The sequence below is a fragment of the Mesoplodon mirus genome (assembly GCF_964341445.2).
Source record: "Mesoplodon mirus genome assembly, chromosome: 6".
Taxonomy (NCBI): domain Eukaryota; kingdom Metazoa; phylum Chordata; class Mammalia; order Artiodactyla; family Ziphiidae; genus Mesoplodon; species Mesoplodon mirus.
The window spans coordinates 806245-875814 of NC_138982.1; the positions used below are offsets into that span (position 1 = coordinate 806245).

The 69570-nt window shown below is 43.8% G+C and overlaps 1 protein-coding gene and 1 pseudogene across 2 annotated transcripts; one reads left to right on the forward strand and one right to left on the reverse strand.

Moving 5' to 3' along the window:
• The first annotated feature begins 7398 nt into the window (after positions 1-7398).
• Positions 7399-49079, forward strand: LOC309806442 (inhibitor of carbonic anhydrase-like). Its single transcript, XM_082625278.1, has 17 exons — positions 7399-7538; positions 17557-17729; positions 20993-21101; positions 21918-22079; positions 23339-23486; positions 24314-24369; positions 27518-27696; positions 29025-29196; positions 30108-30256; positions 32469-32559; positions 33725-33781; positions 35611-35766; positions 38869-39010; positions 45188-45252; positions 45884-46068; positions 47328-47514; positions 48346-49079. The coding sequence occupies exons 1-17, from the start codon at positions 7496-7498 to the stop codon at positions 48378-48380; spliced, it is 2109 nt and encodes a 702-aa protein (XP_082481404.1). The 5' UTR covers positions 7399-7495; the 3' UTR covers positions 48381-49079.
• LOC309806308 (small ribosomal subunit protein eS21-like) lies at positions 13942-16388 on the reverse strand (annotated as a pseudogene). The gene is made up of 2 exons: positions 16363-16388; positions 13942-14206 (listed from the first exon to the last, which is right to left on the reverse strand). The product of its transcript is annotated as a small ribosomal subunit protein eS21-like (transcript).
• Positions 49080-69570: the final 20491 nt, after the last annotated feature.

A 69570-nucleotide genomic window follows, 5' to 3' on the forward strand; every position in this document is an offset into this window, starting at 1 on the left:
CTCTCTTCCACATTTAAAGGACCCTTGTGATTACATTGACCCTCACAGATAATTTAGGATAATCTCTTTATTCCCAAATTGCCTGGCTAGCAACTTTAGTTCCATATGCAACGTTAATCCTCCCTTGCCATGTAGCATAACATATTCACAGTTTGTGGGATTAGGACATGGATGTCTTTAGGGGGCCATTTTTCTGCCCACCACACCAGGCTTTCAGTGGGAAGACATAGGAGCCTATCAAAACTGCAGGCTAGTCTTGATTCAGCCAAACCTCGATTGGATGAAAGTGATCAGTCCCCATTTTATCTTCTTAGTAGAATAAAAGGGTGAAAAAGTGGAGAATTTCATTTGAGAATTGGAATCTATGAAGAAGAAATAAAAATGGAAATTCTAGCAGTGAAAAAGGCAATCGTTCCACTAAAGATGCAAGAAAAAGTGTCTTTGCACTTGTGGCAGCCAAGACTGAATGGGGGAATACAGGAATTACAAAACCATGGAAAGAGAATTTTTGCAACTCAGAAATAACCTTCTAAACAGCAAAGAGCCTGTTTTACTCCCCCCAAAAAGTCTGATATGTGAGTTTACATGAAAAAGGCAATAATTTATGTTAATTTCTCATTAAGTAGATGTAACAATACAATAGATGCAAAGAAGAGAGGATTAGTAAACGGAAAGTTAGTTTAATATAAAATATCCAAACTGAAACACAAGAAAAAAAATGGAAATACAGAAAAAGGCATGATACATGTGTGCATTTGAAAAAGATTACTACAGGGACTTCCCTGGTGGTCCAGTGGGTAAGACTCCACGCTCCCAATGCAGGGGGCCCCGGTTCAATCGCTGGTCGGGATACTAGATCCCGCATGCTGCAACTGAGTCTGCATGCCGCAATAAAGATCCCATGTTCCGTGACTAAGACCAGCCAAAATAAATAAATAAATATTTTTAAAAAAGATTACTACACATACAATTATAGTTGTAGAAGTAGAATCAACAGAATAGGCAGGAGGGATATTTAAACAAACAATGGCTGAGAATTTTCCAAAAGTGTTAAAAAAAATAGCCCAAACCTTCACAGCTAGGGTAAAATCACACTTAGGCATATGACGGTCAAACCAAAGAACATGAAGAAGATAAAGGGAATATTTTAAAAGCAGCCAGAGGAAAAAGACAAATTACCTTCAAAGGAACAACGGTTGACCTCAGTTGACTTCTCAACAGAAATTATGGACAAAAGAACACAATACAGTGACATTATTAAAGTTATGGAAGAAAAGAACAAACTCTACAAACTGTTAGTTAAAACATTAAAAATCCTGAGAAAATGCTCTGCCAGAAGATTTGCACATTGAAAACAGGTTAGCCAAATAGAAAATAAATATAAGGTGGCAGATAACACTCTAACATATCAGTAATTACATTAAATGTCAACAAACTATATGCCAATTAAAGTCTAAGATTGTCAGATGGAGTTTTTAAAATATATGCTGCTTGTAAAAGACACACTTTAAATATAAGGACACAGAAACACTGAACACAAAAGGATTAAAAAATATACAATGCATACAATAGCCAAAAGAAAGCTGGTGTAACTACCCCAATATTAGACAAGACTCTAAAGCAAGAAACATTACTAGAGATAAAAAGAGGCACTTCATAACGATTAGAATTATAAAGGGAATAACCTAACAGTAAGGTATCACAATCTCAAATATGTATGTACTCAAAAACATAGTTTTAAAATATATAAAGAAAAGGTCAGCAGCGTTAAAAGAAGAAATAGACAAATCCACAATCATAGTGGGGAACACACTTTTCTCCAGTACTAATAGAAAAATCGGATTAAAAAATTATAGAGCTGAACAACACAATTTTCAATGTGTGTGTGTGTATATATATATATATATATATATATATATATATAACACACATGTATGTATTTGATTTATATATAGCATTATAAATAAAACACTTTACCCAACAGCCATAGAATACTCATTATTTTAAAATGCATACTAAACAACAAAAAGTGACTGTATGCTGGGCCACCAAACAATCTTCAGCACATTTCAAAAGACTGAAATCATTCTGAGTATGTTATCGTACCACAGTGGAACTCAGTTAGACATAAATAACAAAAGATAACCAGGAAATTGAAAACACTGGAAATCAAGCAATACATGTCTAAATAAACTATGAGTCAAACAAGAAATCACAATGAAAATTGGAATATATTTTGAATTAGAATATATATTTGAATATATTTTAGAGAATCATAAAGATATAATAATATATCAAGAAAAAGGAAATTTATAGCCTTCAATGCATATATTAGAGTAGAAGAGAGGCTGAAAAACAATGATCTTAACTTCCTTTTATAAAAACCAGAAAAAGAACAAAGCCCAAAGAAAGTCAAGAAAGCAGAAATCAAGAAGTGAATTTACAATAGAGAAAATCAACAAAGCTGAAAGTTGGCTCCTTATGAAAATTAATAAAATAGATAAAACCTTGGCAATACTAATCAAGAAAAAGGAGAAAACATAAATTACCAATATCAGAAATGTAAAAGAAACTTATAGCAAGGATCCTCCACACATTAAAAATGTATAAGAGCTTCCAGGTTGGTGAATACTTTCACGCGCTGGGAGGACGGTGCATCCCAGTTTCTCAGGGACAGAAGCTCCTGTAACAGGACCCTTCCAGACCTCACCAATGAACCTCTTCATCTGGTTGTACATCTATATCCTTTATAATAAACTGGTAAACATAAAAAATGAATAAAGGTAATATTGTGCACAACTTTACATCAATAAATTTGAAATTTAGATGAAATGCGTAAATTTCTTGAAAAACTTAGCAATACCGAGACTTGGAGAATCAGAAAATCTGAACATTTCTTTAGCTATTAAAGAAATTTAATCTGGAATTGAAAACCTTTCCACTAATAAAACTCTAGACATGGGTGTCTTCACTGAGATATCAAGACTTATTATAAAGCTACAGATACTGAGACAGATATAAGTGTAAGTGTTGATATACAGCTTAGTGGAACAGAGTAGAGAGTCTAGAAACACATAGACAGTTACCTGATTTTTAACAAAGTTTATACTAAAGTGCAGTAAAAAAAAGAATTATCTTTCAAGTAAATGGTGCCGGGTCAACTGGGCGCACATATGGAAGGAGAAATGAATACAGGCTTCTATCCCATACCATTCACAAACATCAGTTCCAAAAAGATCTAGGCCATGTGCCTTAGCCTTGTCTTCTATGACATCATGCTAGCTCACTAAGTTATTCAGTTTATAACTGTCGTTATATAGCACAAATTAGAGGGTCTATACATCATTTGTTAAATTCCAGGAGACCTACTGAGTGAATATTTGGGGCAAAAAAATGTCATGTTAAGAAAAGTCATCCACTTCTTCTTTTTTTTTTTTTTTTTTTTTTGTGGTACACGGGCCTCTCACTGTTGTGGCCTCTCCCATTGTGGAGCACAGGCTCCGGACGCGCAGGCTCAGCGGCCATGGCTCACGGGCCCAGCCACTCCGCGGCATGTGGCATCTTCCCGGACTGGAGCACGAACCCGTGTCCCCTGCCTCGGCAGGCGGACTCTCAACCACTGCACTACCAGGGAAGCCCCCATCCACTTCTTTTAACCTAATTTCTCTTTCACATGAATGGAAAATAAATGTCTCTGTTTTGTTTTTTTTTTTAATCAATTCCAGGTGGATTCTAGATCTAAATGTGAGGGGTAAAACTATAAAGCTTCTAGAAGGAAACATAAGGGAATATTTTCATGAACTTGGGACAGGCAAAGATTTCTTAAACAGTTTACAAAAAGTGCTAAACATAAAGGAAAATGTTGAAATAGGACTCAGAAATATATAAAACTTCTGTGTATTAAAAGACACCGTCAAGAGAGTGAAAGAAAACCCATAAAATGGAAGAAGATATTTGAAATACATATGTCCAACACAGTTCTCATATCTAGAATAAATAAAGAACTCCTACAACACAAAAAATGTGCAAATAATCCAATAAAAAATAGGTATATCACAAAAGAAGATATCTGAATCACCAATAAACATGTGAAAAAGTGTTCAACTTTATTAATCATCAGGGAAATTAATATTAAAACTACAGGGAACTTCATCATGTGCTCCAGGAGAGCTAAAATTAAAAAGTCAGCCCAAACCAAGGGTTGACAAGGATGTGAGGCAACTGGAACTTTCATATGCTGGTGGGAATGGGAGGAGAGTGGGAAGTGTACGACTACTTTAAAAACAGTGTGGCAGTACCTATTAAAGCTGAACATAGGCATAGGCTGTGATTCAGCAATCGTGCCCTCGTGTGTATAATCAACAGCAATGCAGACACATGCTCACCAACAGACACGGACAAAAATTTTCACAGCAGTATTACTTCCTAATAGCCTCAAATTGAGAAACAAAAAACCCCAAATATCCATCAATAGCCATTGATATATTCACTATTGGAATACCACACAGTAATGAGAATGAACAAATTACAGTGTATGAAACAGCATGGTTGACTGTTGCGAATATTACATTTGGACAAAGAAGCAAGACAGAAAGCAGTGCTTACTTTATGATTCCATTTGTGTGAAATACAAAAACAGGTGAAACATCTGTGGTGTTTGAAATCGGAATAATGATGATTACTTTTGATCACTGGTGACTCTAAGGTGGATGAGGGGGCTTCTAGGGAGCTGGTAATAGTCTCTTTATCTGAGTGCTGGTTACATGGGTGTGTTCATGCCGTGTTAATCCATAGGTTGTACACATGATGTGTACACTTTCTATATGTATGTATAAGTTCAATAAAAGGTTCACATTAAAAAGATATAAATCCCTTTTTTCTCTAGATTAAAAAGAGGAAGGGACTGCTATTCTCATTTTCAAAAATTCTAAAGATCAAAGGATTCCTTGAGTGGAAGGAGACACAGAAGTAGCTGAGAGTCCCAACGTGGAATCTCTGGCCTCTAGTGTCTTTGGCATGGGGGGGCAGCAGGTGGCCTTCAGGACTTTGTGTCACCCTCACAGCAGGCCCAGAGTAAGGGTTTACCCCATAGCAGTCTCTGGGACAAACCCCATGCCAAGAACCCCCTGATGAGTGTCTCACCAAGGAGGGGACATGTTCATCCTTTCCCTTGAGATGGTGTTCAGCAGATTGCTGGTCTAGAGGTTGCTTTAATCTCTGACCAGAAATATGCTGGCTATTTCCAGCTCATGAGCATATGGGATGTGGTCTCAGGGACCCCGACAGCCTCTCTGCACAGCACAGACCTTGTGCGACCGAGGTTCCTAAGCCTTTCTCCGTGCCCTCCAGCTGGTCTTACTCCAAAGCCCAGACGGTCACCTCGAAAGCTGATCAGATGTGAGAGGTCCCCTCCTCACTCTATCCTGTCCCTAGTTATCTGGCACATAGAGACAATACATTTCTTGAATTGAAATCTCAACTTAGCTGGCTAGAGGTGGTGTGAGGGGGGAGAGAATGGGGACACTCTCCCATTGGTTGTCCAATGGTGGTGATGTCTGTAAGATATGGAAGGAAGAGGACACATTGTTTACTTTGAGGTATATGTGTGAGTGTGTGTGTGTATGTACAAGAGAAGGGAAGGAGAGCCCAGGTTTGTGTATAATAGTCTCATGCCTTTGACCTTGTGAATTCTGTGATTTACAACCTCTTCCTACTCCCTCAGGACTATCTCTGGCCTCAGTGGAAGGCAGGGTTAATCTCTGACAGAGGGAAGAACTTTTCATAATTTTGGTAGGAGCTGAAACAAACAACAATATTTCCTTAGCAAAGAGTCACGCTTTGCGCACAAGAAGAAGGGGGCAGAGTAAAGGGTTAGGGTGGGCTAAAATAATCAACTGTTTAAACTCCATTATAACACACTCTTACAGTCTTGATTTGTAGTTTGAATTACTATATTGCCAGTCCTAATACTTAATTTGAGAGAAAGTCTACTTAAAATGTATTCAGGGCAAAAGACTTGAACAAGAGGGCATTTAAATAGCTAATAAGCATATAAAGATACTCAACCTCATTAGTCATCAGAAAAACTCAAAATTATGGTGCAAAACCACCCACACGCCCAGCAAAACAGTAAAAATGTGGAACAGCCAAACTCTTGTACTCTTAATGTGGGAGTGGAAATTGGTTCAACCACTTGGGAAAAGTGTTTGGGAGTATCTATGAGTTGAACATATGCCTACTTTATTACCAAGCAGTTACTCTCCCAGGAAAATATCCTGCAGAAATGTATACCTATGTGCAGGAAAAGACATGTACTAGAATGTTCACAGCAGCCCACACTATAAGAGCCCACTAGAAACCGCTATCATCAACAGGCAGGATAAATAGCAAGTCCTGCATATACAATATGGGGTCATATGCAACACCAAGATCTCCTGACGGGCAACTATACACAATAACATAGATGAATCTTACAAATGTAACCAGAAAGAAGTCAGATGCAACATTGTACATATTGTATGATTCCACCTCTGTAAAGTTAAACAATCAGCAGAATTAGTCTATGTTGCCAGAAGTCAAGATAATGGATATCTTTGTGGGGAGATGGTAGGTAACTGGAGGAAAGACCGCCCCCCCCCGGCTCTGTTAACGTTCTGTTTCTTGATGTGGGTGCTGGTTACATGGGTGTGCTCTCTTGGTGATAATTGCTCAAGTTGTATACTTAGGATATGTTAAGTTTTATGTATGTTTATTACACTTCAAGAAAATTCTTGAAAAATCTAAATTCGGAAGACTTCCCCCAGGCAGAGCTCATAGACTTCAGGAGGGTGGGGCTGCCGGCTGCACTGGTGAGTAGAAGCAGCCCTCCCAGGGTTCAGCGCTTCACCTGACCTCAGCCTTCAGCCAGGGTCGCAGGAGACCGTGTCAGGGGGATTGGGGGTGGGGGAGGGACCCGGAGTGGGCAACCGAGACGCTTTTGGAGGAAGAGTCTGAGGATACCTGAAAATTGCGTTCAAAACGTTGTGTATGCGTGTGCACATGCTCTCCTGGGGGAAGGGTCCACAGTGTTCACCTCGTGGACCGCCCCTCAGTCCCGAAGAGTCAGTGTTGGAGACATCGAAGAGTTGCTTGTCTAGATGAAGGTCCAGGGGTCAAGGAACCCGCATTCTAGTAACTACTCTGGGGCCAAGGCGGTCACTCTCATCTTGGGCCTCGGCTTCTCTCTCTAGCGGGCTCCGGGGTTGCTGCGGCTCGTACCTGCGGGGTGCGGACTCGTAGCCCGCGAGCAGAGATCCAGCCTCTCAGCTCCGGGCGCTGGGCAGAGGTGCAGCCGCGGCGAGCCCCTGCGAGCTGTCTGGTCGAGGGGTGGGGGTGTGGCGAGGGCGATGGGTCGGAAGGGCGAACCCTTCGGAGGAGGCGGATCCGCCCCCTCGCGGGCAGGTAAAGTGGGCCGAGGCCCCGGGAGCCGGGTAGGAGTCGCGCGCCGCCGAGGAGAATGAGGCTCGCGGTCTGCGCCGTGCTGTGCGCGGGGGCCCTGGGTGAGTGCGCACTGGGAGCCGGGTGGGGGCCGGCCGTTTAGGATGGGACCGGGTGCCAGCCGAGGGTCAGCCACGGCGGGACACTGCACTGCCTCGTCTAGGCGGCTTCGAAGCAACCCAGCGCCCGGCTGGCCCCAAGGTGCCTTCCACCGCCGGTGGTGCATCAGCGCACCTGACCAACTTTCGCCCTTGCAGAAACCCTGCAGGCTAGGGCAGGAGTTCGCAAACTCTGACCAGCCGACAAAATGCTGCCAGCTGCCTGATATACAGCCGAAAGAGCTAAGAATGGGTTTTACATTTCTACATGTGTGAAAGAAAATAAAAAGAAAAATAGTTTGACACATGAGAATTATGTGAAATTCAAATGTCAGCGTCCCTAAATAAAACTTCATTGCAACATGATCATGCTCATTCAGGTAAGTATTGTCCACGGCTGCTTTCAGGCTTTAAGGGCAGAGTGGACATAGTTGCCACAGAGACTGTATGGCCCACAAAACTAGTAATTGCCTAGCTAGCCCAGTACAGAAAAAGTTCATGACCCCTGGCCTGGAGGCTGTTCGTCCAGTTTACAGTCAAGGAAACAGGGTCAGAGGAGAGAAGGGATTTTTTCCGAGGGCTCAAGGACTATTATTAAGAGGGGGAGGGGCACATCAGGTAAGCTTGTCATGTCAGGTATCTAACCAGAAGGATCTTTCCTGCTCTGAACTGTACAATGCCTCCCATCCCGACTACACACTAGGGAGGTGGCGGAATATAGGGGAGAAACAATCACCTTAGAATGGAATCCACCTGCCACTCAGTGCCATGTGACTGGGTGGTCCCTTGCCCTCCTCTCTGAGCTAATTTCCTCCTCAGTTCTGTAGAAATTACTTTTTCACAGCAAACACACAGTTGCTGTGAAAGTGACATGAAGTCATGCACCTAAGGGCAGAGCTGTAGGCACAGGTGAGTTATCACTGGAAAAAAATCCTGCACGTAAATGTGGGGGGCCCCTTCCCGTGTTGGGGGGCTGTCAGGGCTCTTGGCTGGGTAACTGTAAGGAAGGTAATGGTGCAGTCACTGACCTCATGCAGGTGGAGACCCCTGCCTGGCGGGACAACTGGCTTCTGTCCAGCCCTGATTCTGTCAGGTCTCAGGCTGTCTTAGATCATTTCTGGGGTAGGGTATCTATCATGGGGGGAGGGGTAACCTGGGTTGAGCAGAAGAAGGCAGGAAAGGCAAGGAGTGCTTTCAGGGATGGGGGGTGGCCCTCCTTGGCCCAGTGCTGCCACCTAGGGCCACACGGGGAGCTCTGCTGGGGCTGGGGAAGGCTGGCAATGTCGCTACAGCTGTGGTCCAACTGTGGCTGCAGAAAACCCAGAGTGCAGCCCCCTGGCCTCTCCCGTACTCGTCCTGAACAAGGCTTCTGTTGTTTGTTCTTCCCCCGTCCCCCCTCTTGGCAGCGTCAGGCACTGACCAAAAGTTCACTCTCCCAGTCGGCTCTGTGTTTACTAAACAGAAGCAAGAGCTGCCCCTGCCTGGCCCTCCGCCCACTCCATCCCAACATTCCTTCTCTCTTGGCCACTGGACAAGGCTGGAATCGGGGACGTGCTTTCTTCAAAGCTCAGTGTTCTTTTCCTATAAAAACCCTTCTGGTGGCCGCTGACAGGAGTGTAACCAAACTAGCTTAAACTAAAAGTGTCAGAGGAGCAGGAGTGGTGATTAGTAGGCCTTGCAAGAGCCAAGAACCAGGGGCTCAGCACAGCCTGTACCTCCACCTTGGCTGCCACCTCCTTTCTCTACCTTTTGCTCTTCTGGGGAAGAGATTTCTCCACGCAGTGAGCATGTGGCCACCAGCAGCTTTTCCCTTCTAGGAGCAGACTGAAATATTCATGGTGGGCTCTGATTGCCCCTTCTTTTTTTTTTTTTTTTTTTCTTGCGGTACGCGGGCCTCTCACTGTTGTGGCCTCTCCCATTGCGGAGCACAGGCTCCGGACGCGCAGGCTCGGCGGCCATGGCTCACGGGCCCAGCCGCTCCGCGGCACGTGGGATCCTCCCGGACCGGGACACGAACCCGTGTCCTCTGCATCGGCAGGCGGACTCCCAACCACTGCGCCACCAGGGAAGCCCTGATTGCCCCTTCTTGAAATTGTCACATGGTTGGATGGAGTGTTATTGATGGCTGGCCTAGTTTAGGTTACTTGACTCCATTGACCCTTAGCTTGCTTGCACACACTCTTTCTTTTTAAAATCATTTTTATTGAAGCATAACTTACATTGAATAAAATGCTCTCCTACAAGTATACATACAGTTCAATGAATTTCAACAAATATGCCTAACCCCATAACTACCACCATAATCAAAATATAGAACATTTCCATCACTCCCAAACTGTCCCCTGCCCCTTCCCAGTCATTCCCATTTTTTCCCACTTTAGATAAGTTTTTCCTTTTCTAGGATTTCATATAAATGGAATCATGCACTATGTAGTCTTTTGTGTCCGGCTTGTTTCATTCAGCACAATTGTTTAGAGATTTATCCACACTGTTGTATGTATCAAAGTTCACTCCTTTTTATTGCTGAGTAGTATTCCATGGTATGACTTTATCACAGTTTGTTTTCCATTCATTTGTTAGTGGATGTTTAGGTTGTCTCCAGTTTGGGATATTATGACTAAAGCGGCTATGAATGTTAGTGTACAAGTCTTTGGGTGGACATATATTTTCATTTGTTTTGGGTAAATATCTAGGAGTAGCATTGCTGGGTCATAATGGTAAGTTACGTTTAACTTGTTAAGAAAATGTCAAACTTTTTTGAGTAGTTGTACCATTTTCCATTCCCACCCACAATATGATAATTTCAGTTGCTCCACATCCCGCTAACACTTGGTGTTGTCAATATTTTCACATTTAGCCATTCTGATAGGTGTGTGTAGTACCTCACAACGGTTTTAAATTGCATTTCCCTGATGAGTAATAATGTTGTGGCTTAGCTTTCCATTTTCTTTTTCTTTTTTTTAATTAATTAATTTTTTTGAATTTTTGAATTCTATTTTTTTATACAGCAGGTTCTTATTAGCTATCCATTTTATACATATTAGTGTATAAATGTCAATCCCAATCTCCCAATTCATCACACCACCAATAAAATAATTTATTTTATTTATTTATTTTTGGCTGCTCTGGGTCTTTGTTGCTGCACGCAGGCTTTCTCTAGTTATGGTGAGCAGGGGCTACTCTTTGTTGCCGTGTGCGAGCTTCTCATTGCAGTGGCTTCTCGTGTTTCAGAGCACAGGCTCTAGTCTCACAGGCTCAGTAGTTGTGGTGCATGGACTTAGTTAGTCCGTGGCATGTGGGATCTTCCTGGACCAGGGCTCAAACCTGTATCCCCTGCATTGGCAGGCGGATTCACTGTGCCACCAGGGAAGCCCTCCATTTTCTAAATGATACCTTCTGAAGAGCAGATGTTTTACATTTTGATCAGGTTCCCTTACCTAATTTTTATTTTTTGTTATTATGTTTTGTGTCCTCTCTAAAAATATTGATATAATTGGCTACCCCCAAAGTTGCAATAGTTTCCTCTTTGTTTTATTTTAGAAGTTTTATAGCTTCAGCTTTTATGTTTTGGTCTATGATACATTTTTACTTAATTTTTGTGTATGGTATAAAGTAAGAGTTGAAAGTCACTTTCCTCATATGGATATCCAGTTATTCCAGGACTTGTTTTTGAAAAGAATATCCTTTCTTCACTGAATTACCTTGGCAGCTTTGTTGAAAATCTACTGACCCTATATATATGGGTCAATTTCTAGACTTTCTGTTCTGTTACATTAAGCTTTATATCTCTCCTTGTGCCAATATCACACTGTCTTGGTTACTGTAGCTTTATAATAAGTCTTGAAATCAGGTAGTATAAATCCTCCTACTCTATTGTACTACTTCAGTGTTGGTTTGGCCATTTAGATCTTTTACATATCCAAACACAATTTTGAATCAGTTTATCAAATTCTATAAAAAACAAGTTTAGGCTCGGATTATTATTGAGATAGCATTTAATTTATAAATTATTTTGAGGCTTGGCATCTTAACAATATTGAGTTTTCTAATCCATGAACATTCTATATCTATTTATTTAGGTCTTCTTTCATTTCTCTTGGAAATATTTTGTAGTTTTCATGTACAGCTCTTGTTCATAATTTGTTAAATTTATCTCTAGATATTTCATATATATTATTTTTAGATTTTTTTTCTTATTTTCTTTCATTTTTCTTGGCTGCATCATGTCTTAGCTGTGGAACGCTGGGTCTTCGTTGAGGCATGTGGGATCTTTTGTTGCGGCACGGGCTCTTTGTTGCGGTGCGCAGGCTTCTCTCTACTTGTGGCATGCAGGTTTTTCTCTCTCTAGTTGTGGTGTGTGGGCTCCAGGGCGCGTGGGCTCTGTAGTTGGTGGCAGGTGGGCTCTCTCGTTGAGGCATGTGAGCTCAGTAGTTGTGGCCCAAGGGCTTAGTTGGCTCGCAGCATGTGGGATCTTAGTTCCCCCACCAGGAATGGAACCCGTGCCCCCTGCATTGGAAGGTGGGTTCTTTACCACTGGACCACCAGGGGAGTTCCGATATTTCATATCTTTGAAAGCCATTGTAAGTAGTATTTTTTTTTTTTTTCGGTACGCGGGCCTCTCACTGTTGTGGCCTCTCCCATTGCGGAGCACAGGCTCCGGACGCGCAGGCTCAGCGGCCATGGCTCACGGGCCTAGCCGCTCTGCGGCATGTGGGATCTTCCCGGACCGGGGCACGAACCCGTGTCCCCTGCATCGGCAGGTGGACTCTCAACCACTGCGCCACCAGGGAAGCCCGTAAGTAGTATTTTTAAAGTTTCATTTTACAGTTTTTTCTTTTTAGCATTGTAGAGATTCAACTCATTTTAGCGCTTTGACCTCAGATCCTAAGACCTTTCTAAATCATTTATTCCTTAAAATTTTCCGTGTAGAGAAACGTGTTATCTGTGAGTATAGACAATTTTCTATCTTCTTTTCCAATCTGTATGCCTTTTGTTTCTCTTTTGAGCTTTGTTAAAATGGTTAAGACCTCTAATACAGTGTTAAACAGAAGTGATGAGAATGTCAATCTTTGCCTTGTTTCTGATCCGAAGGGGAAAGCATTCAGTCTTTCACCATTAGGTATAATATTAACTGTGGGGTTTTTTGTAGATGTCCTTTATCAGGTTGAGGACATTCCTTTCTATTCTTACTTTGCTTGGAATTTTGAATTGACAAGTGCCTTTTCTGTTCTATTGAGATAATCGTATGAATTTTTCTGTTTTATTCTGTCATATGGTGAGCTATACTGCTTAGTTTTTGCACATTAATTCAACTTCACATTCCTGGGCAAGGGATAAACGTGTGTGTGTGTGTGTGTGTGTGTGTGTTCATGTACTCAAGAATTTTTTTTTGGCTGAGTTTGATTTGTTAATATTTTGTAAATGATTTTTGTGTCTATGTTCATGGGGTATATTTAGTTGTAGTTTTCTTTACTTATAATGTCTTTGTTTGGATTTGGTATCAGGTTAATGCTGGCCTTAGAAACTTAGTTAGGAGTATCACTTTCTCCTCTACTTTATAAGATAGTTTTTGCCACACTGGTGTTATTTCTGTTAAGTGTTTGATAGAATTCATGAGTGTAACCACTTGGGTCTGGAACTTCCTTTAACATTCATTGTAGCGCAAGTTTGCTGTACCCAAATTCTCCCAACATTTGTTTGTCTGGAAAAGTTTATTCTTGCCTTCAGGTCTGAAAACTATTTTCATTGGTTTTAGCTTTCTAGGTTAGCAAGTTATTTTCCTTTTAGCACTTTAAGGATATTCCATTGTCTATGACTTGTGTGGTTTCTGACAAAAAGTCTGAGATATTTATTGTCTTTGCTGCTCTGTACCTAATTTTGTCTCTTTTCTCTGGTTGCTTTAGAACTGTGAGTTTGTAGTTTTCTGAGTTTTGTAGTTTTACAAACTGTGAGTTTGTAATATTAGGAAAAATTCTGGTCAAATCTTTCTTCACATATTTTTTCTCGCCCCTTCCCCCCTTTTTTATCCTGGACTCCAGTTACACATATGTTAGATCACTTGATACTGTAAGACAAGTCACTGAGGCTCTGTTCATTTGTTTTTCTATCTTTCTTTCTCTCTGCTTCATTTTGGATAGTTTGTAAGAATGTCTTCTAGATCATCTTTTTTCTTCCGCATATCTAATCAGCTGTTAATCTCATCCACTGGAATTTTCATTTCAGATATTCTATTTTTCATCTCTAGCAATTCTTTTTGGCTCCTTACATCTTATATTTGTATCCTCATTATGCTCATGTTTTTCTTTTCTTGGAGGGAGGGTTCACTATTTATTTATGACAAATATTCCACATCCATGATCCTCTCCAGTCAGAAGTTCTTTGAGAGGATGGAATGGGCCTTGGCCAGGCGGAGAATGGAGTCATCTGACTCTCCCATCCTGTGAATGGCCCCACAGATAGCCTAGGTTTTGAACTGGGTGTTGAACCTGCCTGTTACTTTGTTGACCTCAGCCAAGTTCACCTGGACTGATGCGTGGTCTTTGGCGCCAATGATGCAGTTGCTGGCAGAGTATTTCTGCGGCAAATACAGGTCCACGAACTCTCTGGCATCATTTTGCACGTTGAGGGCATGTCTGGTGGCACCACGACAAGCATGGGAGCGGAAAGGAAGCACCGCATCCCCCAGCAGCGCTGATGTTCATGCTTTTCTTTAACTCTCCGAGCATACTTATAACATTTAAAATAGCTGTTTTAAAGCTATTTTCTGTTAATTTCCTCATCTCTTTCATTTCTGGTTCTGATTCTATTGACTGATATTCCTCCTGGTTATGGGTTACATTTTCCTGCACCTTCACTTGTGTATTAATTTTGTTGGTTGCTGGACACTGTGAATTTTGCCTTGCTGAGTATTGTTTTTTTTTTTTTTTTTTTTTTTTTTTGCGGTACACAGGCCTCTCACTGTTGTGGCCCCTCCTGTTGCGGAGCACAGGCTCCGGACACGCAGGCTCAGCGGCCACGGCTCACGGACCCAGCCACTCCACAGCATGTGGGATCTTCCCGGACTGGGGCATGAACCCCTGTCCCCTGCATCGGCAGGCAGACTCTCAACCACTGCGCCACCAGGGAAGCCCAGTATTGTATTTTGGTTTTTGCTTTTTGCTTTGTTTTTAATTTAAGGAGTGTCAACCTTCTTTTCTGGCAGGCACTCATAATGTCTTCAGATCAGCTTAACCTTCTCAAGACTATTTTTCAAGATGTTTAGGCAGTGTCTAGAATACCCTTCTTTCTAGATCTAGTTTAGCTTACTTATGGAATCTTTCATAAATGCACTATTTATTCAATAAGATTTTCTCCACTCTGAATGGTGGGAACTCAAATGATTCCTAACCCCATTTGCATTCTGAGAAATGTTTGGTTTAAGCTCCCCATTAAATTTTCTTTCCCTAGCAGTGTCCTTGCCTGGCCTCCACAATGCTCAAATTGATATTTAGCCAAATCTCCAAGGTGTGACAATTCTGGATCTCAATCTCTCTTCTCTTTCTCCCCTCTTTTTGCATTCTCTGCTCTTTGGTACCCTGTGCTGCACATTCTAATTGCCTCCACCTTACCAAACTATGATCTCTGTCTCCTCAACTTGGGATAACCACCGAGCTGTTTGTTTTCTCTTCTCTGCCCTGGTATCTGGACATTTTGTCCAGAAAGAAAGCTAGTGTGATTACAGGGCTTACTTTATTTGTTTCCCTTCTCTCAGGGATCACAGTCCTGCACTTCCTGTTGTCCAATGTTTTAAAACATTTTTTTCATATGTTTTTCCCCAGGTTTTTTGTTTGTTTGTTTTTTCTCACCTGTTTAAAGTGCTAGGTCAAGTCCCATATCATTTATTTCTCATAGGTGGAAACAGAAGTCCATCCTGGTTTGATTGTTTGTTTGTTTGTTTTGTGTTTTATTTGTTTTGCATTTGTTTAGTTCCCTGTTTTAGTACCATGTTTTTGTCAAGGCTTTAGCTTTTCCCCTAACGATGCAAATATCATTCACCCTATTTTATACTCACACTGAATGAACTAGTGATTACCACTGGGGAGAGGGAAGGGATGAGGGGCAATATAGAGGTAGGAGAGGAAAAAAAAGTTATTATAGGATTATATGAAATTATCTGTGTGAAACTTTTGGAAATTGTAAAGCACAGTAGAATTTAAAGAATCTTTCATTCAATAATAAATAAATAAATAAATAAATAATTTTAAAACATTGGAAGTTCAAAAGCTACAGTTTTAATCATTTGACCATAAGCACAGGTGGCTGAAAATAGACTTTCAAAAAGGCTTTCTCAGTAAGTGCAAACCTTTGAAAAAGAAAAAAAAACTGCAATTGTATACAGTAGCTCTTTGTGTAACTTAACTGCTTACAAAGCTATTTTCATTTATAGAGTTGTATTGTCTCTACAGTTACCAGTCATTTCTAAGAGCAGAAATGTTTTAAGAATCTGTATTGGCAAGCAGAGTAAGCATGCTTTGAAAGGCTCAAAATGCAATATGAGCTATTACTCCACACACTTCTATTCTGCCCAAGGGCATCTGTCCTGACAGCTCCATTCTCTCACTGGCTCTTCTACCCTGGCGGCTACTATTGAAGGCCTGTTCAAAACAGAGCTGAAGCACTCCATTTGTCAATCCCTGTCTTTGGTATGGGATTCTCTCTAAGGAAATTTGACATCTCCTGTCCCATTTATTTTGATATTTCCTACTTGCAGACAGTTAAAAGACAATACAGGCTTTGGAGTCAAACAGACCTGGGTGTTTCAAGTATTAGCTTCATCTCAAGTCATTTGATGTCTCTGACAGTTTTTTTTGTTTGCTTGTTTAAACTCATCTACAAAATGGGAACACGAATATTTAACCGGCAGGACAACTGTGGGCATTCGAGCAGGGTCGTGTGCCTGGCCCTGCCTGACACACAGGGCCTCCTCAAAAATTCATAGCTGTGACTGCTGTTACTTTCATCTGCTAGATTTCATCTAAGATGACATTTTGCTCAAATACCACAGATCTGTAAACAGCATTTTACCTTTGCATTATTGTTAACACTAATTACTACAGCTTGAAGTGCCAGTGAAATGAACAGACACTGGTTTTAATGCCCCAGCAGTTACTACCATGTAAGGTTACGAGTATCTAATGCCAAGACAAAGACTAAATCATTAGGCCCAAATCTTCCTTCCCATAATACTATGTTCTTTTTTGATGTGAAATTCACTAAAATGAAATTAATCATTTAAAATACACACTTCAGTGGTATTTAGTATGTTCACAGGGTTATGCAGCTACCTCCTCTATCTAGTTCCACCATAGTTCCAACACCCCAAGAGAACATCCTGTACCCATCCTCCTCGTCCCCAGCCCCTGGCCACCACCAATTTGCTTTCTGCCTCTATAGATTTACTTATTCTAGATATTTCATATAAATGGAATCATATAATGTGTGGCCTCTTGTGTCTGGCTTCTTTCATTTAACGTATTATTTTTGAGCTTTATCAATGCTGTAGCATGTAGCAGTACTTTACTCTTTTTACGGTAGATTATATTCCATTTTGTGGATGTACTATATTTTGCTTATCAGTTCATTCATTGCTGTACATTTGGGTTGTTTCAACCTTTTTTGACCATTGTGAAAAGTGCTGCTCTGAATATTTGTATATATGTATTTGAGTACCTGTTTTCAATTCTTTTGGGTATATACTTATGAGTGGAATTTCTGGGTCATATGATAATTCTGTTTTTAACTTTTGGGAGATGCTTTGGCTTTTTTCTCCAAGGGAAAAGGCACAACCAGAGAAATGGGACCTGAGAATTTATGTGAGCCAGGCAGCCAGTCCAAATTGTGTCTACCCCTCTCAGCCAACCCTTGACCTTGTCTTTAACCTCTTCTTACAGCAGAGAAAGGTGAATGCTGTGGGTCCCTTACACCCCTGGCCTGTCTCCCGTAGGGCTGTGTCTGGCTGTCCCTGAAAAAACTGTGAGATGGTGCACTGTCTCAAGTCATGAGGCCAATAAGTGCTACAGCTTCCATGACAACATGAATAATGTCCTTTCAGTGGATAGTCCTCATGTCACCTGTGTGAAGAGAACCTCTTACCTTGAGTGCATCAAGGCCATTGTGGTAAGTCACTGCTGCCTAAGAAGAGTGGAAGAAAATCCATACTTTCTCCTTCTTTTTCTGTACTTGTTATAGTTTATTGCTTCAGAACAACTTTCTCCCCCAAGGAACTAGACCATGCTTTAGAGGAGAAAGAAATAAGCTAAAGACTTGAAAGTACAGAGACTATGTGTAGATGAAAATATAGGTGCTCAACATTCATTAATAGTGAAAACAACAATAAAAATAATTAAACAACTGATAGAGAAGGATTCAGTGAAAATGGCCACGGTAAAGCAAAGCCAGAATTGCACTGAAAGAGAAATCTATAAAGACTCGGAAATAAACAAGAGGCTCTAGTATCACTATTATTACTTAATATTGTTTTTGGAATTTCCTAGTAATGCAATGATATAAAATACATATGAGATAGAAACAAACAAAATATCACTACTTTCAGATGCTTGCGTGCCTAGAAAGCACAATGGAATCAAGAGAAATGTTACCATAATTATTAATGAAAAAATTAGCTTGGTAAAAGATAAATATATCACAATTAATGTCATTTTCATATATCAACAGTCACTAGTTGGGGAAAAATAACCCCAAATTGTGATCTCATTTACATTTAAAATGATATACAGAAAAATGTTGCAGGGAAAAAATCATATGAGAGATCCGCAAGATTATTATAAATGTAATACAAAAGTCTGAGACAAATGAACAGTACTTATTAATAAATTAAAACATATGCCATATTCCCAGACAGGAAGACTAAACTTCATATATGTGCTCATTTTCCCAAAGTTAATTCATAAATTTAATATAATTGTTATCAAAATTATATTATAAAATTTAAAAAGTCAGTAAAATAAGTTTTCAATTCTTAAGAAGAAGTATGGGTGAGAATATAAAATAGTATTATGAAAAATAAAATGAGCGGGGGAGTAGCTGAGGGCTGCCTGAAGCTATAACATATTTAATAACAGGTTTACAAAGAACAGGGTCCTCGGACAGATGTAGAAGGTCTGGAAGAGAACAAAATTCAGACATATTCCGAGCTTTCTATATGTCCATCTACCTAATTATCTACATGATATGATGTAGATGCAAACTATGATGAATGTCCAACACTAAGACAGTATGGTCCTAGGCTTAATGGTTACATACACATAGATTTAGATATTGTAGGATAAGGCATACTTTCCAAACAAATGTCTGAGAAAGGGTTCTTTAGTTGGGCAACTGGATAGCCATTTAGAGATAAAATCAAGTGAGATTTTTAATCCATTTACCAAAATAAACTCCCAGCTTGACTCAATTTGACTAATGTAGATAGATATAAAAAGATAAATCACAGAAGTGGACAAATTTGGAAATGTAAACATTTTAAATCTCTGACAAAGGAAAAAAAATTAAAGCCCTAAGCATACAGAAAAATATATTGACATCAGCTATAGCGAAACAGTATAGTGTAAAAGCTATATAAAGATGTCATTTAAATTTATAAGAAATGCTTAAGAATAACAAGCTATAAACAAACTACTCACAGAAATTACAACTAATAGACGATACAAGTAAGGAAGGGAAAATGTTCATCCTTTATAATAATCAAAGGATGCAAATAAAACCACCTTAAGGTAGCAGTTTATATCTCGTAATGTGATAAACTTTCTTAAATGATAGTATTTCTTGCCAGTAGTTTTGCGTGAAATTGGTATGCATTGCTACGGGCATTAGAAATTATAAATTTCTACATCATTCCTGGAGAAAAATTTGGAAATATTCAGTAAGGGTCATAAAGACGTACACAACCTTTATTTATTTATTTTCTCTAGTTCATTCATATTTATATATGACCTTATGCAATTGTGGGACCTGGTTAAGAGATGTCTGTAAGACTATTGTCTTTGAATCTGATACTGGAACTTGAGGAGGAGGTGGTCAGGAGGGGGAAGATGTGTGCAAAGCAGGAAAGAGTGAGAACCATCTAGAACCTCAGTCATGAGCTAGAGCCCATGGGGATGGACTGAAACCTGTGACAATTCTTGTTGCTTCTGACCTTGATGGTGTTCACAAGGCCTAGTGGCCTTCTTGTCTTTTACCTTTATACTAAATCCCTCCTTTTCTTAAATTGGTTTCTGATACATGCAACCAACAGAATACTAACTTGATATATGTATATACATATGTATACATATACTTACATATGAATACATATTGTAAAATATATGTAAGAAAAAATGAGATGGGGCAAAGGGAGGCAAGTATACAGAGATGTAGTATTAAATTTATAAAAAGCTAAATTACTTTAAATGTCAATTAAGAAATGAATAAAAAGCACTATTTACAGTAGCCAAGATACAAAAGCAATCTCAGTGTCCATCAGTGGATGAATGGATAAAGAAGATGTGGTGTATACATACAATGGAATATTACTCACGCATAAAAAAGAATGAAATCTTGCCATTTGTGACAACATGGGTGGACCCAGAGGGTATTATGCTAAGTGAAGTAAGTCAGACAGAGAAAGGACAAATGCTTTCACTTTGATTTCACTTATATGTGGAATCTAAAAGACAAAACAAATGAACAAATATAACAAAACAGAAACAGAGTCATAGATACAGAGAACAGGTGGTTGCCAGAGGGGAGATGGGTAGGAGGAGGAAAGATATAGGTGGGGGAGATTAAGAGGTACAAACTTCCAGTTGAAAAGAAAAAGATTTCCATGAGGAAATGAGGGGTAGGGAATAACCCAACCTCATTTTTGAGAAGAGGCTGTGAAGTTACTACTTCTCTCAGGGAGAAAGGAATTCTTGGCGGAGAGATCCTTGAAGAGGGAATCCAGACTCAAGAGTGAAAACCATGACTTCTTATGGGTGGAAATATTCTACAACTCATTCACTCAATTCAACATTTATTGGACACCTACTGGCAGTCGGTGCTGGGATTTGGCAGGATAAAACCACACAGTAACATCCCCACCTTGGTGGAACTTTCATTTCAAAGGGGAGGACAAACAATAAATGAAGGTTTGTCAGATGGTTGATAAGGGCTCAGGAGAGAAACAGAGGGCTTCCAGCATTTATGAGGTGGTAGTTTTAAGAGCACAGTCAGAGAAAGGCTCACTGAGAAGGCTTTTGAGCCAACACTAAGGAGGTGGAAGAGGTCTGAGCCATACCAAGTATCCATGGAGATACTTGTCAAGTGTCCCTGGCAGAGGGTTAGGTGAGTCTTCCTCAGAGGTGAGGGGCTTCATTCATGTCTAGCCTTTTCTCTTTCAGGCAAACAAAGCAGATGCCGTGACCATTGATGGAGGTTTGGTGTTTGAGGCAGGCCTGGCCCCCTACAACCTGAAGCCCGTCGTGGCAGAATTCTACGGGTCAAAAGATGGTGCGTCTTCCGTGGGGACCTAGGTCTCTGTTCTGACACAGCAGCCACAGCGGGAGGCAGGGACTCTGTTGGCATTACACTTGCAGGGAACAAAGCTGCTGGAGTTCTTTAGACTGTGAGAGGCTGTTACCTCTGCTAACTCATGGGGGCTGAGATCTTGGCTCTCTCTGGGAAGCTGTGAACTTTGAGCATCCTGATGGGAATGCTTCTGGTGCTGCTGAGTGAGAGGGGGCATGCTGTCCAGAGTCCACTGCCCACCCGGTGGGGTCGCCCATCTCTGGAGACACACAGACCTGGACAGCCTCTCCGTGTGCCAAGTCCTCTGCAGGTGCTAGAGAACACAGTTTGAAGAATGGGGTTTGGGGAGTCGAAGGATGGGGTGCCTGCCATACTTGTCCATGAGTGTCACCAGTGTGTGTGTGAGCACGGTCTGTCTCAATTTGAGTCCAACTTGCAGGGCCCTGGCGAAACCCTGGAGATGCCCTCCATACCTTCCTCCCACACCTTCATCTTCATGTCCAGGCTGCAGACAGAGAAGGGAGAAGAGCCCGTGGGGAGAAACAGTAAATCTCAATGACTGGGAGCTGCAGGCCCTGTAATAGCCGGTGCAGAAAAAGAACTCAAGTGTATTGCCTTGAAAAGGGGCAGTTTCCTTTCTTCTGTCAATCAAGGGCCTTTCCCTTTCCTTTTCTGCCTGCTTACCAGGAGATGTTGCAGGTCCTAGGATCCCCCCAAGTTCCACTGCACACACTCTGGAAGATTAGTGGCAATGATGTGGCCTCTTCCTTTGGCCCTGTTTTCTCTGCTCCTTTTCAGATCCACAAACTCACCATTACGTCGTAGTTGTGGTGAAAAAGGGCAGCGATTTCCAGCTGAACCAGCTCCAGGGCAAGAGGTCCTGCCACACAGGCCTGGGATGGTCTGCTGGGTGGAACATCCCCATCGGGATACTTCTTCCCTCTGACTTGGTTGAAAAAGGTAAGCTGGCTGGGACGGGGTGCCCCGAGGCAGGGCTCCTACTCCCGGCACCCACGTGGATTCTATCCGGGCCATACGATCACCATCAGGCGTACAGGTTTCATAAACTCCAAGATGGGGACAACGTGCTTTAAATGTGCGCTGTCTGGGTTTGCTGCACCAGCGAGCCTTGCGAACTGGCAGCTGAGTCCTTCCTTCTCTCAGCAAAGGAACCCCGGTCTCTGAGCTCCTGGCAACCCCACATTCACGGTAATCCCAGCAGTTTGGCTTGACAAGGGCCATCGTGGAGGCTAATGAGAAAGGGGAACTCCCTTCCAACTGACCAGGAAGGCTCGCTGGGGATGATCGCCATACCGCCGGCAGTCAGGCCTCAGTGCTGTGGGTGAGGGCTTGGGATGAAGGCGAGAGGGGATGAGTGGACCAGAGCTATGATTTTTTGTGTACTCCAGTCTCTTGTTCAGTTCCGATGAGCCGTGGTGAGCCTAGGGTGACTTTTCAGCCCCTGAAAGGTGACAGCCAAATTTTCTGTGCTCTGCAAAAGTGTGTCTTTTTGAGCCCTGCCAACTCTGCAGCATTTATGTTTCACCTGTGTTTGGGGCTGCAGAGGTCAGATGGGGTGCTGCAGCCTGGGCCACAGCTCTGGCCATGTGTGCCCTTTCTTGGGGTTCCTGCTTGCCCCGGTGTCAGACGCTGTGGGACGTCTGTCTGGGCGGTTATGATGCGGCTGTTGCTACACCCCCGCACCCATGAGGCAAGTTAATCCACCCCCCTCCCATGAGTTCCTGGAAGAGGGATCCCCGGGAGCCACCACAGACCCTGAATCAGAAGAGGAGAGGGGTGGGTGGGACCACGTCCTGAGATAAGGAAGGGCTGTCAGGGGTTCCTGCATGTTTAGAGTTCTGCGGCCTCCCCCACCACCCCCGAGCCCCCGTGCTGGTCAGCTAACCAGGTGAGTGGTGCCGGGGCTGCAGCTTGGGTCAGTGCAGCTCAGCAGCTTTCGCGCCCTGCAGGGGACAGGCTGGGAAGCTTCTCCTGGGCCGGAGCCCCGGGCCCACGCGTGAGCCGTCCATGCCCTCAGACCCGGGCACTGTCGGCCACCTCTGCACACTGACTTCCTCATGACAGTCCCGGGCAGTGCATGCAGACCCCTGGGCTCTCACATACGGACACACACACACACACACACACACACACGCATGCACGACCAAGGGGCCCCGCCAGCTCATGCCCTGAGGTCCGTGTGTCTCCGTGTTGAGCAGCAGCGACTGAGTTCTTCGCGGGCAGCTGCGTGCCCTGTGCGGATCAGACGGCTTTCCCCACACTGTGCCAACTGTGTGCAGGGAAAGGGACGGACAAGTGCGCCTGCTCCAACCACGAACCGTACTTCGGCTACTCGGGGGCCTTCAAGTGAGTGGGGCCCCCGTGCTCCTCCTCCTCCTCACTCTGATGATGGGGAAACTAAGGCACAGGGAGGGAGTGGACGGGGCCTGCCCCAGACCACCTAGAGTGTCTGTGTGAAACGCAGGGTCTCGAGGGCCTCCCACGGCCCACCCTCGTTCCTGCCTGTCCTGAGGGGCAGTCTTCTGTTGGGGAGCCCCGCTCGTCTCCCCAGATGGAGGGGTCTGGACCAGGGAGGTCTCTGGGATCCATGGACACAGGCTTGGACTCCCAGCTGGGCCAAGGGCTAGGAGCCCTCGCCCACACCAGCTGCTTCTCTCTGCCTGAGCATGTCCGTGTCAGGGACGCGTGCTGCTTCTCCCCGCCTCCTTCTCAGCCCCCTGCCTACAGGCACCTCTCCATACTCCACGCCCTGCAAGAGACATATAGCTACTGCTCAAAACGAGAGCAAAACTGGCCGGGAGTCCAAGGCTGTCTAGAGTTTTTATCCTCTATGTAAAAGGCTTTAAACCTTTTTTTTTTTTTTTTTAATCTGTTGCTTTTGGCTGCCTTCGAAGAGGAAGGTGGTGGGTCCCTCTTTTGCACCCTCCCTCCCCAGAGTTGCCTGGGATGTAGCTTAGGGGGCTCATGCTTGCTTCAGACCTGGGCTTGGCTGTGGGGATTCAAAGGGTCTTCAGACAGGGCCATCACTCCTGTGAGGACAGACTGAAGCCCGGGAAACTGTGGGTGAAGCCCTGTGAGCCAGTGGCCGGGGCAGAGCCTGGGGAGGGGGATACTGGGGGAGGGGCGAGACTGTGCTGTGGACAGTGCCTGACCACAGCTGTCCTGGTCCTCAGGTGTCTTCAGGACGGTGTGGGGGATGTGAGCTTCGTGAGGCACATGACGGTGTTTGGTAAGTGCCGGACGGAGGAAGAATCCTGCGGGCCACCCTCTGGCCAGAGGAACTCATTCCTTCCTGAGCTGCCTTACATCTAGAGATGGACGGTGCTAAGATCTTAATGAAATAGGAGAGTTTCTGTATAAAAAATACTTCCACTATTTGTACTTTGTTTAGCGCTCAGTTTGTTCAGTCTATAAATCTACCAAACAAATCTGAGCATTTAAGCATTACTTACCAACTAATAAAACAAAACAAGTTTTAATAATCAGATTCTCTTAGTCACTGGAATACCAGTTTCAGATCTAATCACTTTCTCCTGAATGCTTCATTATAAAGGGCTCCTAAATGCTTTAATCACCTTAAACAAACACAGATTATTATAATGATTTCAGAAATTATTAGCACATGTATAATTAAATCTGTTGCAAAAGCATTACTACCATGGACAAAGATGTATTTCTATGTTTAAAAAAAAAAAGCTTCCAGAGTTTTGGGCAATTCATCAGAAACAAACAAACAAAATAATATTTCAGACAAGTTCAGTTTACAGATTCTGGGTTTTATAACCAATTAACTTTCTATTAGATACAAAACACACTTGTATCACTTAGGATGTTTAAACAAGAGATGTGTATTCTATGCTAGGTTCATTTTTTAAAATGTGTCTGCCACCTCAAGGAGAATTTTGAGCCCTCACTTTTTCCAGGGGCCTTGGTTCCTCGCAGCCTGGTGTCTTTCCCTGACATGGAGCAGACGTGTAGTGGCTTTGTTCCCTTGCTCAGCTGTTCACAGTTCACTGTCCCCTCATTATCACACACTGACTTGGTTTGCTAGCATTCTGGCAATTCTGTGTATCTTACATCAATAATTTTAATTCGTGGCGTCATCTATGGGTTTTGTCTCCCAGAATCAAGTTGTTCCCGATAGCCGTCATTGTTATTTCCTCTGGCTGCTCAAGTTGGCACAGTTAGGCCAATGGGTAGCATCTTCTAATGCTCACCCTGGAGAACTGAAAACATCCTCACTTTCTGAAAACAACCAATTGTCCGAGACCATCCCAATTTCCCTTTGCTGAAAGTCACATGTCCACTATTATATAAGATCCCTCATTGTCTTTTAAGCAGAAGTTTCCGAGAGACTCCACTGGGCTGTCGGGTAAATGAGTGTCGATGGTGAGCGGCTGCCACCACTGGGCCCTAGAGGGACTGAGGTGGAAACGTTCTTTCTTTCTGAAGATGTTCGATCCTATTGATTCTTTTCATTCTAACATCACCAAACTGTTTAACTTTTTTCTTTTAATATAAAGATTTACAATGTATTTTCTTTGCAACGTGCTCGATTAACACAGAACTATTCCCAGGGACTCTAACTGTACTACTGCTTCCCCTTCAGTGCGAGACTTTATCAACCTAAGATCTTCTATATGAGCTCGCTAGGGCTTCCAACACAAAGTACAGTCACCTCTCGGTATCCATGGGGTGTTGGTTCCAGGACCCCTGCAGATACCAACGTCTGCCGACACTCAACTCCCTTACATAAAACTGTGTAGTATTTGCATATAACCTATGCACATCCTTTAAATCATCTCTAGATTACTTAAATACCTAATACAATGTAAATACTATGTAAATAGTTGCCTGTGTGGCAAGTTCAAGTTTTGCTTTTTAGAACTTCCTGGAATTAAAAAAAAAATCTTTGATCTGCCGATGTGGAACCCACGTCCACTGCAGATATAGTGGACCAACTGTACCGCACACTGGGTGGCTTATGCAACAGAAATTCATCGTCTGAGTTCTAGAGGCTAGAATTCCAAGGTCAAGCTGTTGGCAGGGTTGGTGCCTCCTGAGGGCTGTGAGGGAGAACGTGTTCCATGCCCTTCCCATAGCTTCTGGTGTTTGCTGGCAATCTTTGGTGCTCCTTGGCTTGCAGTTACATCACCCCAATCTCTGTCTCTCTCTTCACATGCATCCTCCCTGTGTCCAAATTTCCCCTTTTAGGAAGGACACCAGTCATACTGGATCTGGGGCCCAGCCCTCCCCACTCCACTATGACCTCATCTTAACGAATCACATCTGCACTGTCTCTGTTTCCAAATAAGGTCACATTCTGAGGTGCTGGGGGTTAGGACTTTAACATATGAATTTTAGGGGGACACAATTTAGAACACCTTCCGATACCTAGACAAGGAGAACCAAAGAGCCTGTTTTCCTCACACGGTTTTCCGGTCCTTATTTGCACCTATACAGTGTCCTGACTGGGCCCCTAGGCCTCCGTCTGTCCCTCAACCTCTCTGCCACCTTTCCCCAGCAGGGTCTGCCCCCAAGGGAGTGTTGCCGCTTTAGTGGGGGGCCTGGATTGTCCTAGCTTGGCGCTGTGTCAGCCACAGACTAACTCAGACTTTGATGAGCTCCCTTAACCCTGTTAGCCTCAGTCTCCTCATCTCTAGAATGGGATAATCTGGATAATCTACCAGCCTCCCCCAGTTGTTATGAGGATTAAAGGAGACAGAGTGTGGAGAGCCTTCAGGTCAGTCAGAAAACGTTTGCTGTCACCATCCTTGTTAGCAGAGCCTCGGGCCCAGCATGCCTCCCAGCCCCGGGTCTCTCTGCAGTGAGAACGTGTCACTTCACCTCCTGAGGGCTCAGCATGCTCACCTGTATAAAATGTATTTGGAAAAGATTCTCTTTTAGTCCTCCTCGGGCTGTTAGAAAATGGTTAAAGAAGACAGTTTAAGTGATCCAGACTTCAACACTTCTTGAAGTGGGCAGTCTCCATTCAGAGAACTGCAGAATAGGGCAGAAGACAGGAAGCTTTGAGAGGATAAAGGACAACGGAGAGAAAAATAGATAATATCTGATTGGCCGGGGCCACTTTGCCAGGGGTGAGAAGGAGGAAGGAAGGCAGTATACAGCCCAGGGTTGGCTTGGCACTGGGGGCCTGGCTGACGGGAGAGGCTGCGTTTCTGGTCAAGCAGAACATTTACAGGCACAGGAAGTGATCTAAGTTTCCGTGGTGACGTGGCATCCCAGGAAGGAGCGGCTCCATCTTGGGCTTAGAAAGTTATTTCAGCAAATCCCCGAACAATCTGGGATACGGGGAGGGGCAGGGACCACACCTCCTGCTCTGCCTGCTGGCGGCTCATGTGGGCTTCCCTCCACAGAGAACCTAGGTGACAAGGCTGACAGGGACGCGTATGAGCTGCTCTGCAGGGACAACACCCGGGCACCTGTGGACGAGTACGAGAGGTGCCACCTGGCCCGCGTCCCTTCCCACGCTGTCGTGGCCCGAAGCGTGGGCGGCAAGGAAGACTTGATCTGGGAGCTTCTCAGCCTGGCCCAGGTAGCCCCGTCCACCACCCTCCCCTCCTGCGTAGGGGTCCCTGCTTGGATTTGGGGCGCTCTCCTTCACTCCCTTCTAGCCACTGTGGAAGTCGTGGGTGTCCAGCACAGCGGGAAGCACGCCACACGTCCTCCGCTTCACTGACAAGCACTCGGTCTGGTTACGTGACGGGCAGCAGTGGCCATAAAACTCCCTCCCTTGGCATCATCGACGCCACGGGCCAAAGACTCCACAGAAGCCCCTTGTTGCCCCATTTTATTCTTCTCAGTTGTAAAGAGGTCCTCAGGCTACACTGCAGGTGCCGTTCCTCCACGAGGTGCTCCCCTCTTATCCCATTGGTGGGGACCCCTAGCGGCAGGTTCCCGGCCGTGAGCATTCTGTGTCCTGCGCTGGCAGCCCTCTCTCCCAGCCCGCCCTCATCCGGTCACCTGTCCCATCTCTGTCAGCACCCTCTGCTCAGCACTGGGTGGTCAGAGATGAACTAGACACAGACCTGCCCTTGGGTCACTCACAGACGACTGTGGAAGATACGGTGAGCACATCATACGCACAGATAATCACCAGAGGGCACAACCTTAGGGACATGGATTAGGTACTTTGAAGGGAATGATTTGCAGGGCGTATCTGGAAAGGTTCCTGGGCCCCGGGGTAAGCTGTGGGCACCCCAAGGAAATGTGGGGTTTGCCAGAGAAGGCAACATGCAGAGCCACTGCAAAAGCAAAAAGCAGACAGACGTCGCAAAGAACGTGTGGGTAGGTGTTACCGTCAGCTACCATCAGGAACGGCTTTGGGCCAGTCAGCGGGAGTTATACACAAAGGGCTCTTCGTTTTTTGGGGGGCCAGAAAGAGGAAGGGACTGCTTGAAGGCCTTCAGTGGCAGGCTTGGGGTGGCAGACGCGCCCAGGACTTCCGATCTCCAGGCTTGATGGTCCTGGCTCACCACCCGCTCCAGGATGAAGCCCACCGGAGCCACTTGGGGCAATCAGATGGCCAGCAGCAAGGCCACCATCACTGGCTGCCCCATGGGAATGCAGCATAGGAGCTGGGCAGCTGCCTGGCCCATGGTGACCATTTCCCTTCATGCAGACCTGGGGGCAGCACCTGGCAGTCCCCCTGAGGCCCACAAAGCAGACAAGCTGGGATTTGCTGGAGAAGATTTGAGAACCTCATGAGCCACAGGGACTTTGGAGGGCCTTGGCGTGGTCTTTACTCTCAGGCACTCATATTTCTCTCGCTTTCTGCTCTCCTTGTCTGGTTTGGGGTTTGTTTTTCCTTTACTTCCTTATGCTAGCCTCCTTCCTTCACTGTTTCTTTTATCCTTTGAACAGGAGAATTTTGGAAAAGACAAGTCAGCAGAATTCCAGCTCTTTGGCTCTCCTCATGGAAAGGACCTGCTGTTTACGGACGCCGCCCTTGGGTTTTTAAGAGTCCCACCTAAGATGGACGCCAAGCTATACCTGGGATACGAGTATTTTTCTGCCATCCAGCATCTAATGAGTGGTGTGTAAGGTCCTGGGGCGGGGGGCACCTGGAGAGCTTGGGCATGGGGAAGGGTGTGGCCATGGAGGTTTTCCTGGTGCCCGCAAGCCTCACCTCACCCAACCTTCACTGGGCTGCAGGGCCCAAGGGAGCTACCACCTGCATTGGGTTCATGCAAGGATTTTCTGCTGAGCTGGGGAAAAGGCCTGAATTAGGGGGTCACGAAAGGCTTTGAAAGACCTTCAGATTACAGGCAACTTGAAGTAATGATGGTCCTGGCTCCCTTGTGTGAACCAGGGTTGCCCCACCCTGCAGTAAGTCTGTTTGACAGGGAAAATAGCCCATCCTAAACTGCAGTGGGAACACAGCCTCTGCCACCATCAGGAGCACAGCTAGAATTTCAGAGGGTTTTAATCCAGTGCCTGCTTTCCTTTGGATCCCCATGGTTTGTTTATTCCTTCCTTCCTCTTTCCTTTCTTTTTTTCTCCCTTCATTTAGTTAACCAGTAGTTATGGAGCATCTACCAAAGCCACTGAGATTGATGTGGGCGTCAGGGCAAGCAGGCCCACCCAGAACAAATGACGCTGGCTTCCAACTGGGGGATGTTCCCTGGATGGGAGAACCCCGTCCTGGAAGAGAAAACCCCAGACGGCCCTGAGCCGGGCTGGTGCTCAGAGAGGCCTCCCCTGGGGTGGTGACGTCTGAGTAGGGGAGGTCAGGAGGCTGCTGGCTGTGCCTTCACTGCTCTTTCTGGGAACCGAGTTCGCCATTTCTCCTGGGAGGTGATAGGCAGGAATGAGCGGTGACATGGGCATGAGACACTGCTGCCAAGTCTGCTGTTGGGCAGCCGCTCGGAAGACAGTGGCGCTAACCGCCCCCCTCCCCTCCCCCATCCGGGGGCTTCCTTTGGATCCCTGGCTCTTCTCCACCAGACCTAGGGACAGAAGACCCCCAGAGGGTGATGTGGTGCGCAGTGGGCCAGCACGAGAAGGCCAAGTGTGACGAGTGGAGTGCCCTGAGCGGTGGCATCTTGAAGTGCACCGCGGAGGAGACCACCGAGGGCTGCATCGCCTCCGTCGCGGTAAGGAGGGTCCCGCCCCTGCAGCTGGGCTCTGACACCCAGACACGCGGCGCTCCTGCGAGGCTGGCGGTGAAGCCCCCTTCCCGGATGTCTTCCCACCAGCTGTGAGGCTGAGATGCACCTGTTACGTGCTGCCTTCCCCCACCCCCCACCCCCAACTCTCCAAAGCCCCAACCCGCTGCTCCCACAGGCCCCTCCTGCTCGGGGCGGGCAGAAACACAGAGCAGCCAGGACCCAGACAAGCTGGGTGACACCCCAGGGTGTGGTCAGGACCCCTGTGGATTGGGAAAGCAAATCAACATTTTCAGTTCTCTGGACAGGTTGTTTTTTTTTTCTGGTGATAAAATTATTACATGCTGGAAGAGAAATGAAAAATAAATGATATCATTTACAACTTCATAACTTAGAAATCAGCACCACGTAATTTCTGAGTTATGATGTTGTATTGGTATCAACTGTCCATCTTCTCTATGAGCAGACAATATTTTTGAGATTAGAAAAAAAATACATTTATAAATAAAATATTGAAAAAATGACAAACTTAGGAGACTACAATTTTTCTTAAGAAAGAAGATCTAGGGCTTCCCTGGTGGCGCAGTGGTTGAGAGTCCGCCTGCCGATGCAGGGGACACAGGTTCGTGCCCTGGTCCGGGTAGATCCCACGTGCCGCGGAGCGGCTGGGCCCGTGAGCCATGGCCGCTGAGCCTGCGCGTCCGGAGCCTGTGCTCCGCAACGGGAGAGGCCACAGCAGTGAGAGGCCCGCGTACCGCAAAAAAAAAAAAAAAAAAAAAAAGATCTAATTTTGGTAAACGTCCCTGGGACCAACTTCTGAGATTAAAGTCTTGCTATTTATCCAGTCTCCTAAATTTGTCAGTTATGAGACTTAAATGAACTTGAGCGCCTGTAACATTGCCTGGCGTATACTAAGCAGAGTCTATAAATGTCAACGGCCGTTCCTATGGTTCCAATTCTCGAGCACAGTTGATGCACCTTCTTAGGTAATGAAGTATTCATTTAAAATATGTTTTCAACGGCTGCATAATAGTCCACCAGATACTTATTCAACCAATTTCTAAATGTCTATATCTGAATGATTTCCAAAACCTTTGCTGTCATAAATAATATGGGATCGACGATTTTTGTTCTATACCCATCAACATTTCTAAGTGTATCCTCAATGTTAATGACAGTGACTGTGTCTGGAGTTACTTACTGTGTGCCATGCATATGTATGAGCTCTTAACTGGTATTAACTCATTTAGTCCTCATCGTGAGCCTATGAGGTAGATTTTTCACCCATTTTGTGGACGAAAAAAACATACCTAGAATAGTATTTAGGGGTGTCTCCTTTGGATTAGTCAGATCCTGGAGGCTGACACATTCCATAGTGGTTATGAGCAGAAGCTAAGGAATTAAACTACCTAAGTCTTAGTGACCATCTATTGGATAAATTACTTAGCTTCTCTCTGCTTCAGTTAACTAAGGTATAAAAGGGGGAGAATTATAGTACCTTCCTTACTGGGTTCTGTGAGGGAGTACATGAGGAAATCATTGTAAAGTGTTTAGAAAAGGGCCTGACACATAGTACGGACTTGATAAGCTTTTGCTTCTATAGTTACTACTCTTTTAAGATAGATTTCTAGAAGAGCAATTAACAGCGGAAGAGCAAAGAGTGTGCCTGTGTCTGTGTTTGTTTCTTGATGACCTTATCTATGAATATAAATATGCATTTTTTGTCTCTGTTGTTGGAAAAGTTCATTGGTTAAAATCATAAGTTAATTATTAATGAATTATTAATTACAGTAGAGTACTAATGGGGTTATAAGAACAGAATTGAACTCTGCCATATGGAAGAAAACGTGTTCCATAGAAACAGATTAGACACATACCCTGAGTCTGATTGTCGAGTGAGTGACAATGGTCACAAAGAAAGTGTAGTGATGGCATGTCCAGTCCTCAGATCGGGGTCTCACGCGAGGGCACAGAGATGACCAGGGAGCATGACCTGGGTTGCGTGCTTGCTTCTGGGTTAACAGGCTAAAGGCATGTCCAGTTTTCTAAACCCTGTGTTTATGTGGCAGAAGCTTTAGGTCATACACCATTTGGTTTATCACAAGGATGTGTGACATGAAGCCAATGAGATGGCAACCTCTGAGGGGGAGACAGGACAACAGCCTCACTGTTGTGCTATTGGTTTATTTCTTAACTTCAGAAAGGAGAGGCTGATGCCCTGAGCTTGGATGGAGGCTTCATCTACACAGCAGGCAAATGTGGTCTGGTGCCTGTCCTGGCAGAGAACTACTGTAAGTGGAGGGGAGGGTCTCTGTGTTTTCTTCCCTCTGGGCTATGGACACAGAAAGGTGAGGAAATAATTTAGTTCAGTGCGGAGATAACAATAGCTGTTATCTGCAGTGCAGGGAGCTAGTGGATAACATCGATCTTCCCCAGAGTCAGAACCAGTGAAGATACAGATGCGGAATTAGGCAGAAAGAAATCAAAATAAAACCTTTATTACTGAAAGAGTGATATTGGAGGGCATGGCATAGAGCCAGCCATGGGGCTTGTCACATTGTCCTTGAGTTCGAGTCACCCACCAATTCAGGAGGACAGGCCTGCTGGCAGACCGCATGCTGAGGGCGGAGGGAAAACACATTCCGTCATAGATGAGAGCGAAACCACCCTCTCCCCATCCTCTTCAACAAAGAAAGAGCCACAGGTGCCTAGATCCTTTTGCCAAATTTTCTAATCCAAAATTAGCTCACCCAAGCTGCACTGGGACATTGAGGGGTGGGGCCACAAGGTCATGGTCTTTGTGGGGATCCATCCACCTTGGAAAAATAAAGCCAGGGGAAAAGAGGATTTCACCACTATTTGTTAAACGCCTCATCTGCTATGCAGTGAGTGAGAAACCATATGTTATCCTTCAAAACAAAACAACTCTATGAAGTAAACAGTGGTGTCTCCACTTTACAGGTATAAAAACTAAGGCTTGGGGAAGTTGAATGATGTGTCCAAGGTAGAATAAAGACTGCAACTAGGTCTTTCTGACCCATGGGCTGGATCCTTCCCCTCCAACACAGCGTGACTACAAGGATCGTCTACACAGCCCAGAGCTCTGAAGGGAAGAATGTCCGTATGCCTTGAATCACACAGCAAATCGAAAGGATCTCTGTCAAGGTCTTCAGTGGCTTCTGTTCCCCACCCACCCCCTTTAATGAGCATCTCATTTTCTTTCTCTGTAATTCCCCGAGTGTTGGGCGTGTTCTGGGACAGAACCTAATGTTCCAGTGGCAAAGGTCAGGAGAGAGGAGGTGAAATAGGACTGCAGGATCTCGGCTTGTTGGTGGCCAATGACAAACTGATTAGCTAGCGTTCCTCATTTTATTCTTGACTATTGAGACTGAGAAAGTTAGGACTTGAGTAATGTGAGAATTTAATGACCTGTACCTCAATTCTTTCTCTTTTTAGTGTCTCAAGATGGCAAAGAGCAGCTTGGGTCTAAGTGTGTGAACACACCTGCGGAAGGTGAGTCAGAATCAGTAACACTGGGGCTCAAAGGTAAAGACCTGGGCTTCCCTGGTGGCACAGTGGTTGAGAGTCCAGCTGCGATGCAGGGGACGCGGGTTCGTGCCCCGGTCCGGGAGGATCCCACATGCCGCAGAGTGGCTGGGCCCGTGAGCCATGGCCGCTGAGCCTGCGTGTCCGGAGCCTGTGCTCCGCAACGGGAGAGGCCACAGCGGTGAGAGGCCCGCGTACCGCAAAAAAAAAAAAAAAAAAAGAAAAAAAGGTAAGGGCCTGTTGTCAGGGAGGGGGTGAGTAAAGCATTACAAATAAACCAAAGTTACTAGAGTTGTTTAAAAAAAAAGTGAGAGAGAGATGGCACAGCCGCAGTCCACCGTGAAGGAGCAGGTCTATCGTGGGGCATGTCACAGTGGACAGAGGGCTCATGCTTGCACTGCTTCTGCTCACTCTGCTCGGAAGTCCTCTAGAGCATGGACGTCGCTGGCAGCATCACGTAGATGGGAAGGTGAGGCCCAGGGGCAGTGTGACTTGCCCAGGGCCACACAGCCGGGAGGTGGCTGCACCTGGGTTTGAGCAGAGGCGCCGTGACTGGAGCCCCCCTGCCCTTCCTGACCCACCGCAGTGCTCCCTGTCACATCCTGCCACCCATCTCTGCACCGGGGCGGGAGCCCGTTCCTGACATTTCTGGGGCCCAGTGGATGCTCAGCGGAGGAGGAGGGGGGTCATAGATGCTGCTACTGAAGAGGAGGAGGATGAAAATGAAATCGACCCTTTAGCTTTTCGTGGCTGGCTTGGAATAGCTGGGGAGTTGACCTCCTCTTCAGAATAGGAGACCAGGTGACAAGTTTTCCCCTCTGTGTCTCCACATGGGCAGAGAGGTTCTGTGTCTGTCCCTGAGGTACCTAGTCTTGGGCATTAGCTAGAGCAGTGGTTCTCTAGGTAGTGTGGTGTCTGGACCAGCAGCATCAGCATCGCCTGAGAACTTGTTAGATGTGAGTGTTCTTGAGTCTGACCACAGGTCTGCTGGGGTCCAGGATGGGGCCACTGCTCTGTGTTTTAACAAGCCCTTGGGATGATTCTGATGCATATTAAGCTTTGAAAACCATTGTGATGGAGGATCTTGAGATGAAAACAAGTGCTCACCTGGGTTTGGAGTGAGAGGCTCGCGTACCGCAAAAAAAAAAAAAAGGAAAAAAAAATATTGGGGAAAGGAAGAGATTAAATTGTCATTATTAGAAAATGGTATTATTATAAACCTAGAAAATCAGAGACTTGACTTTAAAATAGAAGTCATTAACGCTCTTTCTTTTGGACTTCTATCCAACAGAAATATTTAAGCAGGTGCACACCCCATACAAAGATTTATTTAGATAAATGATTTTTCATAGGGAAAAATGGGTCACAACTTAAATGCCCACCAGTAGGGGGATTATAAAACACTGTACTTTTATACAGTGGACATAACTTAGATTCAACTAATAAATAGAATGAGACAGCCATATCTATTTCTACTGAATCAAAAAGGTATATCATTGAGGAAGAATAAAGCACTGGCAGAAAAGAATGCACTGGCAGGATTCTGTTGAAAAAGTATGAAGTGTGTGTGTGTAAATATTAGTGAGTGTATGCCTGTAGACATATCTGGAGAGCAGCAGAGTCACTCTGTTTGGCTGAGTACCTACCAATGACGGTTACTGGGAGGATCTGCTAGAGCAAGATGAGGGCTTCGAGCTGTTCCCCCTCCCCTGGGGGAGTGGCAGGCAGCAGCTCTGCAGTACATTTCGGGAGGGCCCTGAGGTATTGAAATTGCATCTTGGTATCTCTGTTGCAAGGTTATTATGTCGTGGCAGTGGTCAAGAAGTCAGATGCTGACCTCACCTGGACCTCTCTGCGAGGCAAGAAGTCCTGCCACACTGCAGTTGGCACTTCTGCAGGCTGGACCATCCCGATGGGTTTCATATACAACCAAACTGGGTCCTGTAAATTTGGTAAGTGTGCTCTGGGCGGTGGTGCGGCAGCCCCTTCCTTGGGCCTGTGCCTGTGTAGGGGAGAAATTCAGTTCAATGAATGGCATAAGTGGATGGTGTGGACAAGGGCTGGACAGCCATGTGGGTGAGCTTCACATCTCCTTAGCAGGACTCCCCTTTCTCCTCATCCATTGCTTCTGAGGGAGTGGTTTGGCCCAAAGGGCAGGTCTCAGGGAAATACGCTACTCTTTATGTCTTTCAAATCTGGCTCAGGGAAGCAGCCTGGGTTGCAAAGCAAGAGTGGGGCGTAGGGGGGCTTCCCTGGTGGTGCAGTGGTTGAGAGTCCGCCTGCCGATGCAGGGGACACGGGTTCGTGCCCCGGTCCGGGAAGATCCTACATCCCGTGGAGCGGCTGGGCCCGTGAGCCATGGCCACTGAGCCTGCGCGTCCGGAGCCTGTGCTCCGCAACGGGAGAGGCCACAGCAGTGAGAGGCCCGTGTACCACAGGAAAAAAAAAGAGTAGGGCGTAGGGGTGCGCATGTGGTATGTGTGTGTGTTTGTGTGTATGTGCTGTTTTCCCACATAAACTGAATTGGCTGCTTTCTTAATTGAAAACCTTACACCAGTAAGTCTCTGAGTGCTTTAGCTTTCACTTCCGCCCTCACCGCTCATAAATTTCCGTTTATTAGTCATTTCAGCAACGCTCTTGCCAACACCTAAAAGGCTCCTGCTCCCCGGCTATCCCCAGCCATCTGACAAATCTGAGCCCTGCAGGAACCCCGCCTCCCGCTCTCTTGGCCCTCTGCACCTGATCAGCTGGACACAGCTGGAGAATGTCGCAGGGCAGAGCCGTTGATTCCATGCAGAGGCTCCAGCTGCGGACCCCAGCGCCCCTGCCCTGCCCTGGCGCTCACGAGCACCCCCGCCCTTCCTCTGCCCCACACCCACACTTCCCGATAATTATCCTGATGTCCTAGTTGTCCGTACACGTCCATCCCACGCTTACCTACCTATCACCCTTTCTGAGCACGTGATCTCATCCGCACCTGCAAGAGATACTTCAAACCCCCAGGAAGGTTCCCGTCAACCCCCCACCGCCAAAGCTGGGGGCTCCTGCGGGCTGCACCTGCTCCGCCTCCCTCCACAACGCAGCCCGTCCTCCTGCCTGCACTTGGCCGTGGGCCCTACCTCACCCCTCCCCAGAGCTGCACCCTCAGTTACTACGTCTTCCAATATGCCCAACAATTCCTTTCAGCATGTGAACGCACCCAGTGTCTCCCACCTTTAAAAGCCCTCCCTCTCCCCACATTCCCCTCCAGCTCCTGCCTTCTCTTTCTCCCCTTTATGGCCAGACCTCTTAAAATCATGGTCTCAGCCACTCACCCCACTCACGCTGCCCTCACTGCCCTCTGGCTCCTCCGCCTGGTTCCACAGGAAGAACTCTGGTCAAGGCTACCGGGACCTCCATGTTGCTCAACTGGAAGGATGGGCTCCAGTCTGTGCTTCCATGACCTTTGCTGCTTCAGATCACCTTAAACCATCATCTCCTGGCTTTTGTGAAAACACACTGGCTTCTTTTTTCTCCTACCCCTACAAAGTCCCTTTCCCAACCTGGTTAATAAATGTTTGAGTTGCTTAAAGCAACTTTTTTCCCCACTCTAACCTCAACCCCCAGGCCCTCACATCCATGCCTATAGCCTAGATGACTATCTAAACAAACATTATACGTACAAAGCTAGGCACATAGCAAGCACTAGATAAATGTTTGCTGCTGTACTATTATTGTGTCTATATGCTGATAACTGTCAAGTTTTTGTCCCTGGCACAGATCTCTCCTTGATCTCCAAACCTATGTATATTGAACTGCTTGTTTGACATTATCTAGTCCAGTATTTCAAAAAGTACATTAAACTCAACCTGTACAACATGGAATGCATCATCTCTACCGAGCCTGGTCCTGCTCCAGAGCTGCCTAGCTTGGTGGAGGCCCCCCACAGTCCATCCACTGGCCCCAGCTGGAAATGAATCTGCCATCCACCACACACCTGTCCATCACCAGTGATATCCGCTTCTCCTCCTTCCATGTAGCTCCTCCCTCCCCTTTGTGCTACTTCAAGCTGCCCCCATGTCCCCTGGACCCCTGCAGTAGCCTGCTGCCTGCACCCCACATCTGTCCTGGCTCACCCTGCTGCTGCACCCCTGGCCCAACATTGTCTAAAGCCCGTCAGAGGCTCCCCATTTCTCTACGGATAAAAAATGTACACGAAGGTGTAAAATATCACATGTGGTCTGGACCCTGACCCCTCCCACTCACTGGACCACCGGGTGGTCCGGGCCCAGTGGCCTCCATGAAGCTCTCTGTGCTGTTTGCCCCCTCCCCCAGCCCCGCCCTAGGCCTTTGCAGATGCTGCTCCCTGTCTGGAAAACTCGTCCCTTTGCCCTTCACTTGGGTAATTCCTACTCATTCTTCATCTCTCCACTTGAGGCCTCTCCCTGACTCCCAGGTCTGCACCAGGTTCCTTTATCTGTAGCCGTGGAACCATGTTCTTTTTCCCAGAGCACGGTGGGGAAACACGATGATGGGGAAACACGAATTCACTGGCGTGGTTACTTGAGTCGTGACTGTCACCACAGAAACTTGGGGTCCAGGAGGGCGGGGCTTGTGTGGTTTCCTCACCACAGTGCCCTGGGGCTCAGCACCGGGGTGGGCAGCTGGGCCTCTTGGGCCCCTTCCTGGCCTTCGAGTCACGATGGCAGACCTTGTAAAGATGGCCAAGGGCAGTAGAGATCGGAAAGCATACAGGACAGGTCCAACCACCCAGGACTTCCAATTTCGTCCATTCTCTTAGGGTTAAACCTGTGTCCACCCGTCCACACCACTGACCTGTGCTGGGACTTCTGTGATCTCAAAGACTCTTGTCCCAGCTTCAGCCAGGCCCCCTTTACTTTGCTTCAGCTGCAACCTTTTTTTTTTTTTAATTCCATAAGGTTCTTGTTTCTAATCATATGGTACTAAATACCTGAGTGTGTCTTTATGTCACTCAGGCAATTTTAGGAACAAAGTCTGAGGCTTTCTTGCCAACACAGGCAGGAAGAGCTGACCTCTCGTGTCCTCCTGCACAGATGAATTCTTCAGTCAAAGCTGTGCCCCTGGGTCTGATCCAGCGTCCAGTCTCTGTGCCCTGTGCAACGGCAGCGGCACGCCAGCCCACACGTGTGCTCCCAACAGCCACGAGGGGTACTACGGCTCGAGTGGGGCGCTCAGGCAAGTAGCATCTGTCCACCACCTTTCACTTTGGCACCAGCCCAGTGAACTTCCTGCCCTTTCACCTTTCTCATCATCCCACCATCTGGGTGCTGCGTTTAGGAGGAGCCAGAATTAGAGAACAGAACTGCAGATTCCCAGGGGCCCTGAGGACTCAAGCCCGGCCCCTTCCTGGAGCACTTTTGGGTGGACTCAGGGCACCTGGGGAGAGGCAAGACTGAGGGACACACGTCACAACCCTGCTTCTACTTTTGATCTGTTCTTCTGTGTGATTGTGGACAAGTCACAGCATCTCTCAGAGCCCGTTTAATATCAAAGGAAGGACACTGGCTACATGCTTCTTACACCTGGTTGAAGAGTCTATTTAAAAACACATATTCCTGGGCTCCTCCATCCATTCAAGAAATATTTATTGAGCATCTAGTATGTGGCAGGCGCTGTTCTAAGTAGAGAGGTTGGAGCAACAGCAAGACACACAGCCTCTGAGTCTCGTGGGGAGAGTAAGACGATAAACACATAAGCACAATCACTTCCTGGCTGTGATAAGTGCTGGGGGTGGGGGTGGTGACCAAGGGGGGTGATATGGCAGCGACTCAGGGACAATCTTAGAAAAGGTGGTCAGGGAAGGCCTCAGGATCAGAGGGGCCATGTGAACTGAGGGTTAAATGTCGAGAGGGAGTCAGGCCTGAGAAAATCTGGAGAAGAGTAATCCAGGAAGAAGGAACAGCAAGGACAAAGGCTGGGGCTGGACAAATGATGCCATATTTGAGGCCAGAGAAGGCGCCAGAGTAGAGCATTGGGAGGGAGGGGATCAGGTGAGGGAGGAGGCTGGAGCTGCAGGCATTGGCTGTCTCGGTGCCTTGCGGGCCTGGCTAAGGAGGTAGAGGTAATTCTCAGTATGAAGGGCACCCTGTGGAGTTAGGGTGGTGTGGAGAACGCGTGAGCCTCTAGAAAGGAGCCTTCTATGCATCACACTGCCAGACTGCTTCGTCCCTCCCTCTCCAAAGTTTTGTCACTTTCGTAAGCCGTACATAAATTACATATTTTCACAGATCCCATTACAAAAATATATGCTGAACATTAAACCTAGACTAAACTAGTTGAACTTCTCTTTACACTGGGAAGCACGTTGGTATTAGGGTCCATGGTCCCATTTTGGTGTGATTACAGTAGAATCACAGAGACCTGGAATTGTGTCCTCGGAGGTCTATCCAGAACCACGGAAGAGCTCCAAAGCGAAGACGAGCACACGAAGCACAATCTTAGCTCTAGACATCCCATTCTGCCCGCCACCACCTGCCTGCCTGCCTTTGCACTCCTTCTAGCTTCCCGGCTCCACCCTTCCTACCTGAGGTCCGTTGATCCTGTTCACACACACCCTCATGTCCTTTTCCCCCTCCGGATGCAGCATACATTCCACAGCCAACCGTGATGATTATTCCCCTGGGCACGTCCTCAAGTGCCGGTCATCTCTCCTGGCTGAACCTCGACCTGGGTTGGGTGCAACATTCTACTTCGGTGCCAGCGCCTCCAGGCTGACTGGCCTCCTTTTTTTTTTTTTTTTTTTTTTTTTTTTTCCGGTACGCGGGCCTCTCACTGTTGTGGCCTCTCCCGTTGCAGAGCACAGGCTCCGGACGCGCAGGCCCAGCGGCCATGGCTCACGGGCCCAGTCGCTCCGCGGCATGTGGGATCTTCCCGTACCGGGGCACGAACCCGCGTCCCCTGCATCGGCAGGCGGACTCTCAACCACTGCGGCACCAGGGAAGCCCCGGCCTCCCTTTAAAGTAACGCGAACCCAGCTCGGATGAGCCAGAAGCCTCTGGTGCGTTCCCACCTCACACGCTCCTACAAGACCCTTCCATACTCTTTCCTCTCCTCAATCCTGCAACACTTCTTCCTCCATCTGTCACACCTTTGTTTCCACAGCGTCCCACTGCCACGTCTGCTGAGTGCTGGCGTGTATGCTGCCCGCCCTCCTTTTACTGGGGAGGAGCAGGCCATCTCCTCGCCGAGCCCAGCCCGCACCTGCAGCCGCTGGCTCCGGCAGGCGGCCCGCTCAAAGGCGTTGCCCCAGCGCTCCTCCCCCTCTTTTCTCCTGTGTTCTCGCATCTTATTCTCTACGGGATCATTTCCATCAGCATACAAACCTGCTGCTGTTTTCTCACCTTAAACATAAAGAAATAAGTAAAACTTCTCTTGATCTCCCTTTCCTCTGCAGCAGCTTTCCACGTCTCTCCTCTTTACAACAAAATTCCTTGAAGGAGGATACTTTAATGTCCTTGCTCGGTTCACTTTCTCTCCTTTCAATCTCCCCAAAGCCTAGTTTAAGAATCTGTTCACCTCCCCCACCCCAACCAGTGGAGTTGGATTTATTATTGTATTTAAATTATCTACAGAAAACATTCCTCCTCACTGTTGGCACATGAGAAGACTACTCCCACCACACCTCCCCGCTCCCCACCTCCCCAGCCCCCTCCCCTGTATACCACCACCCACCACGCAGCTGAAACTGCACATTTAAATTGCCAGGGACCTCTGTGTTGCTAAATAAATCCAAAGCCCAGATCCCTGACACCACCGATCTCTTCCCCCACTTGCATACATTTTCTTCCCTGGCTTCAGGACCCCACACTTTCTTGGATTCCCTCCTCCCTCTCCTGTTTCTGCATCTCGGCCTCTTTGCTGGCTCTATCTCATTCCCCAACCTGTACAAGCTGGCGTGCCCCAGGGCTCCAGCCCTGGTCTTCTCTCTTCATGCTCAGACCTTGGTGGTTTTATCTAGTCTCGATCTATCTATATGCTGACAATTCCCAAATTTATGTTCCTGTTCAGACATCTTTTCAAAACTCCAGATGAAACTCCAAACGCATATATCCAACTGCCTCCTGGGCATGTCCACTTGGATTTCTAATCACCATGTCAAGTTTAAATGTCCCAAGCTGACCTTCTGGAGTTCACACACTCCCACCCAAACCAGTACCTCCTGAGGTCTTCCATCTCAGTTAAAGGCAACTCCGTTTTTCCTTTAGGAAAAAGTCAAAGCCTTGGTGTGTGAGAACCGTGTCTACTCTCTCCCTCTCAAACCCCATGTCTGCGTCATCATCAAATCACGTTAGCTCTGCCTGCAAAGGGTAACGAGAACTGTCCTCATCGGCCATCTCCAGTGATACCACCTTGATCTAAACCACCATCATCCCTCCCTGGATTATAACCCCCAACAGCTCTCCATGCATCTGTCCTCTCCTCCTCCCCCACTCTCGTTGCTGTGCTGTCTCCACACAGCAACAAGAGTGATTCTGTTTAAACACAAGTCAGAGCATCACATTTCTCTGCTTAAAGCCCCCCAGTAATTTTCCATACTACTCAGAGTAAGTCAGGGTCCTTCTTTGACCTGTGTGGCCCCTTTGTGATCTGGGAAGGCTCCGTGTGACCTCATCTCCTACATCTTTCCCCTTGCTGTCTCTGCTCCATTTGTGATCTTGGCAACACAGCTGCTCCTTGAAGATATCAGGCACACTCCTGCCTCAGGGCCTTTGCACTTGCTCTTACCCCCAACTGGAGTGCTCCTCCTTCTCATAGCACCATGGCTAGTTCCCTCATTTCCTTTAAGATTTCTCAGGGAACTCTTTTCTGGCCACTCTCTGATTTTACACACATACCCTTGCCAATATTTCATATCTGCCTTTCTTGCTTTATGTTTTCTTTAACACTTTTCACTCTAGAATACTATACATTTTATCTGCTGATCTTGGTTCACATCATTTTTCTTTAATAAAGTGAATAAGGACTTTGGTTGCAAGTGAAAACACCCATGTGAACCATTTTAAGGCAAGGGCATATTTTAACAGGTGCTATGGGAGCTTCCTCCTTGTAAGGGCTGAGACCTGAGCCTCAGGAGTAGCCAAGATACTTTAAGGCGAAGGTTGCCAGGTAAAATTCAGGTCATGCAGTTAAATTAGAATTCCAGATAAATGACGAATGAATTTTTAGCACTCTGCTTCTCCTCTCTCTCTCTCTCTCTCTCTCTGCACATCTGCCTCATTTCTCTTTCCCCACAGGGTGGTTTTCTCTGTTTCTCAGTCTACACAGAGGGAATGTCTGTGACCAGCAGCCCCAGCATTGTTACAGGTCTTCAGTTATAAAGAAGCAAACACAGACCATAACGTATTAGTCCCAGGTCCCAGGACATAGGATTGTCAGCCCAGTTCAGGTGAAAGTTTCCCACTCACATAACTCATGCCGTGAAGTTGCACTGTGAAGTTCCAGCTGCCTCAGCTGTGACCAGGTGGATTAAAGTGGATGGGGAGGGGGAGTCAGTACTCAAAAAAGGAGTAAAGCTTGGTAGACCAAACAAGAGCCAAGAATTTAAAAATAAAAGTATACAAAGGGAATTTTGTTTTCTTAGATATAAAAATCATATTATAATACTACTTAATACGGTAATGCTGTGATCCATACAGGCTGGTTTATGTGAAAAATGACAAATAAATCAGTGGAAGAGAAAAAGTTTCCAAGACAGGTACATGGACATACTATATTTAATCTAAAACAAAGATGACATTTCAGATCACTGGGGAAAGGATGAACTTGAGAGATCAAATAAAATGAGTACAGTGAACTGGCTCCTGGATCTGGTGACCCGGGCAGGAGGAGATTCAATACTGAGTCAGTCCCCTAAGATGACTGCCAAGGATCAGAAAGTCATGTGCAGGGGTGCTGATGGCAGGTGCGATGATCCTTTCAGGTGTTTGGATGAGTCCCGGAGAGAGGCCCGTTGCTAAGGGCAGTGCGGGTCAAGGCAGGGCTTGTTGTTTGTTTTTACAAGAAGTGTGGAAGCTGATGAGAAGAGTGAAGAGGGTTACAGAAGAGAAAGAGGATGACTACAGTGGAAAGTGCCTGAGCGTGGGTGAGGCGCAGACCACCCAGGGAGGAGACTTTTGCTGGAGAGAGACCTTCCCTCCTCCTTTGTCCCTGGAGGGCAGGAGAGTGCTGGAGCCTTGGGCTGCCAGATTTGGCAGAAGGATGCTGAAAGGAAGCCCACGTGATGATTTCTGTGTTTCCTCCGGGAAGCCAAAGCACATGTCAGAGTGTGAGTGTTGGGTAGGGGTGTGTGGAGAGACGGAGGTTTACAGGAAGCGGGAGAACGTTTTGGAGTCCACGCTCTATAGAGTTGAGGGGGGGCGTGCACTGTGTCACACTTGAGCACAAATCAGAATCTCCCAGAGAGCTTGTTAAAACACAGATGGCTGGACCCCACCCCCAGAATTCCTGAGCCAGTAGGTCTGGGGTGGGGCCCGAGAACGTGCCTTTCTAACTAGCTCCCACCGGTGCTGATGCTGCTGGTCCAGCCCACACTTGGAGAATCACAGATCTAGAGTAGAGAAGGGACAACAGGAATGCTCAGGTGAAGTTCACGATCGGGAAGCTCTGGTTTACCTCACTGCCGAGGTGCAGACACACCTGAGGCAGACGATCAGGCTCCTTCAGGACTGAGATTGTACTGGCCAGGGTGGAGGGCGTGGTGTTGAAGCAAGGAAATAGAGCAAGATGGAAAACTGAACGGAGCCGCTGAGCCTAGCTAATGATAGAGGGACCCGAAGATTAGGAGAGAGAGAGAACTGGATCAATTCTGACTGACTGAATGTCACAAAACTGATTTTTAATGCGCTCAACATTTCTCACAAAGAATGCACCTTAAACACAGAGAAACATTTTTCAGGGGATGAAGCATGAAAAATATCTCATGATGCACATTAACTTTCGTTAAGGCTGAGTAGACATATGGATGTGATAGGACTCCTTCAGAATCACGTCTTCCACGCTGATTTTAATCTCTGATGTGTGTTTTGATCCAACCAGAGAATTATCCTTGGATATCCCTATTAATAGGAGAACACAAGCATCTCTTGTGGAGAAACCGATCAGTGTTTAAAACAAGGAACCAAACAATAGGTATCTACAATAGAATCTAAATAAGCAGGCTTCTTTTTTCCATGGCATTTCCCCTTGAGTCCCCAGGGACAGCAGGCATCACAGTAGCGTGTGTGGCGTAAGTGGGCCCTGTCAGATGTGCCCAGTGGCCCGGGGTAGGGCTGGGAGCTCCCAGTGGTTCCCTCTTGGAGCCTCTCCCTCCCACTGCTGTGAGTCCTCCTTGCTGACCTGACCCTCTCTGTGCAGGTGTCTGGTTGAGAAGGGAGACGTGGCCTTTGTGAAGGACCCCATGGTCCAGTGGAACACTGACGGTAGGCGCCTACACTGTCCTTTCCTCTCTCGGAAAACTCGGAGTCCTTCCTGGGAAATCACTCCCCAGATGGGCAAGGGGGGGGTAGTTTATTAACTCCATCAGACTCTGGTAACTTTGGTCCTAACCTTTTTTATTTAGGGAATGAGAAAATTCTTCATGTCTGGGCAGACTTGACAGGGCTGGTTATCACATTGGTCTTGAACTCAACTAACAAACACACAGCTGCTGCAGTCCATATGAGCACATCTGGCTGTCTTGATTTTTAGGCGTTCAGGATACAAGTTTTTGTCAGCTATGTGTATTGCAAATATCTTGTCCCTCTCTGAAAAGGCTTACCTTTCACTTTCTTGATGATGTCTTTTGATAAACATTCTTCATTTTAGTATGGTTCAATCCATCAATCTTCTCCTTTCTGCCTAGTGTTTTTCAGGTCTGTTGAAGAAATCTTTGCCTTTAATAGAATCTATGATTTTATGAATGTTTCTCTTCTGCTTTATTGTAAAGGCTTTATTGGGGTTTTTCTGGCCTCTGTGATTCTCCCAGGCACTGGTGGTCGGTCACACCCCCCATTGAGGGTGCCTTGACCAAAGCTGTCAACTGTGGCCCGTCCACCTCCTCTCTCTCCCCAGGAAAGAACCCTGAAGCCTGGGCGAAGGATCTGAAGCAGGAGGACTTCCAGCTGCTGTGCCTTGATGGCACCAGGAAGCCTGTGACTGAGGCTCAGAGCTGCCACCTGGCCATAGTCCCAAGTCATGCTGTGGTCTCAAGGAAAGATAAGGCGGATTTTGTCCGCAGAATGCTCTTCAACCAACAGGTGTGGGAATTCAGTCCTCATCCCCCAAACGAATGCTTAGGTTACTTGCAGAGCTGCACAGGCACATCCCAGCCCAGTCGCATGCTCTTTCTCCCTCGGCAGTGGGCCCTGACTCTGATGAAAGCAGAAGGCTGGCGGCTGCACTCACTTCTTGCTCTGGGGCTGTCTAGGATATCACAGTGGACTGCAAGAGGCCCAGACGCATGGGTATCTCAAGCGTCTCCCTGAGCCTCACTTGACTCTCTAAGCAGAGTCGTGGTACCTCTTGGGCTTGTTCTGTCACAGAAATAAGGGAGTTGGCCCAGTGCCTTCACAGTAGGCTGGGCTACATGTGGAAAAGGCAGAACGGAGGTTACTCTGTGTGACCTAGGGAAGATCCCAGTGTGTTTCCTGGACCTGGGCAGGCTGAGACTGTTTTGGGCTTCGTGAAAGTTGAAGAGCCAACATTCAGACAACTCATGACCTCTACAGGCAGCCAACAAGGGATGACCCTGTGGAGTAGTGGCTGTCTGAATCAGATGATCGTGAGGAAACCCAAAGCCTTGTCTGCCTTTTTCCCTAGCACACCCCATTCCTGGAGGAGCCCCAAATGAGTAATACATATCTTAGCACATGCTGCCCACACATCCCAGTTAAAAGGTGATGACCCAGGGACAGGTGGAAATACAGAGGCTCTTGGTCATGGACTTTTGAAGGGATGGGTCCCACACAGGGTGAGCTGCCAACTGGGCTACAAGGAAAGTGGACGAAGAAAGGGGGGGAGGGGCAGGAAGCAGGGGAGGGGCAGGGTCAGTGCCTGGGGCAGGTCCAGAGAACAGAAGAGGCAAGATAGCAAGGGCTCCGGCCACAGGAAGACATGAAAGGATGACCCAGAGAGTTGAAAACATCCAGCAGTGATTGGTTGGGATAGTGATATAGCTGTGAACTTGGAGCTCTTTCTATTTAGCAGTTGCTTTACATACATCATCTCAGTATTTAGCGTAATTACCTCCATATACAAATGAGTAAACTGAGGTTCACTGAGCTCCATCAAGAATTTTCTTAAAGTCACTCAACAGGAAAAGCTAGGGCCTGGGTTTGAACCCAGCAGCCATGCTTTGTGCCGTTTTACTACGGTACCTCCTAAGCTGTCTCTGCGTCCCAGGTTTCCCAGGGCCTGGCGCTGAGCAGTCCAGCAGACTCGGGGCTTCTGAGGCAGAACACACAGCTCCGAGCTGCCCGGTGCTGCTGGTCACTCACTGTCTGTCTGTCTAACCCAGGAGCTCTTTGGAAGAAACGGGTTTGAATACATGATGTTCCAGCTGTTCAAATCCTCAACCAAGGATCTGCTCTTCAGCGATGATACAGAATGTCTGGCTAACCTTCAGGACAGAACAACTTATCAAAAATACTTAGGACCAGAGTATCTTCGGGCTATTGCTAACATGAGACAGTGCTTACGCTCTGGTGAGTAGAATAAACACCAAGGAACAATAACGTGGGGGTCAGGGTAAACATGTTTGTTTTAAGGACGACAGTGTGCCAAGCCTGGGCCAGTACAAATAGGACACAAAGATTAGGAAGCCTTGCTCCTTGCCCTGCAGGAGGATTCAGGCTCACCAGGGAGGCAGTCAATTAGGCCACAGTATAAGACACTAACTGAAAAGGCCAAATCATTTGAAGGAGCCAGAGAGTGCAACAGAACTGAAGATCATTTGGAAATTGAACTTGTTTACATGTATATTTCCATTTTTTGGCTAATAGAATGAAAATGTCTGTGTGTTGGAGCACTTCAGTGTAGGGAGGAGGTTGGAAATGACACATACATACCACTCATAGTGGACCAATTTTCAAAGATTTTAAATAAAATGTATAATTAATATTAATAGAAACAAGTGTTGTTAGCCTAAGCAGGCCACTTCTACATATATACATATGTAGAAGTGGCACTAAGGAAGTCATTTCTCTCTATTTCTTTGTACTGTAGACATGGCATAGCTGCCTCAAAAAAAATAAGTTGGAGAAATAAAATTAGAGCTGGAATAATCAAATTATTGAGAGTGTGCCTGAATTTTTGTTAAATTATATCATGTGTTAGAGACGTGGAGAATAGGAGGAGAGGAAAATGTAGATGTTTAAGGATAGCACTGACATCAGTTAGAGGAGAGAGAGAGAGAGAGAGATTTTTTTAAGAAAATCTTCATTACCTACCATTTACTTTTAGAAAATAGGAACAACATCGTACTTAATAAGCACAGGCAGTACCTGACGGTCTTTCTCTTATGTTACCTCTCACAGAACTTCTGGATGCCTGCACATTCCATGGAAATTAAAAATTGATCAAAGTGGGCAACCACAGAGATGCTCAGAGCCTGCAAATCCAGTGGGGCCACATTCTCACTTGTCTGCATGGTGGGTCTGTGTTAACATCAGTTAATCTTTATAATTGTGTCCTGTAACTGATGCAAAAAATAAAATGAATAAAAATTATTGTGTCTTTCAGAAAACTTCATGAAATGTTCTCAGATTTTGGCAGAGGCAGGGGTAGAAAATGGTTTGTTTATGCTAGAATTGTGCTTCTGAATTTAGTATGTATTAAATTATATCTTTTTCTAGACCTCTACCAGACTAGCTCAAGTTCCCTCCCTATTTGATGATTTTACCCAAGAGTCAACTCACATAAATAGAATTTAAGCAATAAATCTGTCTGAAGGGAGTCTGAGTGTGCAAAAAAAGCATTAGTGTGTGCAGTATCAAGGACTTACATAATGAAAATAAAGGATAAGAAATGAGTTTCTGCATTGTAAAAATATATTTGAGCACTTAAAATCCATAATGTCAAGCGGAATCAAACTCCTGATCATATTAATTGAAAAATATGAAAATTACCACAAAAATCTCATCCTACTACCCTTTTGCAGTAAATTTCCTAGAAGTGTGATTTACATTCATTTAAGTCAGTTTCTTACCAGAGATTTTGCCTTATCTATTATTACCATGATTCCAGCCTATGGTAGTGCCTCAATAAATGCTGCATGGGAACCCAAATTATATACTGTGAAGTGTCAGTTTGGTGTGTGGACTTCTGCTTCTGCCTGTGAATGAGTAACCAGTACAGGATTTGCTGTCCTTCCATAAACAACTAAAAAACTGGAAAAAATATGTGAAACAAATGTTCTCAAACATTGGACTATAACAGTGCAGGACTATGATCCTTGAAAGAAGGAAAAGAAAAGAGATGTGCAGAGTGATGACCTTACATTTTCCCTTAGAGGAAATTTCCAGATCACAGCAAAGGGAGCAGGAACCCAAGAGAGCCCATCACACTGAGTTGAGGAAACAGAGATAGGAGTTTGGGGAAGCCAGAGTGACCGGAATTTGTATACAGAGAGATCTGTACAGGAGTCTCCTTGAAATGTTTGGCAAAATACTAATCTGCTTGTGTATAGAATGAAACTGAAGTCTGTCAGGCTAGGCAAAGAATGACTGTGAGAGACCCATAAGCTGAACAATGCCCAAGACTCCCACGGGGCAAGGAGTCAATCACGTTCCTACCAACCAGTGTGAAGAGACCTCACTGAACACCTAAGCTTTTCTCTGAAGGCAGCTGGGGCTGAAATAGCTGTAGACTAAGGGCTGCTCCATAAATGCCCTTACTGAGAGTGACACTAGCCTTGGTGAGATCAAGCAGATCTGCAAGTCACCTGACTGCCCTCTAAAATAAACCTCAATACTCACTAAAGGAATACAACAAAATCTAAATATTCAACAGTGTGGCATGCATAATATCCAGCATCAGATACAAAGATTACCAGATGTGCAAAGAAGCACAAAATGTGACCCAGAGTCATCAGAAAAATCAACCAGTAGAAACTCACCTAGAAACCACAGAGATGATGGTATTCAGACAATTAACTTTAAACAATTGTTATAAACAGGCACAAGGATTTAAATGAAAACATGAAGAGAATTCCCTGGTGGTCCAATAGTTAGGACTCGGAGATTTCACTGCCAAGGGCCCGGGTTCCATCCCTGGTTGGGGAACTAAAATCCCACAAGCCACGTGGCCAAAAATACATACATACATACATATATGAACATAACAAAGTAAAAAGTGTAAGGTTTAAAAAAGAACCAGTGAAAATCTAGAGCGGCAAAATTTGTGTTTCAAGGAATTTGTTTGATCTAAATTGTCTATTTTTGCCATAAAATTGCTCAAAATATTTCCTTATTATTATTTTAATATTTATAGGCTGTGTAGTGATATCTCTTCTTCTATTTTTCATACTGGTAATTTGTATTTTCTTCTTTTTTCTTGACCTGTGTAGCTGTAGCTTTATCAATTTTCTTGAACTTTTCAAAGAATGAATTTTTAGTTTTATAAATTTTCATATTATTATTTTTAAAAATTTTATTTATTTAATTTATTTATTTTTGGCTATGTTGGGTCTCTGTTGCTGCACTCGGGCTTCCTCTAGTTGCGGCGAGCAGGGGCTACTCTTCATTGCGGTGTGTGGGCTTCTCAATGAGGTGGCTTCTCTTGTTGCAGAGCATGGGCTCTAGGCTTGGGGCTTCAGTAGTTGTGACTCCCCGGCTCTAGAGTGCAGGCTCAGTAGTTGTGGCACACGGGCTTAGTTGCTCCGTGGCATGTGGGATCTTCCTGGACCAGGGATCGAACCCGTGTCCCCTGCATTGGCAGATGGATTCTTAACCACTGCACCACCAGGGAAGTCCCACTATTATTTTTTAATCTCATTTTCTGTTCTTAGCCTTACTTCCTTTCTACTTATTTTTCATTTATTTTTCTTTTTTTCTTAGATTCTTAAGGTGCATGCTTATATCAATATTTAGACCGTTTTATTTTTCTAATATAGACATTTAAAATGATAAATTTCGGGCCTCCCTGGTGGCGCAGTGGTTGAGAGTCCGCCTGCCGATGCAGGGGATACGGGTTCGTGCCCCGGTCTGGGAGGATCCCATATGCCGCGGAGCGGCTGGGCCCGTGAGCCATGGCCGCTGGGCCTGCGCGTCCGGAGCCTGTGCTCCGCAATGGGAGAGGCCACAACAGTGAGAGGCCCGCATACCGCAAAAAGAAAAAAAAAAAAAAAAAAAAAGATAAATTTCCCTCTAAGCACTGATTTAGCTGAATCCCACAAATTTTGATATGTTTATTTTCATTATCATTGAGGTACTTTTTTTTCTAGTTTTTCAAAGATTTCTTCTTTGATCTGTTGATTATTTAAAAGTTCTTTTTAATTTCCAAATATTTGGCAATTTTCCAGATACGCTTTTGTAATTTATGTGTAATTTAATTCCTTTGTGGTCAGAAGATATATATTCTATATAACGTCAATCCTCCTAAATTTATTGAAGTGTTTTTTTTTTTTTTTTTGGCCAGCATATGACCGATCTTGGTGGATGTTCCATGTATACTTACAAAACTAAGTATTCTTAATTGTTTGGTGTGGTTCTGTGACACGTAGTGTAGTACTATAAGTAGCAGTAGGTCAAGTCGGCTAAAGTTATTGTTCAAATCCTCTGCCGTGACTCATTTTCTATCTGCTTTTTGCATTAATTACTGAGAGAAGAGGATTGAACTTTCCAACTATAAGTATGGATTTGCTCATTTCTCCCTCCAGTTTAAATAGATTTTGCTTTATATATTTGGAGGCTTTGTTACATACACATTTAGGAGGTTAGGCTTTCTTGATGAATTGACTCCTTTACCATTATGAAATGTCCCTAGTTGTCCCTGTAACACTTTTTCTCTTTAAGTCTGTTTCATTGGATATTAATATGACAACTCCACCTTTCTCATGATAGTTTGTGCTTGGTTTATTGTTCTACATTCTTTTACTTTTAATCCATCTGTTTCTTTCTATTAAGGAGGGTTTCTTATAAAGAGCACATAGTTTTTTTTTTTTTTTTTTTTTTTTTTTTTTATTCAGTGTGACATTCTCTTCCCTTTTAAATGATGTGTTTAATTCATTTATATATAATGTAATTGTTGATATTTGTTTTCTATCTGTCTCATCTGTTCCTTGTTCCTTATTTCCTCTTTTCTGCCTTCTGTTGGATTAATTGAATAATTTTTAGTATTTCATTTTATCTTCTCTGTTGGTTTATTAGCTATTCTTTTACTTTTAATATCTTCTCCAAGGTTTGTAATATATATCTTTAGCTTAATACCAGCATCAAATAACATTATATCACTTTGTGTCTAACATAAGATCCTGTAATAGTACAGCTCCACTTTCCTCAGTGATGTGCGGATAAACTTTTAACAACCAGATCTTCAAGGTAAAAAAAGCCTTGATTTGTATCATTTGCCAGTTTCATGGAGTATGTACTCTCGCCATGGATGATTTCAAGCTACCAAAGTGATGTCAATGAATTCAGAGGTGAGTAGAGATACACACAATCAGCCTTTGCAAGCCATCACAAGCTGGCTGTACTACCCCACTGATTTCCCTGTTTTATCTTTTGTGCTCTTACTATCATACATTTTACTTCTACATATGTTAGAAACTCCACAGTATATTTTTATTATTTTTACGTCAAGCTGTCAATTACCTTTTAAGGAAATTTAAAAATGAAAAAAATCTTTAATATTTACCCACATCTCTACTGTTTCTAGCTCTCTCCATACTTTTGTGTAGGTTATAGATTTTAGATATTTTGAGGCTATGTCTTTCTGGTATGCTTTCATTGTCTGTAGAGATGTTATTTTTCTTCTTATTTAATATTTTGTAATAACTTTGTATAGTATTTGACTGCAGTACTTTTGGTTACTGAATTTTAAGTGAAATTTGCTTTCCTGAACTTTTAGACTAAGGCTATTTTCAGGAAAGATTTTCTAACTTTACAGAGCTCCGTCTTCTGTTGTTTTGTGCATTATTCAAAAACACAGTAGCTTGCTTTCTTGGGTTTTTTGGTTTTATTCCCTTGTCCACTTTGGCCTAAACCTTCCTTTTACTTCATCCTTGTTTTCCCTTTCCTACACATATTTGATTCCACATTCAGCAGTCTCTTGCTCCAGACTGCTCCAGGTCCTTTTGTCCTTCTTGGGAAAGGTATTTTCACATCTCGTCCTAGGCTGTCTCCCTACAGGATACCCCTAGGAAGCCACAGGCATACGTATCCTTCAAACTGGGGCTTCTAGGAAGACTCTCTTCTAGAGTTTCACCTGCTACAGGGTCCTCAGGCTCTGCTGCCTGAAGCCTCACACACTGTTGCCTATGATGGGCTTGAGTCTCTGCCACCAGTTTCTGCTACCAGGAGAACCACCCTTGCAGTCTTGAGTGGAATAGACTTGAGGCAGGAGCCTGAAGATCGTGGTCCAACAGGGACTTCTCCCTGTCTGTGGAAAAGCTATCAAGCACTCTACCTCTACTTTCTCCCAATTCTAAGACTTGGAAAAAAGACCAGAGCAGATAATAAATATTTAGAATTTCAACATGTTTTGGGGTACTAATGGACCCCTTTGAGTATTCATAAAATCCTGGGACTCTCACCATCATAAAACACACACACACACACACACACACATACACACACCTCGGTGTATAATTTTTGTGTATTCATAGCTCCAGTCCACTGATTCTTCTGCAACCTCACACCACTTTCCCCTGGGGTGGAGGGGTGGGGATAGAGGCTACTTGATCTATTTTCAGGCAGATACTACCCTGTGGGGCTAATAAGTCTTGTTGCACATATAGACAAGTTGCATATATTTATGTAAAAGGTCTATCTGTGGAACATTTAGGACAACTAAAAGGGTAGGATAATTCAATTGTAGACACCAAGAGTTGACACCAATTGTCTACAAATCTGTATAGATCAAAGGTTTACTTTGAAACAGCTGAGAAACTAGGTGGACTTTGTTATCCTCTTCCCATGCAGAGCAGGGACATCAAACAATGGCATTTGCTGTCAGGGCAGTAGAGGAATCTGTGATCTGTTTCTTTTGCCCCAGGGGCACTAGACTCTGCTCAGCTTAACCAGCCACTCCTCATGGGCCCACCTGATGATCTCAGGACTTGGCTTCTCTTGGTGAAAGAGCATGGGAAGTGAAATCCCTAAATGACTTAGAAGACATTATGAATGACACCTTTCAAGAAAGCATGTCACAGGATGGTGGGGATAGCTCAGGATATTGAGTCCCAAGTCCTGGGTTCTGGCTTTGTCTGCTGGGCACCCTACCAGTTATGTCCTCTGGCTGGGCTTCAGTTTTTCTCTCTATAAAATGAGATCATTGTGCTAAATGGTCTTGCAGGGTGTGTTTTGCTGAAGGGCCCATTAGCAATGGAAGGTGCCATAAAGAAATTATGTGGGGTCACTTCATTAATTCACTGAATGTGTTGTTAGTACTCAGTCTGTGCTGAGTGTTCCATAATAATGATAGCATTGCCATATATTGTTGACTGCTACATGTCAGGCAGGAGTAGCACTTTAATAGCACTGTAAGTAATCTTCGAAATGACCCAAGAAGGTCTCATATTCCTATCATTAAAGAGAAGACGTGCTAGGAATAGGTAAGTAACTAGTCCAGCATCATGTATCTTCTAAGTGGCCTATGATTCAAAACGAGGAGTCTCTGACTCCAATTTCATACCCATTTTATTCTACAGATTGCACATGATAATACCCAGTATCTGTCCTCAAGAATGGACAGGTGAATAAAAAGCGTGCATAGGTAACTAGCATAAGGTGAAAAAAATTGCAGCATCTGCTTGCTATATTCTTTATGATGCATTGTCTAGGATCTAGTGGTGAGCATGCTTGCAGGGCTCCCTGATGTGGTGTGACTCAGGAGCTGGGGTCACAACACTGTGCACATGGGAATTGAAGGGGAAGATATTGGTCATGACATAAATAAAAATAAGAAGGAGAATAATGTGCTGGGTACTGTACCAGGTGATTTACTTTAATTGCTAATTTAGTTCTCATAATAACCCTATGAAGTAGGTATTATTATTCTCATTTTCTAGGTGGGAAACAAAAGGCGGTGAGAGTTAAGTAACTCGCCTAAGTCACTAAACAACTGAAAGTCTTACTGAATAGAAGTAAATGTGTAGAAGCAAATGACCAAATCACACGAGATATAGTGGTGTCCCCAGTCAAGGAGAACCAGGGCCAGGTTCTCCTCTTGTCCCAGTCTTTGCAGTTGTGATCATTTCTCATGTTTACTTAATGCTCCTTCTATCACCACTACATTCCTGCTTAGCACTGGGCAGGTGATTTCCAAATACAAATCTGGAAATTAACTCCACTTCTGGGAGCAGATTCCTCTACCTGAGATCCTTCTTTCATTTTAAAATGAAGACTCCTTGACACCCTGATGTCCTGGCCCACTTTATACCAGGCTCTCAGAATTCCCCAGCCTTCCTTTCCCCTCCATAGTATCCTGCTGTATGGCCTGGGAGAAGTCAATTGCCAGAGGGGTTTTTGAACAGATGTTCCATCCTGGGACTGACCCTGCCTGTTTCACAATTTGCCTGAAATCAACCCTGCCATGGAGCTCTAAACTGTGCCCCAGCCCTGACGTCTAACTCTCTTCCCATCTTTGCCAGACCTGTCCGAGTGCCCTGCCAAGAGCATGCCAGAGAAGACCAACTTTTCCTGCACACCTGCCTTTGATCAGGGACTTTTGTTCCTTTAAACATGACAGTTTCCATAGTCCACTTAGCTCCAGGGTCAGTGGCCTCTGCACCTATTGGCCTAGTGGTCAGATACAGACAGGTTAGGTTGAACATTATACTGATAAGGAGAGAGTTTTATTAGGAGGTTCTTTTGCTTGCAGAATGGACATCTCTGGCTTTTGAAACAAGGACAAACACCAGCTAGTCTCTCCCAGTACATTATAGAAGAATGATTGTGTTGAGGAAAAGGAGCCCAGAGCTTTGTTTAATGGTAAAAAATGTTAACTATCTCTGTTCAGTTTTTCCTCATTCTGCACATGATCCTGCTCTCTGCCTTTCACAGTTTACTGTGTGACTGTGGAGACAGGTAAAAAGCTCCTCTTCCTTTTCCTTTTCTCTACTTTTCTCTTTCTCGTCCCTTTTTTGTTCTTTTCTTCAGTTAAAAAATACTTATTTGTTCTTCTTCATTTCCTCTCCTTGAGGTGGCCAGGGGGAGTGAAGCTTGAGAGACTGGAGCCAAAGAGGCAGCTGGAGGATCAGGAGATTGATAATATACAGGGGAATGGAACAAAGAGCTAAAAATATTGAGAATATCAAGATCCAACTTTTTCACTGGCAGGAAGAAGGGAGTTGCAAATATGGGGAGGGAGAAAACTAAAAGATTTGCTGTGATGTTCAACTTGAATTGGAGGAATCAGTGTGAACTCATGGTTGGAGAGAGAGAGAGAGAGAGGGAGGGAGGGAGGGAGAGATGGATGTAGATGTGTGTTATCATGGAGATCTATATCTATATATCTATATCTGTATCATCTATACATATGCTGAAAGATCCTAGTATCAATTTCTCTCCAAAGCAGTTACCATACCTAGCACCCACACTTTGGTTCCTAAATACTATTCTATACTAAAAGGATAAAGTGTCTTAGAGAAATGAGATTCCTGAAACAGAGATTCCAGAGCTAGTATAGGGAAAGTATAAGATAGGCCTGAATGTCTTATTCTGCCAGAAAGTGAAGTGCCTAAAAAATTATGGAGCTTGTAACAAATACACAGGAGCAAGCATGAAGGGCCACAACAATCTAATCATCAAAATAAATTAGGAGGAGGGTTCTGGGAAGATGGCAGAGTATAAAGCACCAAGAATCAGTCTTCCCACTCAAACAACAATTACACTGGTAGAATCTGTTTGATGTAAGTATTTTTGAACGTTGGCATCCATTGAAGGCTTCCAACTTCCAGGGGACTGTTTAAAGGGTAAATTGCCATTAATTTCAGTCAATTTCAGTTCTTAGCCTAGCAGTGGCTCCCATCTCCCTCCCCATGCCCCGCATCAGGCAGCTGTGTATGTATTCCTGGAGCAGCTTGCACACAGCTTGTGGGATCCAAGGTGGGCAATAAGGATCCTGTTATGAAATATTAGGGATCTGTGTTACGGTCATTGATTGTGGCTTTTGAACATGGAGGTGCAGGTACAGAGGAGGGAAGCCATTGTTATTGCACTTCTCCTCTTTGTTGCAAGACTTTCCTCCTCTGAGTGACTTCCAGAGGGTTTAAAGGGCCAATACCTTTTTTATCACCCCCCGTCACTTTTTTCTTTTTCTCCCTTTTGAAAGTGAGACATTTAAGACTAGGGCATTAAAAAGCAACTGCATATTCAAGAGAAATTAGAAAGTCATTGGGCATACCCAGGGAAAGGAGCAGGATCAAAAATAACTGAAAAGACCTTAAGTTTGTACTTCAGCTGATCCTTGGCACAGAGACAGTCTACAGCAATAGAAAACAAAGCAAAACAAAACAAAACTGCAAACCCTGAGGAAGGAGAATCTGATTTCCAGAGTTACTATATTGTTAGATTCAAATGTCCAGTTTTCAACAACAACAAAACAAGGCATACAAAGAAACAGAAATGCATGGACCATTCAAAAGAGAAAAAAATCAACAGAAACTGTTCCTGAAAAAGACCTGATGATGGGTCTACTAGATGAAGACTTTAAAACAACTGTTTCAAAAATGCTCAGAGAGAGAACTAAAAGGATATGTGCAGAAAGTAAGCAAAGAAAAAAATGATGTATAATCAAAATGGAAATATAAGTAAAGAGAGAGAAAACCTAAAAGAAATTCTGAAGCTAAAAATATAATAACTGAAATAAAAATTCATTAGAGGAATTCAAAGGCATTTTTGAACAGGGAGAAGAATCAGTGAACTGAAAGTCAGGACAATTGAAATTATTGAGTCTGAAGAGCAAAAAGAAAAAATATGGAGCAAAAGTCAACAGAGAATAAGGGACAAGTGTGTCTGCATAATGCAGGATAACATATACATTGTGGGAGTTCCAGAAGGAGAACAGAAAGGAGTAGAGAGAATATTTGAAAAACTAATGGTCAAAAATTTCCCAGGTTTGATGAAAGACATGAATATAAATCCAAGAAGCTCAGTGAACACCAAGTAAGATGAACTCAGGATCCACACCAAGGCATATTATAACCAAACTGTCAAAAGTAGAGACAAAAAAATAATCTTGAATGCAGAAAGAAAGAAGCAACTCTTGACATACAAGGGATCTTCAACAAGGTTATTAACAAATTCCTCTTCAAAAGCTTTGCAGGACCACCACTTCCCTGGTGGTTCAGTGGTTAAGACTCTGCACTCCCAATGCAGGGGGGCCTGTGTTCAATCCCTGGTCAGGGAAGTAGATCCTACATGCTACAATTAAGAGCCCACATGCTACAACAAAGATCCCGCATGGACAATGAAGATCCCGCATACCCCAACTAAGACCCAGCACAGCCAAATAAATAAATAAATATTTATAAACAAAACTTTGGAGGACAGAAGGCAGTGGGCTGATACATTTAAGGTGCTAAAAGAAAAAACATTATCAATCAATAATCCTATGTCTGGCAAAATTGTTCTTCAAAAGTGAGGGAGAAATTAAGACTTTCCCAGATAAACAAAAGCTGGGGACATTTGTTACCACTAGACCTGCCCTGCAAGAAATACTAAAGGTAGTTTTGCAGGTTGAAATCAAATGACATGGGGCTTCCCTGGCGATGCAGTTGTTAAGAATCTGCCTGCCAATGCAGGGGACGTGGGTTCAAGCCCTAGTCCAGGAAGATCCCACGTGCTGTGGAGCAAATAAGGCTGTGCACCACAACTACTGAACCTGCACTCTAGAGCCCACAAGCCACAACTACTGAAGCCCACGTGCCTGGAGCCCGTGCTCCGCAACAAGAGAAGCCACTGCAATGAGAAGCCCGTGCACTGCAAGGAAGAGTAACCCCCACTCGCCGCAACCAAAGAAGGCCTGCGCACAGCAATGAAAACCCAACAGAGCCAAAAATAAAAAAATAATTAATTAAAAAAAGAAAGAAATTAAAGGACACTAGACAATAACTTGAAGCCTTATGCAGAAATAAAGATCACAGTAAAGGAAAATACATGAGTGATTATAAAAGCTAGCATTATTGTAACAAGGGTTTATAATTCCACATTTTGTTTTCTACATATATAAGAAACTAATGCATAAAAATTTATTAGCTTATGTTTTCAGACACAATGTATAAAGATGTAATTTTATGAAATCAACAATTGAAAGGGGTGGGGAATGGAGCTGTAAACAAGCAGTTTTTGTATGTTATTCAAATTAAGATGGTATAAATTCAACTTAGAGTGTTATAACTTTAAGATGTACTCTCCATAGTAATCACATGGAAAATAGGTATAGAATACACACAAAAGGAAATGAGAAGGAAATTAAAATGTTTCACTACCAAAAAAAAATCAACTAAACACTAAGAGAAGACAGTAATGCTGGAAATGAACAGAAAAATGCTGTACGGCATGTAGAAAACAAATAGTACTATGACAGAAGTCCCTCCTTATCAGCAATTACTTTCAATGTAAATGGATTAAACTCTCTAAACAAAAGACAGAAATTAGCAGAATGGAAAAAAACATGATATAATAAAACATTGTCTACAAGAGACTTACTTTTATCCAAAGACACAAATAGATTGAATGTGAAATGATGGAAGAAAATATTCCATCCAAATAGTAACCAAAAGAGAACAGGATTGGCTACAATAATATCAGAAAAAATAGACTTTAAATCAAAAAAGCTTATAACAGACAAAGAAGAACATTATATATTAGTAAAGATTTCAATACAGCAAAAAGATATAATAATTACAAACATTTACAAACCTAACAATAGACCATCAAAATATATAAAGCAAAAATTGTCAGAATTGAAGGGAGAAATAGACAGTTCTACAGTAATAGTTGGAGACGTCAATATCCCACTCTCAATAATGGACAGAATAACCAGATAGAAGATAAGCATGGAAATAGAGGACTTCAACAACTCATTAAATCAACTAGATCAAATAGACATATGCAGAACACTCCACCCAATAACAACAGAATACACATTCTTTTTAAGTGCAAATACACATTCTTTTCAGGATAGATCATATGTTAGGCCACACGTTAAGCCTCAATAGACTTTAAAAGATAGATATAATATAAAGTATCTTGTCTGACTAGAGCAGAATGAAGTTAAAAACCAACAATAAAAGGAAAAATGGAAAATTCACAAATTTGCGGATGTTAAACAGTACACTCTTAAACAACCAATGGATCAAAGAAGAAATCACAAGTGAAACTAGAAAATACTTAGAGATGAATCAAAATGAAGATACAACATACCAAACTTATGGGGCACAGCAAAAGCAGTGCTAAGGGGGAAATTTATAGCTATAAATGCTTAATAAAAAAGAAGAAAGATCTCAAATCAACAGCTTAATGTCACAACTTAAGAAACCAGGAAAAGAATACAAACTAAACTCAAAGCTAGCCAAAGGAAGGAAATAATAAAGACTAAAGATAAATGCAATCAGAGAATAAAATAGAAAACCTAGAGAAAAATCAATGCACCCAAAATTTGGTTCTTCAAAAAGATCAATGAAATTGACAAACTTTTAGCTTGATTGACTAAGAAAAACAGAGAGAAGACTCAAATTACTAAAATAAGAAATGAAAGTGGGGACACTTCTAATGATTCTACAGAAATAAAAGGGATTTTAAGACAGTAATATAAATAGTAGTATACCAACAAATCTAATAACGTAGATGAAATGGACAAATCCCCTGAAACACAAAACTTATCAAGACTTAATCACAAGAAAATAGAAAATCTCAATTCTACCAAACACTGAAAGAAGTAAAACTAATCCTTCTTAAACTTTTCCAAAAAAAAAAAAAAATAGAATAAGAGGGCACAGTTCTTAACTCATTTTATGAGGCCAGAATTACCCTGATACAAAAGCCAGACAAGATCACTACAGGAAAACTATAGACGAATATCACTATGAAGATTGATTTTTAAATCCTCAACAAAATACTAGCAAACTGAATTCAGCAGCATATTGAAAGGATTATAACTGTGACCGAATGGAATTTATTTCTGGGATGCAAGGAGAGTTCTACATATGAAAATCAATCAATGTAATACATCACATTAACAGAATGAAGGAAAAACTCCATGTGACCATCTAAATTGTGGCAGAAAAAGAGTGTGACAAAATTCAAGTCTTTCATTGAAAAAATCACTCAACAAACTAGGAATAGAAGGAAACTACCTCAACATAATAAAATCCATACATGGAAAAACGCACAGCATAAATCATACTCAATGGTGAAAGACTGAAAGCTTTTCCTCTAAGATCAGAAACAAGGCAAGGATACTCACTTTTACCACTTTTGTTCAACACAGTAATGAAAGTTCCACCCAGAGCAATTAGGCAAGAAATAAAAATAAACTCATCCAAAGTGGAAAGGAAAAAGTAAATTTTTCTCTGTTTGCAGATGATCTGATCTTAGATGTACAAAACCCTAATGATTCCACAAAAAAAGAAAAACCTAACAAATTCAGCAAAGTAACAAGACACAAAATCAATCCACAAAAATCAGTTGCTTTTCTATATACTAACAATGAACAACCCTAAAAGGAATTTAAGAAAACAATTCCATTCATGATAGCTTCAAAAACATGCTTAGGGAGTTGAGGAAGATGGCAGAAGAGTAAGACGCAGAGGTCACCTTCCTCTCCACAGACACATCAGAAATACATCTACACGTGGAACAACTCCTACAGAACAACTACTGAATGCTGGCAGAAGACCTCAGACCTCCCAAAAGGCAAGAAACTCCCCACGTCCCTGGGTAGGGCAAAAGAAAAAAAGAAAAAACAGAGACAAAAAAATAGGGACGGGACCCGCACAAGTGGGAGGGAGCTGTGAAGGAGGAAAAGTTTCCACACACTAGGAGCCCCTTCGCGGGCGGAGACTGCGGGTGGCGGAGGGGGGAAGCTTCAGGGCCGCGGAGGACACCGCAGCCACAGGGGTACGGAGGGCAAAGCAGAGAGATTCCCGCACAGAGGATCGGTGCCCTCAGGCACTCACCAGCCCGAGAGGTTTGTCTGCTCGGCCGCCGGGGCGGGCAGGGCTGGGAGCTGAGGCTCAGGCTTCGGTCGGAGCACAGGGAGAGGACTGGGGCTGGCGGCATGAACACAGCCTGAAGGGGGTTAGTGCGCCACGGCTGGCCGGGAGGGAGTCCGGGGAAAAGTCTGGAGCTGCCGAAGAGGCAAGAGACGTTTCCTTCCCTCTTTGTTTCCTGGTGCGCGAAGAGAGGGGATTCAGAGCACTGCTTTAAGGAGCTCCAGAGACGGGCGTGAGCCACGGCTGAAAGCGCGGACCCCAGAGGCGGGCGTGGGACACTGGGGCTGCTGCTGCCGCCACCAAGAAGCCTGTGTGCGAGCGCAGGTCACTCTCCACACCTCCCCTCCCGGGAGCCTGTGCAGCCCGCCACTGCCAGGGTCCCGGGATCCAGGGACAACTTCCCCGGGTGAGTGCACGGCGCGCCTCAAGCTGGTGCAACGTCACGCCGGCCTCTGCCGCCGCACGCTCGCCCCGCACCCCTCCCTCCCCCAGGCCTGAGTGAGCCAGAGCCCCCGAATCAGCAGCTCCTTTAACCCTGTCCTGTCTGAGTGAAGAACAGACGCCCTCAGGGGACCTACACGCAGAGGCGGGGCCGAATCCAAAGCTGAGTCCCGGGAGCTGTGCGAACAAAGAAGAGAAAGGGGAATCTCTCCCAGCAGCCTCAGAAGCAGCGGATTAAAGCTCCGCAATCAACTTGATGTACCCTGCATCTGTGGAAAACCTGAAGAGACAACGAATCATCCCAAATTGAGGAGGTGGACTTTGAGAGCATTATATATTCTTTTTTCCCCTTTTCCTCTTTTTGTGAGTGTGTATGTATATGCTTCTGTGTGAGATTTTGTCTGTATAGCTTTGCTTCCACCATTTGTCCTAGGGTTCTGTCTTTTTTTTTTTTTCTTAAAAATTTTTTTTCTTAATTATTTTTATTTTAATAACATTATTTTATTTTATCTTACTTTATTTTATTTTATTTTATCCTCTTTCTTCCTTCCTTCCTTCCTTCCTTCCTCCCTCCCTTTCTTTCTTTCTTCCTTCCTTCCTACTTTTTCTCACTTTTATTCTGAGCCGTGTGGATAAAAAGCTCTTGGTACTCTAGCCAGGAGTCAGTGCTGTACCTCTGAGGTGGGAGAGCCAACTTCAGGACACTGGTCCACAAAAGACCTCCCAGCTCCATGTAATATCAAATAGCAAAAATCTCCCAGAGATGTGCATCTCAACACCAAGACCCAACTTCACTCAACGACCAGCAAGCTAGAGTGCTGAACACCCTATGCCAAACAACTAGCAAGACAAGAACACAACCCCACCCACTAGCAGAGAGGCTTCCTAAAATCATAATAAGTCCACAGACACCCCAAAACACACCACCAGACATGCACCTGCCCACCAGAAAGACAAGATCCAGCCTCATCCACCAGAACACAGGCACTAGTCCCCTCCACCAGGAAGCCTACACAACCCACTGAACCAAATTTAGCCACTGGGGACAGACAGCAAAAACAACGGGAACTACGAACCTGCAGCCTGCAAAAAGGAGACCGCAAACACAGTAAGTAAACAAAATGAGAAGACAGAGAAACACACAGCAGATGAAGGAGCAAGATAAAAACCCACCAGACCTAACAAATGAAAAGGAAATAGGCAGTCTACCTGAAAAAGAATTCAGAATAATGATAGTAAAGATGATCCAAAATCTTGGAAATAGAATAGAGAAAATGCAAGAAACATTTAACAGGGACCTAGAAGAACTAAAGAGGAAACAAGCAACAATGAACAATACAACAAATGAAATTGAAAATACTCTAGAAGGGATCAACAGCAGAATAACTGAGGCAGAAGAACAGATAAGTGACGTGGAAGATAAAATAGTGGAAATAACTACTGCACAACAGAATAAAGAAAAAAGAATGAAAAGAACTGAGGACAGTCTCAGAGACCTCTGGGACAACAATAAATGCACCGACATTCAAATTATAGGGGTTCCAGAAGAAGAAGAGAAAAAGAAAGGGACTGAGAAAACATTTGAAGAGATTATAGTTGAAAACTTCGCTAATATGGGAAAGGAAATAGTTAATCAAGTCCAGGAAGCACAGAGAGTCCCATACAGGATAAAGCCAAGGAGAAACATGCCAAGACACATATTAATCAAACTATCAAAAATTAAATACAAAGAAAAAATATTAAAAGCAGCAAGGAAAAAACAACAAATAACACACAAGGGACTCCCCAAAAGGTTAACAGCTGAACTTTCAGAAGAAACTCTGCAAGCCAGAAGGGACTGGCAGGATATATTTAAAGTGCTGAAGGAGGAAAAACCTACAACCAAGATTACTCTACCCAGCAAGGATCTCATTCAGATTTGATGGAGAAATTAAAACCTTTACAGACAAGCAAAAGCTGAGAGAGTTCAGCACCACCAAACCAGCTTTACAACAAATGCTAAAGGAACTTCTCTAGGCAAGAAATACAAGAGAAGTAAAAGACCTACAATAACAAACCCAAAACACTTGAGAACATGGGAATAGGAACATACATATCGATAATTACCTTAAATGTAAATGGATTAAATGCTCCCACCAAAAGACACAGACTGGCTAAATGGATACAAAAACAAGTCGCATATATATGCTGTCTACAAGAGACCCACTTCAGACCTAGGGACACATACAGACTGAAAGTGAGGGGATGGAAAAAGATATTCCATGCAAATGGAAATCAAAAGAAAGCTGGAGTAGCAATTCTCGTATCAGACAAAATAGACTTTAAAATAAACACTATTACAAGAGACAAAGAAGGACACTACATAATGATCAAGGGATTGATCCAAGAAGAAGATATAACAATTGTAAATATTTATGCACCCAACTTAGGAGCACCTCAATACATAAGGCAAATACTAACAGCCATAAAAGGGGAAATCGACAGTAACACAATCATAGTAGGGGACTTTAACACCCCACTTTCACCAATGGACAGATCATCCAAAATGAAAATAAATAAGGAAACACAAGCTTTAAATGATACATTAAACAAGATGGACTTAATTGATATTTATAGGACATTGTATCCAAAAACAACAGAATACACATTTTCCTCAAGTGCTCATGGAACATTCCCCAGGATAGGTAATATCTTGGGTCACAAATCAAGCCTTGGCAAATTTAAGAAAATTGAAATCGCATCAAGTATCTTTTCCGACCACAGCTCTATGAGACTAGATATCAATTACAGGAAAAGATCTGTAAAAAATGCAAACACATGGAGGCTAAACAATACACTACTTAATAACGAAGTGATCACTGAAGAAATCAAAGAGGAAATCAAAAAATACCTAGAAACAAATGACGATGGAGACATGACGACCAAAAACCTATGGGATGCAGCAAAAGCAGTTCTAAGAGGGAAGTTTATAGCAATGCAATGCTACCTTAAGAAACAGGAAACATCTCAAATAAACAACCTAAACTTGCACCTAAAGCAATTAGAGAAAGAAGAACAAAAAACCTCCAAAGTTAGCAGAAGGAAAGAAATCATAAAGATCAGATCAGAAGTAAATGAAAAAGAAATGAAAGAAACGATAGCAAAGATCAATAAAACTAAAAGCCAGTTCTTTGAGAAGATAAACAAAATTGATAAACCTTTAGCCAGACTCATCAAGAAAGAAAAAAAGGGAGAAGACTCAAATCAATAGAATTAGAAATGAAAATGGAGAAGTAACAACTGACACTGCAGAAATACAAAAGATCATGAGAAATTACTACAAGCCACTCTATGCCAATAAAATGGACAACCTGGAAGAAATGGACAAATTCTTAGAAATGCACAACCTGCAGAGACTGAACCAGGAAGAAATAGAAAATATGAACAGACCAATCACAAGCACTGAAATTGAAACTGTGATAAAAAATCTACCAACAAACAAAAGCCCAGGACCAGATGGCTTCACAGGTGAATTCTATCAAACATTTAGAGAAGAGCTAACACCTATCCTTCTCAAACTCTTCCAAAATATAGCAGAGGGAGGAACACTCCCAAACTCATTCTATGAGGCCACCACCACCCTGATACCAAAACCAGACAAAGACATCACAAAGAAAGAAAACTACAGGCCAATATCACTGATGAACATAGATGAAAAATCCTCAACAAAATACTGACAAAAAGAATCCAACAGCACATGAAAAGGATCATACACCATGATCAAGTGGGGTTTATTCCAGGAACACAAGGATTCTTCAATATATGCAAATCAATCAATGTGATACACCCTATTAACAAATTGAAGGAGAAAAACCATATGATCATCTCAATAGATGCAGAGAAAGCTTTTGACAAAATTCAACACCCATTTATGATAAAAACCCTGCAGAAAGTAGGCATAGAGGGAACTTTCCTCAACATAATAAAGGCCATATATGACCAACCCACAGCCAACATCATCCTCAGTGGTGAAAAACTGAAACCATTTCCACTAAGATCAGGAACAAGACAAGGTTGCCCACTCTCACCACTATTATTCAACATAGTTTTGGAAGTTTTAGCCACAGCAATCAGAGAAGCAAAAGAAATAAAAGGAATCCAAACTGGAAAAGAAGAAGTAAAGCTGTCACTGTTTGCAGATGACATGATACTATACATAGAGAATCCTAAAGATGTTACCAGAAAACTACTAGAGCTAATCAATGAATTTGGTAAAGTAGCAGGATACAAAATTAATGCACAGAAATCTCTGGCATTCCAATACACTAATGATGAAAAATCTGAAGGTGAAATTAAGAAAACACTCCCATTTACCACTGCAACAACAAAAAGAATAAAATATCTAGGAATAAACCTACCTAAGGAGACAAAAGACCTGTATGCAGAAAATTATAAGACACTGATGAAAGAAATTAAAGATGATACAAATAGATGGAGAGATATACCATGTTCTTGGATTGGAAGAATCAACATTGTGAAAATGACTCTACTACACAAAGCAATCTACAGATTCAGTGCAATCCCTATCAAACTATCACTGGCATTTTTCACAGAACTAGAACAAAAATTTTCCCATTTTTTATGGAAACACAAAAGACCCCAAATAGCCAAAACAATCTTGAGAAAGAAAAACAGAACTGGAAGAATCAGGCTCCCTGACTTCAGACTATACTACAAAGCTACAGTAATCAAGACAGTATGGTACTGGCACAAAAACAGAAATATAGATCAATGGAACAGGATAGAAAGTCCAGAGATAAACCCATGCACATATGGTCACCTTATCTTTGATAAAGGAGGCAAGAATCTACAGTGGAGAAAAGACAGCCTCTTCAATAAGTGGTGCTGGGAAAATTGAACAGGTATATGTAAAAGTATGAGATTAGAACACTCCCTAACACCATACACAAAAATAAGCTCAAAATGGATTAAAGACCTAAATGTAAGGCCAGACACTATCAAACTCTTAGAGGAAAACATAGGCAGAACACTCTATGACATAAATCACAGCAAGATCCTTTTTGACCCACCTCCTAGAGAAATGGAAATAAAAACAAAAATAAACAAATGGGACCTAATGAAACTTCAAAGCTTTTGCACAACAAATGAAACCATAAACAAGACCAAAAGACAACCCTCAGAATGGGAGAAAATATTTGCAAATGAAGCAACTGACAAAGGATTAATCTCCAAAATTTATAAGCAGCTCATGCAGCTCAATAAGAAAAAAACAAAGAACCCAATCCAAAAATAGGCAGAAGACCTAAACAGACATTTCTCCAAAGAAGATATACAGATTGCCAACAAACTCATGAAAGAATGCTCAACATCATTAATCATTAGAGAAATGCAAATAAAAACTACAATGAGATATCATCTCACACCAGTCAGAATGGCCATAAACAAAAAATCTAGAAACAATAAATGCTGGAGAGGATGTGGAGAAAAGGGAACACTCTTGCATTGCTGGAGGGAATGTAAATTGATACAGCCACTATGGAGGTTCCTTTAAAAACTACAAATAGAACTACCGTACAACCCAGCAATCCCACTACTGGGCATATACCCTGACAAAACCATAATTCAAAAAGAGTCATGTACCAAAATGTTCATTGCAGCTCTATTTTCAATAGCCGGGAGATGGAAGCAACCTAAGTGTCCATCATTGGATGAATGGATAAAGAAGATGTGGCACATATATACAATGGAGTATTTCTCAGCCATAAAAAGAAACGAAATTAAGTTATTTGTAGTGAGGTCGATGGACCTAGAGTCTGTCATACAGAGTGAAGTAAGTCAGAAAGAGAAAAACAAATACCATATGCTAACACATATATATGGAATCTAAGAAAGAAAAAAAAAAGGTCATGAAGAACCTAGGGGTAAGATGGGAATAAAGACACAGCCCTACTAGAGCATGGACTTGAGGATATGGGGAGGGGGAAGGGTAAGCTGTGACAAAGTGAGAGTGTGGCATGCACATGTATACACTACTAAACCTAAAATAGATAGCTAGTGGGAAGCAGCCGCATATCACAGGGAAATCAGCTCGGTGCTTTGTGACCACCTACAGGGGTGGGATAGGGAGGGTGGGAGGGAGGGAGACGCAAGGGGGAAGAGATATGGGAACATATGTATATGTATAGCTGATTCACTTTGTTATAAAGCAGAAACTAACACACCATTGTAAAGCAATTATACTCCAATAAAGATGTTTTAAAAAAATGCTAAGGAATTATCTTAACAAAAGAGGTAAAAGTTTTGTACAATGAAAACTACAAAACATTGCTAAAAGAAGTTAAAGGAGACATAAATGTAAAGACGTTCCATGTTTATTGATTAGAAAACTTAACATTGTTATGATGTCAATACTACCCCAAATAATCTACAGATTAAATGCAATTCCTATCAAAACCCAAATGACTTTTTTTTCTCAGAAATAGGAAAAAAATCCTAAAATTCATATGGAATCTCAAGTGATCCTGAATACCCAAAACACTTTTGAATAAGAACAAAGCTGGAGGACTCACATTTCCTGATTTCAAAACATACCAACAAACATAACATTATATGTTACAGATTTCAAAAGAATATGGTGCTGGCATAAAGACAGACACATAGATCAAAGGAGTAGAATAGAAAGCCCAGAAATAATCACTAACATATATCCACAAAGGGGTTCAAGTCATTCAATAGGTGAAAGGATAGTCTTTTTGACAAATTGTGCTAAGAAAACTGGGTATAAACATGCAAAAGAAAGAAGTTGGACGCTCACCTAATACCATATAAAAATTAACTCAAAATTATTTAGAGACCCAGACTTAAGACCTAAAAAGTATAAAACTGTTAGAAGAAAACATAGGGAAGAAGCTTGATGACATTGGATTTGGCAGTGATTTCTTGG

Excerpts from the sequence above, each read along its gene's own strand:
- LOC309806442 (XM_082625278.1), top strand. The coding sequence starts at position 7,496 with ATGAGGCTCGCGGTCTGCGCCGTGCTGTGCGCGGGGGCCCTGG. Across the intron at positions 45,253-45,883 it reads GGTCCAGTGGAACACTGACG|GAAAGAACCCTGAAGCCTGG; the intron begins GTAGGCGCCTAC and ends CTCTCTCCCCAG. Across the intron at positions 47,515-48,345 it reads GAGACAGTGCTTACGCTCTG|AACTTCTGGATGCCTGCACA; the intron begins GTGAGTAGAATA and ends TACCTCTCACAG.